Raw genomic sequence first — 72,089 nt, forward strand, 5'->3', positions numbered from 1 at the left:
GCCCTAAATATTTGGCGGGTGTCTGAGAAAAACCCTCAAGATTCTCCCTAACTAGGTTAGTGAGGATGCGGCCTCCACGTCTGAAGAACCTTGTCGAGGTAGATGCTCTTCTTGTAGAAGACGTGCCCTCCAAGGATGAAGACCCTTGTCGAGGTAGATGCTCTTCTTGCAGAAGACGCGCCCTCCAAGGATGAAGACCCTTGTCGAGGTAGATGCTCTTCTTGCAAAAGATGCGTCCTCCAAGGATGAAGACCCTTATTGAGGTAGATGCTCTTCTTGCAGAAGATGCGCCCTCCAAGGATGTTACCTTGTCGAGGTAGACGCGCCTCATATAGAGGACGCGCCCTCCAAGAATGAAAACCCTTGCTGAGGTAAACGCACCTCTTGCAGAGGAAGCTCCCTCTAAAAATGTTACCTTGTCGAGGTAGACATGCCTCATATAGAGGACGCACCCTCCAAGGATGTTACCTTGTCGAGGTAGACGCGCCCTCCAAGAATGAAAACCCTTGCTGAGGTAGACGCGCCTCTTGCAGAGGAAGCTCCCTCCAAGGATGAAGACCCTTGTCGAGGTAGATGCTCCTCTTATAGAGGGCGCGCCCTCCAAGGATGAATACGTTGTCGAGGTAGATGCTCCTCTTACAGAGGACGCGCCCTCCAAGGATGAAGAATTTATCAAGGATGATGCTCCTCTTGTAGAGGACGCGCCCTCCAAAGATAAAAACCTTGTCGATGAAAATGCTCCTCTAAGAGAAGGCGCGCTCTCCATGTTTAAAGACTTTGTCGAGTTAGATGCACTTCTTACAGAGGAATTTCTCTCAAAGGGGTGAGAAAGATGCCAAAGGCCGAGGACACGCCTTTATAGATGAAGATGCAGAGGGCGCGCCCTCATGGTTAAGAATGAAACAAATTTTTGCTTAGGTTTAAAAATAGTATGGACATATGTCTCCCATAATTGATGTATGAATCAGTTAAAATTCGTTGACTACGCCCTGAAAGCTAAACCAATATAGGTGCGCCTTATTAAGAAAACGACGTGTACAAATTTTTTGAAGTAAAGAAAGTTAAAATTCCAATCCCATTTCCAATGACATATGGAATTTGAGGGGTAGTTGTTATAGCCAAAATTTGGTAAGAAAGTTATCCGGGTCAATAGAACTCAATTTGGACGGACGCCAAGAAAATAGGTTTTCACGGACAGCCAAGGATGGACGACCAAGGACGAACGGCCAAGGAAGGATGTCCAAGGAAATGGGTTTTTGCTGGATAAGTTAGGGCGAGCCCAAACCTTCGAAACGTTAGGGCGTGCCCAAACCTTGGACGAGTTAGGGCGAGCCCAGACCTTGGACAAAGTTAGGGCAAGCCTCAACATTGGATGAGTTAGGGCGAGCCCCGACCTTGGACGAGTTAGGGCACGCCCAAAACTTGGACGAGTTAGGGCGAGCCCAGACCTTGGACAAAGTTAGGGCAAGCCCCAACCTTGGACGAGTTAGGGCGAGCCAAAACCTTGGAAAAGTTAGGGTGAGCCAAAACCCTTGGACAGGTCAGGACAAACCCTTACCTTTGAACAAGTTAGAGCGAGCTCTAAATGTTTGATTGACAGATTCCTCGGACGTGATTACTTTGACAGATTCATATCTTGGATTTTCATGGACGGGGTTAAGGCGAGCCCTAACCATTGAATAAGTTAGGGCGCACCCTATAATGTAGAATGATAAAAGAAGATATCAAAGGCTGATGACACATGGCGGCGCCAACATACACAAATGTTTGGGTGCGCCCTTAGCTTCTACTTGGCACGGAAGACAACTTTGACATGCTACTTGGACGGACTCTTTGGATGATTCAAGGAAGAAGGAGATTATTATTACTAACATATTTGCTGCAGGTACCCTATTGAAGAACTCCTTCCTGTAATGCAACCACAAGAAGGTGGTGTCCGTGGTCAGAGACCTCCAGGGGTATGCCTGGATGGAAGGCCTCCTCCTGTAGTCAATGAGTGTCCTCATTGGGGATGTGGGCTAAATTTTAGTATGTGCTTTGGGAGCTCTGTCTCTGTATTCAACGGGTGTCCTCGTTGGGAGACTTCGGAGTATCCTGTACTTTGCACCCAAAAGCTTGGGATCACTTGTCCTGCAATCTGGTAGGGGCTCCTTATCCGTGGGACAAGGATGCGTCTAACATTTGGGGTGAACCACGGCTATACCTGCGTCCACGGACTAGAGAAATAGCTGGTAGTGGAGGGTTGTCCTTGGACAGGGAGATGCCTTATCGGTGAAGTCTCGAAGTCGTGGACGAGCCTTGGACCTTTATGGTTGGGCCTCATCGGTGGACATTCCTAAAACTAGTAGAAGACGGTTTCCAGTAGGTTTCCTACTAGGCCTCGGAACAAGAGATCTAAGCTCATTAGGTTTCTTGTTCCCCAAGAACTACGTTGGCTTAATTCCCTATAAATATAGATACGTAGACAAATTGTAAGGGGTGAGAAGTGAGAGCGCAAAGGAGCCACCACTAACCCTAAGCAATCTCAGCCACCAATAATCACCACCACCAAACAATGTTCATACTTCCCGACGAACACCGTTCATCAAATCCGACGATTACTATTCACGTTTTTTGACAAAGAACCACCGTCACAGATCTTGTTTTCGGCTACGAATCTCAATTTTTGTTGCTACCAAATTCCTTCGTCAATATTTTTCGCTTTTAAATTTTATAAGGATAAAGTATTGAAACATGCATTTTCGTCCCAAAATATGATAAGTGTACTTTCCAATCCTAGTTCGTGATAAATACAAACAAATCAGAATATTACAAATAAACAAGAATAAATGGGACATGTGTTTTAATAAAATATCGCTTATATATTTTACGAATGGTTTTATTATTGACACATTTCTTTCTTTATCGGTTAAATTGACTATTTTTGATTAAAATTTTAAAATTATTAATATTATTTATAATTTTTGAAAATTATATATTAAAATAAATTAAATATACTTTTTAATAATATTTTTTTATTTTATTCAATTATAAAATATTAATAAACTTCAATTTAATTAATTTGATGACACGAAAGTTAAATTTGATAGAAGAGAAGGAGAGGGTACATTTGAGGGAAACACAAAACTAAACTTCTAGTATTAATCCTACCACTACCAATTGAGATTGTTGCATTCATTTTTCATTTATAGTGAAGCAGGGGTGCTAAGCGAGTAACCAATGTTCAAAAAATCGTGAATTGAACTAGCTATCGATTTGTATTAATCAATAATTTGGGAATTAATTAAAACATTAATTAAACATATTTTAATATTATTTTAAGTTATATTCTGATGATCCTAATATTGAATCATATTTAAGTGAGGAACAACACTCTTTTATTGATACTATTTTTCCAACCCTTTTCATGTAGGGCAACTAGTCTCTATTTATAGGGGACCCTTAATAGGCTTTTTCCTTTACAATCGGGCCCCCATTGGGCCTCTTATTACAAGATTGTATATTAAAGTCCCTATCTATGGTCCATCTTCCTCCTTTATTCTCGGGCCCAACATTTGTCCCCCGCGAACATTATTGCAATATCTCTAGATTTGCTACTAAAGTTCCTTATTATGACCTGTAAAAAATACAAAATAAAAACAAAAATAGAAAATAAGCTAAAAGATAAAATATTAAGATGTTTTTTTTTGCATGCCTCCTTTTTGTTATTTTGTTGTCACCATTTAGTTGTGTGTTTAGGAAACGTGTAATGATTAGCAGTCCAGTATGTATTGATTTAAATATGAGAAGTCTTTTCATGTTCCCTCTCTTTTAACAAACAGGTGCTACAGTATTTTTTAAAAAGGGCTATCTTTCCTCCGGCGTCTCTACTCCTGTAAGTCTTCTGCAACTTAACGTTTTCTTCTGATTAAATCTTTAACGTTTTAGTTTCGAATTCTTGGTTTGTTTCCTTTGTGTTTGAGTCTTGGTTGTCGCCATTAACATCTTTGTAGTTCCCCCTTTTTTTATTCTCTTCCATGGCTAACCCAAATTCTGGTTCATCCAATCTCTTTCACAATCCTGAGAAACGCCCTTTAGATGAGGGTGACGAAGAATCTGCCATAAACTTAGATAATCTTGAGATTCCCAACTTGAATTCGTGTAGATCCTTCAACTTTATGAATGAAGACGAGATCTTCTCTGGTGTCGAAGTAGCTTCGAAAGAGTCTCCCCCGCTCAGCCCTCGTACCTTGGAGTACAGAGAGAGATAGTTCTTCGCGAAAGCTTAGAACTCGGTCGTCTTGAGTTTTCCCAGGGTAGCAGCCTTGATTATATAAGTCACTTTACTAACCATACATTAAATATGACCAAACTGGAGTCCTGGGTTGATTTAAAAATGGGTATAGATTACGTATCCCGACCCCCGAAGAGCGGATGTGGGTTATGCCGGAATTTGGTATGCACGGTATCCCCTTAATTATGTTCGAGTATGGCCTTCGACTCCTGATGCACCCCTTCCACCTCGTTATGTACGAGGCTATAGGATGTGAGGTCGCCCAGTTGTCGCCTAACTCGGTAGCCCAGATTAGTGGTTTTATAGATTTGTGTAACGAGAAGGAGAGAATTCCTTCTGTAAAACTGTTTTTTTCGATTTATTGTGTTCGATATTATAACGGTCAGGTCTATTTCGATACCCAAAGTAAGCAACCCAAGATTGTAAGTGTGAAATCCTCTAACTCAGGATATCATCCTAAGTGGGTTTATGTCGGGGGTAAGGATTTAGAGTTTGTAAGGCCTTGTCGTAAAGTAACTCAGTCGACGGTCGAGTATTTGAATAATCTTGATAAGTATGATAGTGAATATCTCGATAGGTTTCAGGGGTCAAGACCCATTTTTACGCATAATGATTTAAAGGACTCTAAGTTTCTTGAAGAGCATAATCGTAAGCTTTTTGCTACTTGTCCTTTTAAGTTTCCTCCTCTCCCTTTCTTTTTCTTTATATACATCCGCTAATGTGGTTTTATATGTGTTTTATCTCAATTGCTGGAAGTTCCTTGAGAAAGCTTTTGGACCGTGGAGTTTCAGTGGAAATAGACAAGGCCATGATGATGTTGGTTAAGAAGTTCAAGGCTGGAGCTGTCAATGCACCGAGGGTTGATGAAAATACTTCGTCGAGAACAATTTCTATTGAGCTTCTGGATGAGAACGGTAACAAGGTGGTCGGGGGGTCTGAACGTGTCCCTTGTGAAGGGGTCGAGACTCCTTCTCGAAAGAGGGCGAGAGCTGTAGCTGTTGAGGTTCCAGATGCCACAGATAAGGAGGCTCATGAAGATGTTGCGGGGTCTGGCGTGAACAGGACTTTGACGATAGTTGGGAATCGGAGAATTATACAGCCTACCGTCGACCCTGAGGTGAGCAAGGAAGTTATTCGCGTTGAGATTCGGCCCACAGAGAGATGGGTTGGTGGCTCGACAGTTCCTCTTCGAGCTTTCCATATTTTTTAATCTGCCTCAAGATTCCAGCGCTTATGCTAAAAGATCCAGAATGAAGCTCGTTGATCGATGTTTAGGGAGAGCTGGAAGGGTATGCGTTTCTTTATTAGATGCTTATTTAACCTATTTCTTAGATACGGTAATTATAGATCTCGTTGGTCATATCCTTTATTTTTGTTTATGTTTTGACAGTTTTTGTCCGATATGATGCACCTTCTCGAGGAGTATAGGGCTGATGAAAGCGGAGATTCGTCTTCAAAGCTTGAAGAAGAGAGGGATATTTTGAAGGGTGAGAAGAAGAAGCTTGAAAACGATTTGGTTGACTCCCGGAGTCGCATTGCCGAAATTTCGAAAGCAAACTCAGCTTTTCGAGCTAAGGTGTGCGAATCACATACTTTTCTATTTTTAATTAATTTTAATTATATGCTCGTTTTATAGCTACATATTTTGTTTAATGTAGATAAGTGAATTGGAGCTGGCTAATGATTCCTTAAAAAAGGAATCGGAGGGTGTCGGGTCTCGACTGGTGAATGTTGAAACTTCGCTCGGTGAGGAGACGAAGAAGCGTGATGGCCTAGAAGTCGAAGTCGCCACTCTTCGTGAAAAGAACGAAGCTTTGGAAACGGACAATTTGAACTTAAAACTAGAGGTGGAGAAGGGTGTGGAGGAAATAGCTGGGGCCCTCAGTAACGGGTATGATCGATGCCTTAAACGTATGAGGATGGCTGGCTATGACGTCGAGGGCCATGGTTTTAACGATTATATCCGAGATTTTGCTGAGGAGACTAAGGAGAAAGGTGCCGACCCCTGAAGGCGAGGGATGCCTCATTTATCAATGTATTTTCTAGATTATCCTTTTTCAATTTGAGTACGTTATGGATTTGTTATGGATTTGTGTTGGTTATTTCCTTTGAAGGAGATGCTCGGTTTATCTTGCTTTTGTGTGCGTAATTCTGATTTCAGTCTTAACTTAGCATTAAGGCTAACTGTTGATGTCGGTTTTTTAAGATATTGAAACTTTTTATTTTGTTCTAGAAAGGAGTTTTTTAACTGCGCAATAGTCATTATTTTCTTGCAATCATGTTTAATTTTGTGATAGTATTGTTACGCTTGTTTGTCTTTCTTTTCTCTTCTTTTTTCATTGGTGTATTTGTTTATCGATTTTTCCTTATCTTGATCTTCTAACTTTGCTTAAAAAGTATGTTTGTTTTCTTATATAGTCTCGATAGACGATGGTTTTTCTTGTGCAGTAACCCTCATTGCTAGATTTGATCCTTTGAACTTGTAGGACTTAAATCTCCTTTCCTAGGCTATTTAAACTTGTTTTTATACAAGAACTTTTATACTTACGAATTACATGACATCTTGAAAGAAATAGATTGCATTGATAATTTAGAGTGGTGTCTTAGCGGGGATCTCATATCAACCCCTTTTCGCTAAAACTGCTTTTGCATAATTAAAGGTAATTCTGATTCATACATTTCAAACAAACTGATTACTGATAAAACTTCTTCAAGTGAATTGCGTTCCACGCATTCTTTATGGGAGTACCATCGAGTGTCGACAAATGATAGGTTCCTGGTGCAACGACCTGTAACACCCCCAAATCCGGGGTCGGGGATCCGGGTTGTCACGAGTTCCATTTCCCTAAACAACACCAAATCTTAATAAATAATCAACTACTCTGTACTGTGACCCCACCATTAAACACACACACCACAAGTTATAGCCTCAGAGATGAATATCCAAAAATAATCACAAGTCGTTTTATTCCACAATTATAAGACAATACACCTTAAAAGGGTTTCTGAATAAATTTACATTTCTTTGTCATTATTACAATTCATAAATAATATAAAGGAGTCATAAATCCTCGAATGAATATTCAAGATAATATTCATTAATAAAATAAAAGTTATCGAATAAACCTTATTCGATTAATAGTTTTTGAAAACTATAACCACATATATATAAATATATATATATATATAAAAAATCTACTCGGGATCCTCGACTCCCGGTTTTAGAAAATGTTTTCACCTTTGGGTCCCTATACTAAGGGTATATGCAAATTACCGCTATTCTCTAGCATAGGTATTATCAACTGAACCAATAGATATATATGGAAAGAATACGAAACAGGCATGCATATGTACCATATCACATGCTACAATATATCGCAAGAATTTGCTAATATAACCATCATGCATCTATTACAAGATAATGCATATACAAGTGTATACATCACAACTACAGTATAACTGATAGAAAACTTGCCTGAGCGACTGGGGGTTACGAATGGCTCGGGACGAGTCTGGTAACCTATAAACAACAAGTAAGTAGGAATTAAACCAAAGTCACTTGTAAATCTATACATTAACCAACTTAGACTCTAACGCTCGCTTTGCGCTTACTGATTATCTTAAGTCACTCGAGTACCCTCGGCTCCACCATTTTTAATAATTTAACCATTACGAGTTTTAAGGCGATTCCTTCGCGAGTGTCTTGCCAACTGCCTATTACACATTACATAAATGTTTCATACTTTAATTAGTCTTTAAGGTCTTTAACCTATGTTTCAAAGTAAGGCGAGGGGTAAGGGTTCGTTCGCGAAACATCGTTACTTAAAACAGCCGTTTCTCCTAAACCGTACATCGGAATCAAACGAACTACATATCAAAACGAAGCTCGTAACATGAACTATCTAAACATGGCAATGGTCAAAACCTAGAAGTAAGTTCTCGGGTCCTAATGTTATGAACAAAAGCAGTCTAAAGTAAATCGGACATTACAACGGCTATGTTTACGCGATTTCCCAAATTTAAACCATTCCAAAACAACCACCAATCAATCCCAATTCATAACCCAATCAAAACTCCATCCATCCTACATCATAACAGCCCCAACAACTCCAAATTAACAATTTATACTTATTCCCCACAAGAACTAAAAGCTTTACTTAGGTTCTTTAACTAATTATCAAGATTTACAACTCCAAAAATACCACCAAACCAACTAATCTCTACAAACTCAACCAAACTTTAAACAAACAAGCATCATGCTTCACATATACTATATCAAACATATTCATTCCTAATTACTCAAAACTAAAGCTAGGGTTTGGAGTTTATACCTTCCTTGGAGAGTGGAGAATCAAGAGAATGGCTTGGAATCTCCCTTAAAGTCCTTATCCAAGCTTAATCTAAACAAAACTTCAAGAACACAAATTTTAGTTCTTGAAAAACACTATTCACCATCTTCTTCCATGATTTATAGAAAAAGATTGGCTTGGAATTAGAAGCTTAAACTTATAGGAAGTATGTAACTATCCATGGGGAAGCTTAGATAAATACCTTGCTAAATAGTAAGTGGTGGAGCTTGGATCTTCATTTTTTAAGAAAAGGGGCCGAGAGATTCATGAAGAAAATGGGGGTTTTGTGTTTTTTGATGAAAATGAAATGTTTTGGCTTGGTTGGTTGCTTTTTGTTTTGTTTTTGGTTAATTACCTTTCTAGCCTTGACTTTGTGTGGTTTTAAATCAACCACATCTCCTTCCCCTTATGTCATGCTTATGTCACATTGCTATGTCATCATCCCTTTCTTGCCCTCTTCCCATTGGTTGGATGACATCATCCCCTCTAATCTCTTTGATTAGTTCTAATTGTTTGCCTAATGACCGCTGATCTGTTATACGGTTCACTTAACTTTCGTTCTCGTTTCTCGTTTGAGGGATCATACCCGGGATCTTATTACTTGGGTTTCCTTAACCTTTCTCAATACATTATAATCCTTTTATGATCCTCTCTTATAATCCTTTAATTTAAATCCTTTTTATCTTGTTACCTTATACTCAATTCTTTCCGTATCTAGTGGATTTTCGGGAAAAATCAAAGTGTTCGGAATTTGGATTCTGACGATCTTTACATACACTTATATCCCATATAAAGTACTAATAAAATCTCAGAATATCCATACCAGAACCACTACATAGTGTGGCATGAAAAGTTTTCTCATTCAGCATAATCTGCAAAATCACTATTCATAAGGGTTTCAAAAATTTCCAAAAATTGGGGTTATTATAGTCTCCCCTCCTTAAAAGGATTCCGTCCCGGAATCAGATAGAAAATGAATAGGGATACTCTCTTAGCATTACACTTTCTAACTCTCAAGTAAATTTTCCCACATTGTGGTCCTACCACCAAACTCCGCCTAGTTTGATAACCCTTCTCCTAAGCACTTGTTCCTTTTCACTCTATAACCCTTCCTGGTTGCTCCATATAGGTTACGTCTGGTTGCATGTCTATGCGCTCATATGCCCCTATTTATCTGGCATCCGAATTACACTTCCTTAACATTGATACGTGGAACACTTTATGACTTGCTACATGTTCGGGGGTAGGGCTAGCTCATATGCTAACTTCCCAAAACGTCTTAATATATCCAAGGGTCCAACAAATTATAGACTTAGCTTTCCTTTCTTTCCGAACCTCATCAATCCTTTCCAAGGGATACCTATAACATTACTAGGTCCCATATTTCATACTCTTTGTCCTTTTGAGTCAAATCAGCATACCTCTTATGTCCATCTTGGGTTACTACCAGCCATCCTCTGATTAGATCTATTATATCCCTGGTCCTTTGGACTACTGCGGTCTGAGCATCTTGCGCTCTACAACTTCATCCTAACATAAGGGAGATCGACATTCTCTTCCCTCAAGGATCTCATAAGGCGATACCTCAATACTGACATATGACCTATTGTCGTAAGAAAACTCAATCCGTGTTAAGTGATCATTCCAATTTCTTTCAAGTCTATTGCACAGACCCTCATCGTAGCTTCTAGAATTATAGCTTTTGCTTCTCAATACCCACTCTTTTCCAGTTCGTAATTGCTATTATCTTCCGTTCCTAATATTATACTAGTTACACCTTTGCTCGTTAGCATTTTATAACCTTTTAATACACGCGTCAACCTTAGTATCACGAATGTGTCTCCATTCCGAATACCACCATAATTTACTACTCCTTTTTCAGCTATTTCTATTTCCCAAAGTTTGATCAATCATATAGAAGTAAAGGAATTTGTTGAAAGATCACTATGATCATGAACACTTGTTATATCGCATAGTTAGTACAGAAGGTGGCCAGCCTTTAGTACTTGACAAGCAATTAAACAATAGATGGTATCCTACTAGGCTTCTATCACACAGATAGATAGTCATTCGGCAATACCTCCCCTTCTGGAAGGGTTGTTCTTCTCAGTTTATATGAAATGAAAAGAAAAGAAAAGAACGAACTGAAGAGAATTGTATATACGTAAAAAAAATTTATTGCCATAAAATATCTGGCTTGGAACCTACCTCTGAATTATAGAGGTTTGTCATAGGAGAACAAATCATATACGTATATATATCAACATCAAGTATTATCGCATCGCATTTCACATGCTTAAATATTTTTGCTATTCCGTCCATCATTCTATGGACCCATGCTCTTCCTCGAGCTTTTACACAATCACCTTTGAAACTCCCTCGACATTGAAAATCGAATCTGGGATCTCATTCTAGACATCATCGTTACTAGAATTCTATGCTTGCATCGCAACCTTCCTCATATAGTCATACGACCCTCTGTTGATAAGGAGGAATAAATATTCAATAGGTAAATAATCTACTTAATTAGTCTATTCAATGATAACTTATACATCACCACGACCCGATTAGTGGTACTTAATCTCAACATCCATTCCAATACAACTCTCATGGTTGTAACCAGCTCATTACTCGCAGAATCATTGCTGCATTACTATGGTCCACCACTGACCTACTGTCGTCATTCACTTTCCATGAAATCTTAATATCTAACCAGACGGAGTCCATACATGTCGTATAGAATACTTCTAAGGAGTTAACATAACCCCCATTCATAATTCATGAAGAACACTCCAGATCCTGACGTATTTTCATGACATGAAGCAGATAAAATTGCAGAAGAGTTTCAATCAAAGCAACGATAGCAGGTTAATACCATTCTTAATCATATGCCTTCAATAGAAGACTTAACTCAAAGGTTCGTTTAGTCCTTTTTGAAACATGGTCCTGGATTATTCTCAAGATAGTACCTTCTGAGATAGATAGCCCGCTCATGACGATTACACAAATTAAACCTTTACCAAACTACTATTACGGTTGGGTATTGCACAGTCATCAGAAGGAATGTCAATCTTCCAAACCATAATACAACCTTCATAGCTTTAACCATCATCAATGTATTCCTTTGGCACAAGCGCCTATAATTATCCTCTTACCTTTAAAGTGTCGGCCACCTCTTTGGCCTTTCCTGATAGTAAAATTTCCTTACAGTCAATGTCATTTTAACCACCTCCAAATAAATTTTATACCTCATTTCAATCACAGCTTATGTGAAGATGTTTTCCTTAAAATCTGATGAGTAAAAAAAAATCACCATTTTCCCATAAGTTATTGCCTCAGTCTTTAGAGGTTAATCACTGTCACGACTGACTCTCAATTATACTTAGAACATCTTTTATCTTAGGCTCTAATTGCCCTGAACAATTTTGACCTTTACTGGTTCGATCCATACTTTCTCGTGGTTTAACACGTGCCCCACTTGGCATCATTATAATTACGTCATATTCCCTTTATCAACATTTCTATTCTTTGAGAATTTTTGAATATTACCTTTCTCCTTGTAAAACCTCTAAGGTTATCCTTCAATCGTTCCTCCTGTATTCCCTAGATACAGGGCATATCAAAATACCATTTACTAATACTAAAACCATTGTCTATATACTTCTGAAAAATTTCTCCACTGATTCTTAAAGGTTGTTGTTACATTAACCCTTTCCAAATCATACTGTCAAAACTCATACTGTCCCTATTAAGGGTGAAATGCCAACCTTTATGCATTCCCCTAGGATTCATTTTAAGTTATTGATGTTCTATCCTTAATTCCACCTTTAAAAAGGTACATGCATCCTTCCATGGATAATCAAGTCATATATCCTTGATAAGGGTGTCTTATTCAATCATTCCCACCTCGGTAGTATATGCCTAATTTCACAATAACATCTGCATACAAAATGAGGTTAATTAAAATGGCCTCTAAAAGATAACAACGGTTATCCGCTTTTCTTGCCTAATCTGGTAACGATAACAAGGATGTTCTGGAAGATATTGGTCGTGTTCAACGTGAACTTCTTCTTAATAATTCCTTATTTACTTTTGTTGTTTATCTCAACAGTCACCTCAATGTTGGGATATCTTTCATATCTTTCATATTTACTTTTTCCATAAGTTATTGCCTCAGTCTTTAGAGGTTAATCACTGTCACGACTGACTCTCAATTATACTTAGAACATCTTTTATCTTAGGCTCTAATTGCCCTGAACAATTTCGACCTTTACTGGTTCGATCCATACTTTCTCGTGGTTTAACACGTGCCCCACTTGGCATCATTATAATTACGTCATATTCCCTTTATCAACATTTCTATTCTTTGAGAATTTTTGAATATTACCTTTCTCCTTGTAAAACCTCTAAGGTTATCCTTCAATCGTTCCTCCTGTATTCCCTAGATACAGGGCATATCAAAATACCATTTACTAATACTAAAACCATTATCTATATACTTTTGAAAAATTTCTCCACTGATTCTTAAAGGTTGTTGTTACCTTAACCCTTTCCAAATCATACTGTCAAAACTCATACTGTCCCTATTAAGGGTGAAATGCCAACCTTTATGCATTCCCCTAGGATTCATTTTAAGTTATCGATGTTCTATCCTTAATTCCACCTTTAAAAAGGTACATGCATCCTTTCATGGATAATCAAGTCATATATCCCTGATAAGGGTGTCTTATTCAATTATTCCCACCTCGGTAGTATATGCCTAATTTCACAATAACATCTGCATACAAAATGAGGTTAATCAAAATGGCCTCTAAAAGATAACAACGGTTATCCGCTTTTCTTGCCTAATCTGGTAACGATAACAAGGATGTTCTGGAAGATATTGGTCGTGTTCAACGTGAACTTCTTCTTAATAATTCCTTATTTACTTTTGTTGTTTATCTCAACAGTCACCTCAATGTTGGGATATCTTTCATATCTGGCGTCTCCCTTTCTGGGTATCGAGCCACCGATCTTACACTTCACATTCTTGAAGGTCACTTCCTTCATCCAATTTTCTTAATTTCTTACTTCCTTGTCTCCTCAGTCTATCCGCGTCTCATTATTTATCCTTCGAACTATCTCAAGGTTTCCTCGAATCCTCCCAATTTACAGGGGATAAAATATATGTATCTCTTATGCCCTCAACCATCAATTTTAACTCATGGTGAATCACCCTCATCCTGACGAATGCATACTTTTCTATTTCTATTGCTACGAGTATTTAGGGTTTCCTCATACCCAACTCCCTTATCATACCTCAAACTCTATTGCCTATATATTCCTTTCCACTTCAGTTTCTTTTTATTTTCCTTTCTCTTATCCTTATTTCATGAACCAACACAACATAAGTATTGATTTTAAACATCCCGTCATTCTGGATTCGTGTCCTCAGAACGAATCTTGACAACTTTTACAACTTAGATTCATAATTCATCATACTCATCCGCTTTTGTTCTAGCTCCAAAGCTTTTACACTATCTCCTTATCTTTGGGAATTACTTTCCCGAAAACAATTGACTGAACTTAAATCAGTTTATTATAATCTCTTGCTTCATGCCTTCCTTGGCCTTTCAACGGCGGGTGGTCTCTCTCTTAGGAGGGTAAGTGACAAAAACAGTCTTTTGTGATTCGTCAATCATTCAGAATCTCAAATGATTCCTCTATTTCCTTTAGCCAGGCTCTTGCCTCGACTGGGTCAGCTTGTTCCTTGGAACTCTGAGAGCTTAGCGACTTAAAGGTCCTGAAAGAATTTCTCACCGCATTGTTTCCTCAGGGTGGTGGTTGGGGATAATAGTCTAAGTTCTGTTTAGAAAGGTCCATAAATTATCGTATAGGAGTACCGTCTCGGGTCTCCTTTCCTTACTCGACTTCTGTTTCCTTAGTCTGAACGTTCCCTCCTCCTCCCCATAATCGGGGTCATCCTACATGTTTTTAATCCTCATTTTCCACTTCATTATGTTATGGGTTCTTTCTTTCTTGATGGCAACCTCCCTGACTATCACATTCAGGGTTTGCCCTAAATCTTATCCCTCAAACTATGGCTCTCATCTAAGTTCCCATCCTTAAGCTCTTGAACTTTTGGAACCCAATTTCTGTAGGAACACCTCACTATCCCCTTATCATCTTTCTCGGTATGGATCTCTTCTCCAGTCATTGACTCTCTGCCTTCATTCATCACTTTTTCTGGCATAATATGTTCTTTTCCAAAAATTCGGTCTGTATTGCAATCTCAAACATCTTTTCGGTACCGGCTCCGGTTACCTTCACTTCTATTTCCATTTTCTCAAAATCTCTTATAAACTCTCTCAAAGACATGATCATCTTGAGTCTCTCCTTTTTACTAAGGGCATCAGCCACCACATGGGCTTTCCCCGAATGATACAGAATCTCCCAATCAATATTCTTGATTAGCTCTAACCGCCTCCTCTGGCGTATGTTGAGCTCTTTCTACGTGAAAATGCACTAGAGCACTTATGGCTTGTGTAAATCCCGCACTTCTCTCCATACAAGTAGTGCCTCCAATCTTTAGGGTAAAACTATTGCCACGAGCCTAAGCTCATGGGCGGGGATATCGAATTTTATATTCCCTTAATTGTCTTGACACGGACGCGATTATCTTGCTGTGCTGTATAAGAAGCACCCAATTTCCTTATGCGAAGCGTCACTACAAATCACAAAATCTCTCTTCTTTTTTTCCATCCGGCAACGCCAACATAGGGGCCGTCACCAACCTTTGCTTCAGTTCTTAAAAGCTGTTCTCACATTTCTCTGTCTATTCGAACTTCTCAGTCTTATGAGTAAGCCGCGCTAAAGGGGCTACTATCTTTACAAACTTGAATGAACCTCCGGTAGTGACCGGCCAATCCTACCTATGGTAGTTTCCCTAACCATGGTCATCAATTCCTCAATGGTCCTTTATTCATTCTTGTCAGGATCCTCCATGGGATCCTCCTCAGCAACTGTCCCTTCTAGGACAACATCCTCAACCGTTACATCCTCAATATGAACATCATCCGGTCCTGCGTAAGGACGCTCTATCGGATCCACAATCCGATCTCCAATTAGTAATAAAACATCATCGCGCTGTCACTTCTCAACCTCAGGGTTCGGAGTCCCGTTACCATATATGATAACGAACTACGCTTCTATCACGATATTTATAAGGGTTCCCATAAGGGTTTTAACTGTCAGTACTACGTTAGGTAGCCCGACTATGAACTTGGCAAGAGTTCTTATTATCTTAGTGAACTTATTATCTTTACGTCACATCATCTCTGAGGTTTATAACGCTTAGCTCTGATACCACTTCTGTAACACCCCCAAATCCGGGGTCGGGGATCCGGGTTGTCACGAGTTCCATTTCCCTTTACAACACCAAATCTTAATAAATAATCAACTACTCTGTACTGTGACCCCACCATTAAACACACACACCACAAGTTATAGCCTCAGAGATGAATATCCAAAAATAATCACAAGTCGTTTTATTCCACAATTATAAGACAATACACCTTAAAAGGGTTTCTGAATAAATTTACATTTTTTTGCCATTATTACAATTCATAAATAATATAAAGGAGTCATAAATCCTCGAATGAATATTTAAGATAATATTCATTAATAAAATAAAAGTTATCGAATAAACCTTATTCGATTAATAGTTTTTGAAAACTATAACCATATATATATAAATATATATATATATATATATAAAATCTACTCGGGATCCTCGACTCCCGGTTTTAGAAAATGTTTTCACCTTTGGGTCCCTATACTAAGGGTATATGCAAATTACCGCTATTCTCTAGTATAGGTATTATCAACTGAACCAACAGATATATATGGCAAGAATACGAAACAGGCATGCATATGTACCATATCACATGCTACAATATATCGCAAGAATTTGCTAATATAACCATCATGCATCTATTACAAGATAATGCATATACAAGTGTATACATCACAACAACAGTATAACAAATAGAAAACTTGCCTGAGCGACTGGGGGTTACGAATGGCTCGGGACGAGTCTGGTAACCTATAAACAAGAAGTAAGTTGGAATTAAACCAAAGTCACTTGTAAATCTATACATTAACCAACTTAGACTCTAACGCTCGCTTTGCGCTTACTGATTCTCTTAAGTCACTCGAGTACCCTCGGCTCCACCATTTTTAATAATTTAACCATTACGAGTTTTAAGGCGATTCCTTCGCGAGTGTCTTTCCAACTGCCTATTACACCTTACATGAATGTTTCATACTTCAATTAGTCCTTTAAGGTCTTTAACCTATGTTTCAAAGTAAGGCGAGGGGTAAGGGTTCGTTCGCGAAACATCGTTACTTAAAACGGCCATTTCTCCTAAACCGTACATCGGAATCAAACGAACTACATATCAAAACGAAGCTCGTAACATGAAATATCTAAACATGGCAATGGTCAAAACCTAGCAGTGAGTTCTCGGGTCCTAATGTTATGAACAAAAGCAGTCTAAAGTAAATCGGACATTACGACGGCTATGTTTACGCGATTTCCCAAATTTAAACCATTCCAAAACAACCACCAATCAATCCCAATTCACAACCCAATCAAAACTCCATCCATCCTACATCATAACAGCCCCAACAACTCCACATTAACAATTTATACTTATTCCCCACATGAACTAAAAGCTTTACTTAGGTTCTTTAACTAATTATCAAGATCTACAACTCCAAAAATACCACCAAACCAACTAATCTCTACAAACTCAACCAAACTTTAAACAAACAAGCATCATGCTTCACATATACTATATCAAACATATTCATTCCTAATTACTCAAAACTAAAGCTAGGGTTTGGAGTTTATACCTTCCTTGGAGAGTGGAGAATCAAGAGAATGACTTGGAATCTCCCTTAAAGTCCTTATCCAAGCTTAATCTAAACAAAACTTCAAGAACACAAATTTTAGTTCTTGAAAAACACTATTCACCATCTTCTTCCATGATTTATAGAAAAAGATTGGCTTGGAATTAGAAGCTTAAACTTATAGGAAGTATGTAACTATCCATGGGGAAGCTTAGATAAATACCTTGCTAAATAGTAAGTGGTGGAGCTTGGATCTTCATTTTTTAAGAAAAGGGGCCGAGAGCTTCATGAAGAAAATGGGGGTTTTGTGTTTTTTGATGAAAATGAAATGTTTTGGCTTGGTTGGTTGTTTTTTGTTTTGTTTTTGGTTAATTACCTTTCTAGCCCTGACTTTGTGTGGTTTTAAATCAACCACATCTCCTTCCCCTTATGTCATGCTTATGTCACATTGCTATGTCATCATACCTTTCTTGCCCTCTTCCCATTGGTTGGATGACATCATCCCCTCTAATCTCTTTGATTAGTTCTAATTGTTTTCCTAATGACCGCTGATCTGTTATACGGTTCGCTTAACTTTCGTTCTCGTTTCTCGTTTGAGGGATCATACCTGGGATCTTATTACTTGGGTTTCCTTAACCTTTCTCAATACATTATAATCCTTTTATGATCCTCTCTTATAATCCTTTAATTTAAATCTTTTTTATCCTGTTACCTTATAGTCAATTCTTTCCGTATCTAGTGGATTTTCGGGAAAAATCAAAGTGTTCGGAATTTGGATTCTGACGATCTTTACATACACTTATATCCCATATAAAGTACTAATAAAATCTCAGAATATCCATACCAGAACCCCTACATAGTGTGGCATGAAAAGTTTTCTCATTCAGCATAATCTGCAAAATCACTATTCATAAGGGTTTCAAAAATTTCCAAAAAATTGGGGTTATTATAGTCTCCCCTCCTTAAAAGGATTCCGTCCCGGAATCAGATAGAAAATGAATAGGGATACTCTCTTAGCATTACACTTTCTAACTCTCAAGTAAATTTTCCCACATTGTGGTCCTACCACCAAACTCCGCCTAGTTTGATAACCCTTCTCCTAAGCACTTGTTCCTTTTCACTCTATAACCCTTCCTGGTTGCTCCATATAGGTTATGTCTGGTTGCATGTCTATGCGCTCATATGCCCCTATTTATCTGGCATCCGAATTACACTTCCTTAACATTGATACGTGGAACACTTTATGACTTGTTACATGTTCGGGGGTAGGGCTAGCTCATATGCTAACTTCCCAAAACGTCTTAATATATCCAAGGGTCCAACAAATTATAGACTTAGCTTTCCTTTCTTTCCGAACCTCATCAATCCTTTTCAAGGGATACCTATAACATTACTAGGTCCCCTATTTCATACTCTTTGTCCTTTTGAGTCAAATCAGCATACCTCTTATGTCCATCTTGGGTTACTACCAGCCGTCCTCTGATTAGATCTATTATATCCCTGGTCCTTTGGACTACTGCGGTCCGAGCATCTTGCGCTCTACAACTTCATCCTAACATAAGGGAGATCGACATTGTCTTCCTTCAAGGATCTCATAAGGCGATACCTCAATACTGACATATGACCTATTGTCGTAAGAAAACTCAATCCATGTTAAGTGATCATTCCAATTTCTTTCAAGTCTATTGCACAGACCCTCATCGTAGCTTCTAGAATTATAGCTTTTGCTTCTCAATACCCACTCTTTTCCAGTTCGTAATTGCTATTATCTTCCGTTCCTAATATTATACTAGTTACACCTTTGCTCGTTAGCATTTTATAACCTTTTAATACACGCGTCAACCTTAGTATCACGAATGTGTCTCCATTCCAAATACCACCATAACTTTACTACTCCTTTTTTAGTTGTTTCTATTTCCCAAAGTTTGATCAATCATATAGAAGTAAAGGAATTTGTTGAAAGATCACTATGATCATGAACACTTGTTATATCGCATAGTTAGTACAGAAGGTGGCCAGCCTTTAGTACTTGACAAGCAATTAAACAATAGATGGTATCCTACTAGGCTTCTATCACACAGATAGATAGTCATTCGGCAATACCTCCCCTTCTGGAAGGGTTGTTCTTCTCAGTTTATATGAAATGAAAAGAAGAGAAAAGAACGAACTGAAGAGAATTGTATATACGTAAAAAAAAATTATTGCCTTAAAATATCTGGCTTGGAACCTACCTCTGAATTATAGAGGTTTGTCATAGGAGAACAAATCATATACGTATATATATCAACATCAAGTATTATCGCATCGCATTTCACATGCTTAAATATTTTTGCTATTCCGTCCATCATTCTATGGACCCATGCTCTTCCTCGAGCTTTTACACAATCACCTTTGAAACTCCCTCGACATTGAAAATCGAATCTGGGATCTCATTCTAGACATCATCGTTACTAGAATTCTATGCTTGCATCGCAACCTTCCTCATATAGTCATACGACCCTCTATTGATAAGGAGGAATAAATATTCAATAGGTAAATAATCTACTTAATTAGTCTATTCAATGATAACTTATACATCACCACGACCCGATTAGTGGTACTTAATCTCAACATCCATTCCAATACAACTCTCATGGTTGTAACCAGCTCATTACTCGCAGAATCATTGCTGCATTACTATGGTCCACCACTGACCTACTGTCGTCATTCACTTTCCATGAAATCTTAATATATAACCATACGGAGTCCATACATGTCGTATAGAATACTTCTAAGGAGTTAACATAACCCCCATTCATAATTCATGAAGAACACTCCAGATCCTGACGTACTTTCATGACATGAAGCAGATAAAATTGCAGAAGAGTTTCAATCAAAGCAACGATAGCAGGTTAATACCATTCTTAATCATATGCCTTCAATAGAAGACTTAACTCAAAGGTTCGTTTAGTCCTTTTTGAAACATGGTCCTGGATTATTCTCAAGATAGTACCTTCTGAGATAGATAGCCCGCTCATGGCGATTACATAAATTAAACCTTTACCAAACTACTATTACGGTTGGGTATTGCACAGTCATCAGAAGGAATGTGAATCTTCCAAACCATAATACAACCTTCATAGCTTTAACCATCATCACTGTATTCCTTTGGCACAAGCGCCTATAATTATCCTCTTACCTTTAAAGTGTCGGCCACCTCTTTGGCCTTTCCTGATAGTAAAATTTCCTTACAGTCAATGTCATTTTAACCACCTCCAAATAAATTTTATACCTCATTTCAATCACAGCTTATGTGAAGATGTTTTCCTTAAAATCTGATGAGTAAAAAAAAAATCACCATTTTTCCATAAGTTATTGCCTCAGTCTTTAGAGGTTAATCACTGTCACGACTGACTCTCAATTATACTTAGAACATCTTTTATCTTAGGCTCTAATTGCCCTGAACAATTTCGACCTTTACTGGTTCGATCCATACTTTCTCGTGGTTTAACACGTGCCCCACTTGGCATCATTATAATTACGTCATATTCCCTTTATCAACATTTCTATTCTTTGAGAATTTTTGAATATTACCTTTCTCCTTGTAAAACCTCTAAGGTTATCCTTCAATCGTTCCTCCTGTATTCCCTAGATACAGGGCATATCAAAATACCATTTACTAATACTAAAACCATTGTCTATATACTTCTGAAAAATTTCTCCACTGATTCTTAAAGTTTGTTGTTACCTTAACCCTTTCCAAATCATACTGTCAAAACTCATACTGTCCCTATTAAGGGTGAAATGCCAACCTTTATGCATTCCCCTAGGATTCATTTTAAGTTATCGATGTTCTATCCTTAATTCCACCTTTAAAAAGGTACATGCATCCTTCCATGGATAATCAAGTCATATATCCCTGATAAGGGTGTCTTATTCAATCATTCCCACCTCGGTAGTATATGCCTAATTTCACAATAACATCTGCATACAAAATGAGGTTAATCAAAATGGCCTCTAAAAGATAACAACGGTTATCCACTTTTCTTGCCTAATCTGGTAACGATAACAAGGATGTTCTGGAAGATATTGGTCGTGTTCAACGTGAACTTCTTCTTAATAATTCCTTATTTACTTTTGTTGTTTATCTCAACAGTCACCTCAATGTTGGGATATCTTTCATATCTGGCGTCTCCTTTTCTGGGTATCGAGCCACCGATCTTACACTTCACATTCTTGAAGGTCACTTCCTTCATCCAATTTTCCTAATTTCTTACTTCCTTGTCTCCTCAGTCTATCCGCGTCTCATTATTTATCCTTCGAACTATCTCAAGGTTTCCTCGAATCCTCCCAACTTACAGGGGATAAAATATATGTATCTCTTATGCCCTCAACCATCAATTTTAACTCATGGTGAATCACCCTCATCTTGACGAATGCATACTTTTCTATTTCTATTGCTACGAGTCTTTAGGGTTTCCTCATACCCAACTCCCTTATCATACCTCAAACTCTATTGCCTATATATTCCTTTCCACTTCAGTTTCTTTTTATTTTCCTTTCTCTTATCCTTATTTCATGAACCAACACAACATAAGTATTGATTTCAAACATCCCGTCATTCTGGATTCGTGTCCTCAGAACGAATCTTGACAACTTTTACAACTTAGATTCATAATTCATCATACTCATCCGCTTTTGTTCTAGCTCCAAAGCTTTTACACTATCTCCTTATCTTTGGGAATTACTTTCCCGAAAACAATTGACTGAACTTAAATCAGTTTATTATAATCTCTTGCTTCGTGCCTTCCTTGGCCTTTCACCGGCGGGTGGTCTCTCTCTTAGGAGGGTAAGTGACAAAAACAGTCTTTTGTGATTCGTCAATCATTCAGAATCTCAAATGATTCCTCTATTTCCTTTAGCCAGGCTCTTGCCTCGACTGGGTCAGCTTGTTCCTTCGAACTCTGAGAGCTTAGCGACTTAAAGGTCCTGAAAGAATTTCTCACCGCATTGTTTCCTCAGGGTGGTGGTTGGGGATAATAGTCTAAGTTCTGTCTAGAAAGGTCCATAAATTGTCGTATAGGAGTACCGTCTCGGGTCTCCTTTCCTTACTCGACTTCTGTTTCCTTAGTCTGAACGTTCCCTCCTCCTCCCCATAATCGGGGTCATCCTACATGTTTTTAATCCTCATTTTCCACTTCATTATGTTATGGGTTCTTTCTTTCTTGATGGCAACCTCCCTGACTATCACATTCAGGGTTTGCCCTAAATCTTATCCCTCAAACTATGGCTCTCATCTAAGTTCTCATCCTTAAGCTCTTGAACTTTTGGAACCCAATTTCTGTAGGAACACCTCATTATCCCCTTATCATCTTTCTCGGTATTGATCTCTTCTCCAGTCATTGACTCTCTGCCTTCATTCATCACTTTTTCTGGCACAATATGTTCTTTTCCAAAAATTCGGTCTGTATTGCAATCTCAAACATCTTTTCGGTACCAGCTCCGGTTACCTTCACTTCTATTTCCATTTTCTCAAAATCTCTTATAAACTCTCTCAAAGACATGATCATCTTGAGTCTCTCCTTTTTACTAAGGGCATCAGCCACCACATGGACTTTCCCCGAATGATACAGAATCTCCCAATCAATATTCTTGATTAGCTCTAACCGCCTCCTCTGGCGTATGTTGAGCTCTTTCTACGTGAAAATGCACTAGAGCACTTATGGCTTGTGTAAATCCCGCACTTCTCTCCATACAAGTAGTGCCTCCAATCTTTAGGGTAAAACTATTGCCACGAGCCTAAGCTCATGGGCGGGGATATCGAATTTTATATTCCCTTAATTGTCTTGACACGGACGCGATTATCTTGCTGTGCTGTATAAGAAGCACCCAATTTCCTTATGTGAAGCGTCACTACAAATCACAAAATATCTCTCTTTTTTTTTCCATCCGGCAACGCCAACATAGGGGCCGTCACCAACCTTTGCTTCAGTTCTTAAAAGCTTTTCTCACATTTCTCTGTCTATTCGAACTTCTCAGTCTTATGAGTAAGCCGCGCTAAAGGGGCTACTATCTTTACAAACTTGAACGAACCTCCGGTAGTGACCGGCCAATCCTACCTCTGGTAGTTTCCCTAACCATGGTCATCAATTCCTCAATGGTCCTTTATTCATTCTTGTCAGGATCCTCCATGGGATCCTCCTCAGCAACTGTCCCTTCTAGGACAACATCCTCAACCGTTACATCCTCAATATGAACATCATCCGATCCTGCGTTAGGACGCTCTATCGGATCCACAATCCAATCTCCAATTAGTAATAAAACATCATCGCGCTGTCACTTCTCAACCTCAGGGTTCGGAGTCCCGCTACCATATATGATAACGAACTACGCTTCTATCACGATATTTATAAGGGTTCCCATAAGGGTTTTAACTGTCAGTACTACGTTAGGTAGCCCGACTATGAACTTGGCAAGAGTTCTTATTATCTTAGTGAACTTATTATCTTTACGTCACATCATCTCTGAGGTTTATAACGCTTAGCTCTGATACCACTTCTGTAACACCCCCAAATCTGGGGTCGGGGATCCGGGTTGTCACGAGTTCCATTTCCCTTAACAACACCAAATCTTAATAAATAATCAACTACTCTGTACTGTGACCCCACCATTAAACACACACACCACAAGTTATAGCCTCAGAGATGAATATCCAAAAATAATCACAAGTCGTTTTATTCCACAATTATAAGACAATACACCTTAAAAGGGTTTCTGAATAAATTTACATTTCTTTGCCATTATTACAATTCATAAATAATATAAAGGAGTCATAAATCCTCGAATGAATATTCAAGATAATATTCATTAATAAAATAAAAGTTATCGAATAAACCTTATTCGATTAATAGTTTTTGAAAACTATAACCATATATATATAAATATATATATATATAAAATCTACTCGGGATCCTCGACTCCCGGTTTTAGAAAATGTTTTCACCTTTGGGTCACTATACTAAGGGTATATGCAAATTACCGCTATTCTCTAGCATAGGTATTATCAACTGAACCAACAGATATATATGGCTAGAATACGAAACAGGCATGCATATGTACCATATCACATGCTACAATATATCGCAAGAATTTTCTAATATAACCATCATGCATCTATTACAAGATAATGCATATACAAGTGTATACATCACAACAACAGTATAACAGATAGAAAACTTGCCTGAGTGACTGGGGGTTACGAATGGCTCGGGACGAGTCTGGTAACCTATAAACAAGAAGTAAGTTGGAATTAAACCAAAGTCACTTGTAAATCTATACATTAACCAACTTAGACTCTAACGCTCGCTTTGCGCTTACTGATTCTCTTAAGTCACTCGAGTACCCTCGGCTCCACCATTTTTAATAATTTAACCATTACGAGTTTTAAGGCGATTCCTTCGCGAGTGTCTTGCCAACTGCCTATTACACCTTACATAAATGTTTCATACTTCAATTAGTCTTTTAAGGTCTTTAACCTATGTTTCAAAGTAAGGCGAGGGGTAAGGGTTCGTTCGCGAAACGTCGTTACTTAAAACGGTCGTTTCTCCTAAACCGTACATCGGAATCAAACGAACTACATATCAAAACGAAGCTCGTAACATGAAATATCTAAAAATGGCAATGGTCAAAACCTAGAAGTGAGTTCTCGGGTCCTAATATTATGAACAAAAGCAGTCTAAAGTAAATCGGACATTACGACGGCTATGTTTACGCGATTTCCCAAATTTAAACCATTCCAAAACAACCACCAATAAATCCCAATTCACAACTCAATCAAAACTCCATCCATCCTACAGTATAACAGCCCCAACAACTCCACATTAACAATTTATACTTATTCCCCACATGAACTAAAAGCTTTACTTAGGTTCTTTAACTAATTATCAAGATTTACAACTCCAAAAATACCACCAAACCAACTAATCTCTACAAACTCAACCAAACTTTAAACAAACAAGCATCATGCTTCACATATACTATATCAAACATATTCATTCCTAATTACTCAAAACTAAAGCTAGGGTTTGGAGTTTATACCTTCCTTGGAGAGTGGAGAATCAAGAGAATGGCTTGGAATCTCCCTTAAAGTCCTTATCCAAGCTTAATCTAAACAAAACTTCAAGAACACAAATTTTAGTTCTTGAAAAACACTATTCACCATCTTCTTCCATGATTTATAGAAAAAGATTGGCTTGGAATTAGAAGCTTAAACTTATAGGAAGTATGTAACTATCCATGGGGAAGCTTAGATAAATACCTTGCTAAATAGTAAGTGGTGGAGCTTGGATCTTCATTTTTTAAGAAAAGGGGCCGAGAGCTTCATGAAGAAAATGGGGGTTTTGTGTTTTTTGATGAAAATGAAATGTTTTGGCTTGGTTGGTTGCTTTTTGTTTTGTTTTTGGTTAATTACCTTTCTAGCCTTGACTTTGTGTGGTTTTAAATCAACCACATCTCCTTCCCCTTATGTCATGCTTATGTCACATTGCTATGTCATCATCCCTTTCTTGCCCTCTTCCCATTGGTTGGATGACATCATCCCCTCTAATCTCTTTGATTAGTTCTAATTGTTTGCCTAATGACCGCTGATCTGTTATACGGTTCGCTTAACTTTCGTTCTCGTTTCTCGTTTGAGGGATCATACCCGAGATCTTATTACTTGGGTTTCCTTAACCTTTCTCAATACATTATAATCCTTTTATGATCCTCTCTTATAATCCTTTAATTTAAATCCTTTTTATCCTGTTACCTTATACTCAATTCTTTCTGTATCTAGTGGATTTCCGGGAAAAATCAAAGTGTTCGGAATTTGGATTCTGATGATCTTTACATACACTTATATCCCATATAAAGTACTAATAAAATCTCAGAATATCCATACCAGAACCCCTACATAGTGTGGCATGAAAAGTTTTTTCATTTAGCATAATCTGCAAAATCACTATTCATAAGGGTTTCAAAAATTTCCAAAAATTGGGGTTATTATACGACCTATGTATCTTGATAAGGTCCTTCCCACGGGGCATTGAGCTTTCCTGTTATGGAGGGATGAGATGTTGCTGACTCTCGGAGGACTAGATCTCCCACCAAGAATTGCTTAACCTTCACCTTCTTGATGAAGTAAGATGCTGTGTGTGCTTGTTGCTGGAGGACTCTCTTAGATGCTTTGTCCCTGATTTCTTCCATAAGAACATTGTGAAGTTGGATTCCTTCCTGTGATGATTCAGGCTCAAAGTAATTGACCCTCGGGGAATTGAGAGACACTTCGACTGGTGAGACAGCTTCTAAACCAAAGGCCATCTTAAAGAAAGATACTCATGTTGAGCTCCTGGGGGTCGTTCTATAAGACCAGAGTACATTAGGCAGTTCCTCGACCCATGGCCTTGGCAACTCATCGACCCTTTTTTTGATCCCCTGTAGGATTATCCTGTTGGTCACTTCAACCTGTCCGTTTGCTTAGGGGTAGGCTACCGAAGATTTGATGTGCTTTATTTTGAGTTGTGAGAGTGTTTCTGTGAACTTATCCCCCACAAATTGAGTTCCGTTGTCGGTTACAATGATTCTTGGTACCCCAAATCTGAACACAATGTATTCCATCAAAAATTCGATCATCTATTTCTCATGAATCTTAGCTAAAGGTCGGGCTTCGACCCATTTTGTTGCATAGTCAACGGCAACGACGATATATTGGGCTTGATTCTTAGACTTTGGGAAAGGTCCCACGATGTCTATGCCCCACTGAAAGAAAGGGCATGGGTTGGTTACTGGGATCATTTTTACTGATGGTTGATGGGAAACCGACCCGTATAGTTAACATGACTTACACTTCCGCACAAAATTTTCACAATCACTTCGCATTGTAGGCCAAAAAAGACCCTGCCTCACTATTTTGAGGGCTAGGTTTTTACCCCCTAAATGATCTCCACAGATACCAGTATGGACTTCAACCATCGATAGACGAGAGTCTTCTGTGCCTATGCATAGAAGTAACGGGTCTACAAGTCCCTGATGGTATAGCTTGTTTTCTAGCACACAATAATTTTTTGCCTTGTAAAATATGGATCTAGCTTCATTTTTATCTTGTGGCGGCTTGTTCTGCAAGATATATTTCAAAAAGGGTTGACGTCAATCCGCCATAGAAGATATCTCATTGACTTTCAACATGTTTGGGAATGGAAAGTCTAAGTCGATGGAGGGGACCTTTCTTTCCTCGACGTAAATTGCCTCAGACGTTGTCACAACTGACGAGGCCAATTTAGACAGTGCGTCGGCCCATTGGTTGTCCTCCCTGCAAATATTCTTGATTGTCCACGACTGAACTTTCTCCAACAAAGACATGGCCAGTTTCAAATATGTCGACATTCGAGTGTCGTGTGCTTTAAACTCACCCTGTAACTATTTTGCTACAAGCTGTGAATCCTCAAATATCTCTAAAATCTTTACCTCCAGGTTAATTTCCAGTCACAAACCTGCTAACAAAGCCTCATACTCAGCTACATTGTTTGTTACTGGAAATGAGAATTTTAAGGCCTGCTGTATTTTGAAGCCTTCTGGACTGATTAAAATAACACCTGCACCCCCTGATGATGATGTTGATGAGCCGTCGACGTAAAGAAGCCCAGCCTTTTGTGGAAATGATGTTTCTTCAATTATAGGATTGTCAAATTGGCATTCTACAACAAAGTCTGATAAGACTTGAGACTTTACTGCATTCCGGGGTGAATATTCAATGTGGAATTGGCTTAGTTCGACCGTCCAAGCGGCGAGACGCCCTGTCATGTCGGGCTTGTGTAAGATACGTTTCAAGGGTTGATCAGTCATGACTTTTATCATACGGCCTTGGAAGTAGTGACAGAGTTTTCTGCTTGCTACCACGAGAGCATAATCTAATTTTTCAACATGGGGGTAACGAGTTTCAGCGTCTTTCAGGGTGTAACTGACGTAGTAGACTGGAGCTTCCCGTTCCTCGACAGCTTTGACCAACACAGAAGCTACTGACCCATCGGAGGCCGAGATGTATACTTTCAAAGTCTCACGAGGCAATGCTCTTGCTAAGACTGGGGACTTGTCAAAAATGCTTTTATAGCTTCAAAGCTTTCTTTACATTGATCGTCCCAAATCAACTTTTTGTTTCTTGATGCTTCTTTGATGACCTTAAAGAAATAACTGCATTTTTTGGAGGCTTGTGGTATGAAACGTGGAAGAGCCGCTATGCAACCAGTAAGACGTTGAACCTCTTTGATGGTCGACGGATCTTTCATTTCAGATATTGCTCTGATCTGTGAGGGGTCGACCTCGATACCTCGTTGGGAAACAAGAAAACCTAAGAATTTCCCAGATGTTAAGCCAAAATAGCACTTTAACGGATTCAATCTCATATTATTGCGCCTGACGTTCTCAAAAGTCTCTCGAAGTTCACTGTAATGATTATTTGAAGATTTTGATTTGGCTATCATATCATCGACATACACCTCAAGGTTTCGACCCAATTATTTTTTAAATATTTCATCCATCATGCGCTGAAATGTTGCACTAGCATTGATTAACCCAAAAGGCATGTTTCGATATGCAAAGACTCCTCGATGTGTGATAAACGCTGTTTGCTCCCAATCTTGATCATCCATCCTGATTTGGTTATATCCTGAGGACGCGTCCATGAAAGACAACAATTTGTGGCCGGCCGTGGCATCGATAAGTTGATCTATATTCGGCAAAGGGTAATAATCCTTCGGACATGCTCTGTTAAGGTCTGAATAATCAACACACATTCGCCATTTCCCATTACTTTTCTTCACCAGGATAACATTAGCAATCCATGTTGGAAACTTCACCGGCTCGATGAAATGTGCCATTAAGAGCCGATCAAGCTCCTCCTCTATTGCTCGTTATTTTTCTTCTGAGAACGTGCCCCTCTTTTGCTTGACTGGGTTTTTCTGGCGGTCGACATGTAGGGAGTGTCTTGCTACGTCGACGGGTATTCCTGGCATGTCGGAAGGCGATCATGCGAAAATATCCGAAAATTCTCGGAGTAACCTTGTTAATTCATCTTTTGTCTCGATGTCTAGACCTTTTCCCACCTTATATGTTTTATCCGGCGAATTTTCCATTATCGACACCTCGACAGTCTCACCGACGGGAGAGAACGAGGGCTCCCTCAGGATATCGATGATGTTATCAGGGTCTATCTGGACAACCTCGTTGACCGTTTGAGAATCACAATCTTGCTTTTTGGGTACAACGGTAGTAAAGTAGCATTGTCTCGAAACCGCTTGGTCACCGCACATCTCCCCCACTCCAAACTCAGTTGGGAATTTCATCTTCAAATGGGGTATTGACGTGATGGCTTCCAGTGTCGATATAGTCGTTCTGCCTAGAATGGCATTGTGACTTGAGTTTGCACTAATTATATGAAATTTAACTATCTTCCATACTTGACAAGGCATTGTGCCGAAAAGAACCGGGAGATCAATTGTTCCAACAACTTTTACCTCATTACCCGTGAAGCCATAGAGAGGCGAATGGGTATTTTCTAATTTTCGTTCCCCTGTATCCATTCGCGCCAAGGCGTGATGATACCAAATGTCGACAGAACTGCCATTATCGACAAGGATTTTTTTACTGTATTGGTGCCAATTTTTGCTGTGATAACCAGCGCATCTTGATGTCCTCTTATGATATTTGGAGAGTAATCTTCATCTGAGAAGGATGTGACAAGAGATGGAGATGGCTTACATCTCTTGGGATATGAAGGGTTAACACTACACACCTCTCGGGCGTACGACTTACGAGAATTGTTTGACATACCTCTAGCGGCGTAACCGCCGAAGATCACATCGACTATTCTGTCGTCTTGTCTTTATTGATTTTGGCCCTGTCCTTCGATGTAATGGACGAAATGGCCTCTTCTGATTTTGGACTCGATGAGATTGCTTAACTGATAGCATTTTTCTATAGTGTGTCCCGTATCTTCATGGTAGTCACAATACCGAGAGCTTGGAGGACGACCCGGCTTCATCGGCCTCGGGGGTCGAAAGTCAGGTTCTGTCTTTAGAATTGCCAAGATTGTTGCTTTGTCGACTGTAAGCTTAGTAAACTCTTTATCTTTTTTGTCATGGGGCTGCCATCTTCTATCTGATACGGGCTGTCGCGGGTATTCTCGACCTCTCGGGCTTTGATATTTCTCTTTTCCAGTATCCCTATTCGGCGGTGAACATCGAGGAGATTTGGAGTCATATCTTCGAGACCTCAGAGTCCAAGGGCTTTGAGTTCTTGTCATGTCGTACTTGTAGCTAGAGCGTCGAGGAGATCTTATGCTTCCCACCGCTTCTTGGAGCGTCATCCGATGCTCGACAATCTGGAAAGCCGCGTGGAGAAGTTGAGGATGTTTTTCTATGAGTTCTTCTAGCAGAATGCCATGTCTGCTTCCATCAATGCCTGCTGCTAAATAGTTTACTGCCAAAGGTTCCTCCAGGTCTGTTATTTCAGATATAGCTTGACGAAAGCGTCCTAAATAGCTTCTCAAGGATTCGCTAGGTCTTTGACGCATCCTAATCAAAGATGCTGTGGTCTTGCCCCCTTTGTAGTTGCTTGAAAACCTCGTCTGAAATTTTGTTTTTAATGTAGTCCAGGAGTCGATCGACCTAGATGGGAGATTGTTATACCAACGTAAGGTTGTTCCTTGTAGACGTGTGGAGAAGAATTGGCAACGGGCGACTTCTGAGTGTCCGTAGAATGCCATTCGACCGTCGAAAGTATTGAGAAAGCCTAATGGGTCTGTTGATCCATCGAATTGGTCGAGCACCGGGGTTTTTAAAGTCCTGTCTATCTTAGCTTTTTCGATGCTTCGAGATAGGGGGCTTTCCACCGGGGCTTCAAATCTCGATTGCGTTTTAACTAGGTCGCGAAGTTGAGCCATATCTTCCTGCATCTAAAGAAACTCCTCTTGTGATATTGAGTCTGTTGACATCGACCCTTGCGGGGTACCGCCTGAGGAAACTGTCCTTGGGCGTCGAGGCTTGGAATATATAGATTATGTGGATACTTCCTCCTCATCATAGTAGTAATCTTCATCGTCCTCTAACAGCTCTACATATCCCATCTCTTCATCACTCCCTTCTTTAATTGATGTATGCTTCAACTCTTGTTGTAAACGATGGATTTCTTTTATTTTCTCTAACTTTGCTTTTAGTCTTTTAGTTTCAGCTTCTAACAACTTAAGTTCTTCATCTGAACCTTCCGTGCCCTATATTTCCTGCTCCCGTAAAAGTTTTTTCTGTCTCAATTTCTGCAAATGCAACCTAGCATCACTGAAGAGGACTTGTTTTCCTTTCTCTGTTAAAACACGGGAACGGGTGTCTTTAATGATCCTCATTTTACGCTTAACAGGTGGTTTCTGCATCTGAGAGCCTTCAGGTGGGGGATTATCCTCCACCGGAAACAGCCTTCTTGGCCTGAGGGTCGATGGTTCTTTTTCTTTTCCTGCTGGATTGATTTGCTCTGATTTTTGGACAGTTTGAATTTCTGCCGTGTTTCCGCATTTCTCTGGATCTTCTTCCTCAAGTATCATGTTGGAGTATCAAATTTCAGAGCTCCTTCTAGCGCCAAATGATGATCCTAATATTGAATCATATTTAAGTGAGGAACAACACTCTTTTATTGATACTATTTTTTCAACCATTTTCATGTAGGGCAGCTAGTCTCTATTTATAGGGAACCCTTAATAGGCTTTTCCCTTTACAATTGGGCCCCCATTGGGCCTCTTATTATAAGATTATATATTAAAGTCTCTATCTATGGTCCATCTTCCTCCTTTATTCTCGGGCCAACATATTCTTTTTATATTACACAACATTTGGGCTTTCATGAATATCTGATCCATAGACTTGCATATTAATGCAAAAATAGTAAAGATCGAAAAGTGATTATGTTTTTGAGAATTATGTTGCTGAGGATGACCTCAGTGGTAGCCTCAGATTAGAACATTTTCTAATACAAATGTAGGAGGGTAAATTTGTAAAATTAGAATAAAAAATTGATATTTACAAAACTGCTATTAAAAATGTATAAAAAACCTTATAATCTTGGGGAGTTGCCTGAGGTCATCTCAACCCATTTTTCTCTTAATTTTTTACATGTGCCCCTGACCATCTCACAATATTTTTCTCAAATTCTTCTCAGCCCGTTACCTAACCAAAATCTACCCAAAATTATCAACTGCTATAAGTTAAAACCACAACTTCGTTCATTTTCATGCAACATAATTTCACTAATTTATTTACGAGTTTAATACTCCTAAATATGTATTCACCTGACTCACATAAGTATGAATGAATTTTTAAAATGAATGCATTGGTATTTTTCTCATTAAAATATTTTAAAAAGAATTTGACTTCTTTAAGAGAAAGAATTCGAATACCAATTTCTGACCATCTGCCATGGTATACACGAGAATACAAATCAAAATTGTTCTAACAGATAGTCTAACCAAGACTAGTCTTTGTAAGAAAAAGCTAATTCTTGAAGACGAATGACAGTATTTATGTTCTCTGATACATATTGCTGCTATATAAAACTAAAAATAGCTATACTACTTGCTAAAGAAGCCACACACTTTCACTCCCTCTGTCTCAAATAACATCAATGGAAACTTCAGAGGAACTGAAGCTCTTAGGATTCTGGGTCAGCCCAACAGTTGCTCGTGTCGGGTGGGCTCTTGGGTTGAAAGGTATCAAAGATTATGTGTATGTAGAGGAAGATGTCATGTACAACAAGAGCCCTTTACTTCTGCAGCTCAACCCTGTTCACAAGAAAGTTCCTGTTCTTGTTCACCACGGCAAGCCCATAGCTGAGTCTGATGTTATTGTCAAGTACATAGATGAAACATGGAAAAATTATCCTTTGTTTTCTCAAGATCCTTATGAAAAAGCTAAAATCCTATCTTTTGCCAAGTTTGGAGATAAGGTAATGCTATCTAATGTTATCTATTTTTCTAACTTGATTTCGAGCTGAAGTTGTTTCATAGTTATTCAACTGCAAAAAGACCTTAAATTAAGTAGGTAAATGTTTCGGTAATGTTTGTTGTTAGCCTCACCCTGATATATAGAATCAACTGACCAATGAGCACTCAGTTAAGCGGTACCTCCCTCGCTCCTTGTATGAGATGTTGAGGATTCGAATCTTGTCAAAGACAGGATAGGCGCGTGAACGTCTTTAACTCCCAAAAAAAATTAAAATCAACTGTTTGTGACATTTTGTTTTGCGACTTGCTGTTAGCTTCACCATTTTTTTCCTCTCCGAAGTTAGAAACTAGCAAAATGATATATCCTTGCTTGTTTGCCATAGAGAATAATATTTTTTTGTTGGCATCATCAGCTAATTATGCTAGAGTAGGATATTTTCTGCGGATTATGTTTTGTTTGGTTGGTAGTAGTTTCTTTCTATTCCGACCAAATTCTTTTCCTTTCAACTAAATTGATCATAGGTGTTTATGATAATAAGTTACTTCTAAAATTCATAGAATAAGAAATTATTTCACTGACCAAGGTTACGGATTGTGCAATAGCTATTTGATGATTCTTTTACTGCTATGTGGAGCCGAGGGGAAGAGCAGGAGAAACTCGTGAAATCAACCATACAGGAGTTTGAGAAAATAGAGGAAGAAATCAAAGGAAGGAGATTCTTTGGAGGAGAATCAATCGGGTTTTTAGATATCGCATTGGGATGGATATCTTATTGGCTACCCATTTGGAAAGAAGTCGGCTCCATGAAGATTTTTGACTCGATTAAATTTCCTGCAACTGCTTTATGGGTGGAAAATTTTCTGAGCCAGCCAGTGATCAACGAGAAACTGCCACCGAAGGATAGGGCTGTCAAGTATTTTCAAGAGCGACATGCTATTCTAACATCAATCAAGTATGGGTAGTTTGCTAGCATTTTGTTATTTACAAGTGTTCTCCTTAAATAAATATAATGGAATGTTAACTTGTTAAGAGCATATGTATATTGTATGGTGGCCAAAAAATGCGTGACTGTAAAAAACTGAATGTTTCCGAGAAAATCCTGTAGAAGGATTTCAATGGTATAAGAATGTAAACTTTCTGAGTTTGTTATCGTCAGATTTTAAATATGCTAGTTATGTAAAAATGAAATGTTGGACCATCTGAAAATTCTCAGAGTAGTAGTTTAGAGAATTAATTAAAGTTTTGAGGAGGATTAAAACAGTATTGTTATCCTCATTCAGAGAAGATATGTGAGCAACTTGTTTTGATTGTGATTTTATTGCTAGAAGAGGGAGAGAGATGAATATTCAACTCTTTTATAATTTAGGGTAACTTTCTATTGGTTCGACTTGAGTTTTCGACAATTTTTTTATGATTGTTATTTAGTTCGAAGTTACTATATTGCATAGTCGATAGAAGCAGGCAGCAGCAAACATGATATATGCAGCAGAGCTAGCAAACACTGTTCATAAATTCCATTTACCAGTCATAACATAAAGAAGTGCTCTACTGATCAACGCCAAATGAACTCCGTTGGGGATTCTAGTTTGTTGTTCTCTACTTCTTGAGTATGGTGATTGAAATCTGAACTCTCTACCTTTAGGCAGTTTTGTATGCAGCCTTTTTTATCCAGTTACCGGAGATACATTTTTTTCTTGCTAGTTAAACACACTCACACACCTACCTGACTGAAAACAAGGTTTGAACTCTCGACATCCATTAAAAGGAGCGAGATACAACGAGAGGTTTTAGGTCCAGAGATCCATATTTCTTCTATATCTGTGTCATTTTACGACTTTTAATGAGAGTTTGGTTATCTGATGTTTTGCTGAGGGTTTGGTTGTCTAATATACCAGGAATTGAATCTCAATGACTAGATAAAATAATTAGTAATATTTGCTGAAATCCTTCAATTAAATTGCAGGTATGATTTGCAAGTTAACGTCAACTCTCGCCACTTTAAAAATAGCAAGGAGAATACAAATTGAACTTGTTCAACCAGATAGTATAAGTCTAAGTCTAACCTAGACTATTCTTTGTAAGAGAAAGCTAGTGCTTATCAACAATATAAATATATATACTCTCTGATACCCATACTCTCTCTCGGTCAAATAACATCAATGGAAAATTCAGAGGAACTGAAGCTCTTGGGATTCTGGGTCAGCCCATTCGTTGCTAGAGTCGAGTGGGTTCTTGGGTTGAAGGGTATCAAAGATTATGTGTACGTAGAAGAAGATGTTCTTTACAACAAGAGCCCTTTGCTTCTTCAGCTCAACCCGGTTCACAAGAAAGTTCCGGTTCTTGTTCACAAGGGGAAGCCCATAGCTGAGTCTGAAGTTATTGTCAAGTATATAGATGAAACATGGAAAAATTATCCTTTACTTCCTCAAGATCCTTATGAAAAAGCTAGAATCCTATCCTTTGCCAAGTTTGGAGATACGGTAAAACTAGATAAAAGTATCCATTAAAATTTTTAACACTTTCTGTAGATGCGAGGAAAAGAAACCAGGGACAACAGATAATGAATAAGCTCTTACCACTAGGTTATCCCATCACGCTTACTCTCTCTGTATATTAGTTGTATAGTCGCAAGCGAATAGTTAGTAATAGCATAGTATTATGCTTTTGTTACCATTCAGCCAGTTGTGCTAGACAAGAGTATATTTCTCTTGGTTCAATTTCTGTTTTAAAATGTTTTTGTGATTTTTCTTCACTTCGAACTGGTTATACTGCATAGTCTATAAATAGAACCAACTGCGTGTGACATTATGCTTTGCTACACGGTGTTAGTCTCACCACTTTTAGTTTTTGTCAAGTTCAGAGAGAAGGTACTTTTTATATTTATCTAATCTCCATTACTTTGTATTAGTTATATCCTCATAGTATTTAGATAAACTGACAAACTTTTACAGAACTGTTTGATAATTGCAATATGATATCCCTGCTGGTTGCCATAGAGAATAATATGTTCTTGTTAGCATAGCAGCTGTTGTGCTAGAGTAGGATATTTTCTGACATACGCAAAGTATGAATTATACAACTGACCACCTACCAATTGTGTAATAGTTGTATGCTGATGCTTTTAAAGCTATGTGGAGCCGAGGGGAAGAGCAGGAGAAAGTCGTGAAATCAACCATAGAGGAGCTTCAGAAAATAGAGGAAGAAATAAAAGGAAGGAAATTCTTTGGAGGAGAATCACTTGGGTATTTGGATATTGCATTGGGATGGATATCGTATTTGCTACCCATTTGGGAAGAAGTCGCCTTTATAAAGATTTTTGACCCGATTAAATTTCCTGGAATTGCTTTGTGGGCAGAAAATTTTCTGAGCCATCCAGTAATCAAGGAGAAACTGCCACCAAAGGATAGGGCTGTCGAGTATTTTCAAGAGCGACGTGCTTTTATAACATCGATCATCTATGGGTAGTTAGCTAGCATTGTGTTATTTAAAACTTACAAGTGCCCTCCTAAATAAATATAATAACTGTTAAGGGCATATGCGTATGCATGTGAGGTTGTATGACTGCATAAAACTGAAAATCTCTGCGAAAATCTTGTAAAGGATTAAAATAAGATGAGAATGTTAACTTTCTGAATTTAGTCTGTTATTTTTTTTAATGTTAAGTTTCTACTTTGAGTTCAGAAATTTTTCTGTATTTATAACTTCCTTTTTTCTTGATTTGCCCAACTAACTCCATTTTGATTTTAGTACGTTGCCTGATCGACGACCAAACTAACCGTGTTTAGGATTTTATTAAGCTGTTCTCGGCTCCCTGAGTTATAAATTCAAACATGGTGATTGAAATATGAAGTTCTGAACTCTCTATATCTTGGCACTTATATGCTGCCTAGTTTATCCAGTTACCAGAGATGCATGTTTTTTCTACATTTGTTTCATTTTACTACTTCTGCTAAGAGTTTGGTTGTCTATTGTACCAGGAATTGATTCTGGATGACCAGATGAAACTATAAATAAAATGTGTGGAAATACTTTCTAAATTGCAGGTCTGATTTACTATAAATATATATGTAGTAATATCTCTGACTCCCTCTCATAAGAAATGACAATGGAAAATTAAGAGCAGCTGAAGCTCTTATTTTGGTTTAACCCTATGGTTACTCGCGTAGAGTGGGCTTTTATGTTGAAGGAATGAAGGGTATTGCAGATTATGAATACGTTGTATGTGAACAAGAGCTCTTTGCTTTTTAGCTCAATCTGATTCCAAAAAAATACCGATTCTTGTTCACAAACGGAAAAGGCCATAGCCGAATCATTAGTTTTAGTTTTAGGGAGTCAAGGGAAAGCACATGAGAAACTTGTACATTTTTTGGAGGAGAATCAGCAGGGTTTTTAGATATTGCATTGCGATGTATACCTTATCGGCCTGACAGTGGCGGATGCAGGAAGGGGACTAATTTCGGATAAGATTTTAGTACGTTATTCTTGACTTCTTGAGTTTGAGCTGTGGTGGTTGGAACTTGGAAGCTGAGGTATCCGTCTCCAGGCAGGTATATTCTGCCTTGTTTATGCATTTCTACTACATTTTTCCCTTCTATGTGTGTCTCGTTTTACCATTTTTTATAATGCAGGATAAGATTGTACTTTGAAATGTGTGAATCTTTCAACTAATTTGCATATGCTATAATAGTTTTGCAAGTCAAGTCCCACCATTTAAAAAAATAGCAAAAGAATACAATTTGAAATCGTCCATGTATCAGGGACAAAAATAGTCAGGCAAGGCTATTATTTATACAACACTGATTGCTCTAAATAACTCACAATTAGTGTCTGCGACTGTGACTCTCTCTATCTCTCTATCTCTCTCTCCCCCCCCCCTCTCTCTCTCTATCTCTCTATCTCTCCCCCTCTCTCTCTCTCTCTCACAGAGAACTTAATGGAAAATGCAGAGGAGTTGAAGCTCTTGGGATTTTGGGTTAGCCCTTTCGTTCTCAGGGTAGAGTGGGCTCTTATGCTGAAGGGTATTACAGATTATGAATACGTCGATGAAGATATTTTACATAACAGAAGCTCTTTGCTTCTTGAGCTTAACCCTGTTCACAAAAAAGTTCCAGTTCTTATTCACAAAGGGAAGGCCATAGCCGAGTCATTAGTTATCGTGGAGTACATCGACGAAACTTGGAAAAATCACCCTTTGCTTCCTCAAGATCCTTATGAGAAAGCAAGGCTCCGATCATTTGCTATTTTTGCAGAAAAGGTAACTGTAACATCCATTTTAACTTTGATATTCATTGTTACTACTTCATATATGAAGGTGAGAATTGTAATTTTGTAATGATGACTCCTGATTGTCTGTGTAATAGCTAATATTCGATTCATATAATGCTTCGTGGAGCCAAGGAGAAGCGAAGGAGAAACTTGTGAAATCAATCATAGAGGCATTTGAAAAAATCGAGGAAGAAATAAAAGGGAAGACATTTTTCGGAGGAGAATCAGTGGGGTTCTTAGATATTGCATTGGGATGGATATCTCTTTGGCTACCAGTTTGGGAAGAAGTCGGCTCCTTTAAGATTCTCGACTCGATTAAATTTCCTGGAATTGCTTCATGGCTGCAAAATTTACGGAGTCAGCCTGTGATCAAAGAGAGATTGCCACCAAAGGAGAGAGCTGTTAAGTTCTACCAAGAGCGACGTATTGTGAGGATGGGTCTAGTTAACTAGCTAGGCTTGTGTTATTTGCAAGTGTTCTGGTTAAGTGGTTGTGAAATGTTGAAAGTTTATGTATGAATAAATGAAAAACACTATCAACGATCAAACGAACTCTGTTAGGAATATGTCGTTCTTGCCTTTTTGAGTTCTAAAGATACATGTTACTTCTATTTTGTGTCGTTCTACCAGTCAAGCTAAGAGTTTGGTTGTTTAATGTGCAAAGAAATGACTATAACTACATAAGATTGCAATCTTTCAACTAAATGGAAGTATGATTGCGAAACCAAATCGACGATTGGTTAATTCATTTAAATTTGCATAATAAGGTGAGTTATTCAATCAATAAATAGCAAAAACAACAGTATGTAGTCATACCAGAAGTATACAAACTGAAATCGTCCTCAGGCCAATAGTCATTTTTTTTTAATTGTATTTACATAAACTTTTTATATTCGGGTTGCTAACTCAACGAGTACTCGTAGAGTACTCGGCTTTTAAGTGCGGCTAGGATCTTTTACACATTTGGATGAAGCGAGGGATTCGTCCATACCACCGGTAAAGTTTGGAAGACCACGCCTGATCCTGAAAGGGAATGAATGGAAAAAATAGCATGTCGGATCAACGAAGAGTTCTGAGAATATTTCATTCTTTCCGAATCGGTACAAACCGTTGTGAGGCTACTATTTATTTGAGGAAAATTGAGCTCTAAACAACGGCAATCATTTATAGTAGTGTCTCGGTGACTCCCTATCAATAGAAATGACAATGGAAAATCCAGTGGAACTAAAGTTCTTGGGATTTTGGGTTGATATATGATTCATATACTGCTATGTTGAACCAAGAGCAAGGCAAGGGCCGGAGACGGATCCTCTGTTATCCGGCTCCTCTTAAATCTTTAATTTACTTAAATATATATATTCAAATTATATAGAAATTAAAAATGACCCCCTTAATTTTTGTAAAAAAAAATTCCCCCCTACTTAAAATTTTTTTAGACAAAATTTACAAGGGAATTTTTTTTTTTAAGAAATTATGAGTTACAAATTAAAAGAGAAGTTAGGAATAAATGACAAATAAAAATATGAATAGATAGTGAAATCCCTTTAACACCATTATTTTTGATTTTGATAGAGTTAATAATGAAGTTAATATTAAAACATCACAATAATGTAATATATAAAATCGTATTTTTGATTTTTAGTCAAACCGAACTCGAACATGTTTCGAACCGGCCTTAAGCTGAACATGCCAAATACTCCTATTGGGAAGAAGTCGAATACTTTAAGATTCTCGACCCGATAAAATTTCCTGGGCTTGTCACATGGGTGGAAAATTTTACAATTCAGCCTGTGATAAAGGAGAAATTGCCATCAAATGAGAGAGTTGTGAAGTTTCTGCTACATGCTTATGTCGGGAAAGTGGTACAGATTAAGTTTGATACATAAATAATCTTGTTGGAGCAATGTAATGCTATCGGTTATGTCATTTTTATTATTTGAAATCAAATATTAAAAATTTCAAACTTAAAGTAGTTCTATAGTTGGATGTAAATATGCATTCTTGGTTCTAAATTTGAAACTAAAGATGCATTTATGCATCTAACCAAATCATCATCCAACTACAAATGAGATGCATGTTTTTGTATTTTAAATAAAACTTAGGGCAAAGTGACAAAATTTAGGCAAATAAGAAAATATTTGATTTCAAAATGCATCTAGTATTGAAGTTGAAATTTTGTTTTAGCACCAAAAAAGACACTTTTTATGCCAAATTATAGTAATAACTATAATTATTATGCATCTTTCATTGGACTTGCTCTTACAAACGGTTTTCGACACTTAAGCATCTCCAATAGAGATTGTTAACAAAGTTGTCAAACTATGACAAATCATTAAATATATTGACCTTTCTTTAAGAGATGACCCTCTTATATTGGGAAACGTAGAGAATCCTTGATTTTATTATAGAATTTCATTAAATTCGTTGCTAATGTAGAATAATAATTATATTTAAATATAATAAAACGTTTAACAATTGAAATTTGAAAAAAAATAAGTGATTTTAAATTTGATTCTACTGTGTAATAATTTTGGATAAGTGTGAATTTACTGTGATTCTACTACAGAACCACTTTAAACTATTTCATCAAATTTCAATGATTTTTTAAATAAAAAATTTGTCCAACTTCGTTTTTAATTTGGTAATTAAAATTAGTAATTATATATGATGAAAATGAAATAAATTATGTATTTACATTTTTTAAATAATGGTTCTCATGGATCTGTATCTAAGAGAGCCTTCCACGGACTGCCACCCTAAATATATTATTTTTTAATTTTCTCTCACATCTATGTCACTCTTGGCAACACTTATTAAAATTTTGTTCCAATAGTTAAGCAACTTTAAAGGTTGCCCATGTGGTCCATCTATATTAATTTTATATTTAGTTCAATATAAAAATGGGTTGAGTAATATACACTTTATATGTTTTTTATGAATTTTTGCTAATTTAGGAAGTTGTCAAGGATTGTCAAATTTTTCAAATTATAATACATTATGTTTAGAGAAAAAGGAGTATCAAATTAACTTGATATAAACCATGTCTTTACATCAAGTTAAACGATATAGCTTATTTATTTAAAGTGATTCTCCGTTGTCCTTTGATAACGGCTCCTGGTCTTTCATTTATCAATTTTTTTACTTTCTTTTTATACATAATTACGTAAGCAATCTCCTTCTATATATTAAAGGGCAACCAAGTGCAAATTGAACCATTTTAATGCCTATAAAATTACAAGTTTATTTTTTTATTTTCAAAAATCACACAAACGACACCCATATATAGTTTAAGCAAAAATTAAGAAAAATTTATGTTTACACCAAGATTCGAACCTTGACCTTATATTGTTAGATTCATGTCACTACCATTATGCTGTAAATCTCATTGAATCCTCTTTAAAAATCTAATTAGCCATATCAACTCTTTCTATTATAATATTTTTCTATTATTTTAACTTTTGAGTAAATAAAATGTTGCATTATATTATTTATGTAACTCCCATTTTTTAGTTTCCATATTTAATTTATAATTATATCTCCTTCTATATATTAAAATTGAATCATTTTAATGACGTTAAAATTACAATTTTGCCCTTTTATGTTGGAAAATTTTAAAAAAAATGCGATTTCTCGCATAATTTTAGTTAAAATTAGGTATATTTTTGTATCTACTAAGAATCAAATCCAAAATCTCATAATCAAAGATTTCATATTACTACGATTGTGCTACATAACATCCTTACTTATTTTAAAGTATAATCTCAAGATAAGGGTTCAATTTATAATCTCAAGAGGGTGATTTCATATAATATAATTCTATATATTAAAATTGAACCTTCCTTCTCGCACAATTGATTTCCATAGTTTAATTTATAATTATATCTCCTTCTATATAATTTTATTGATCAATTTTTTATATTATAATATAATACACATTTTTTATTTTTCATTCATTTACATTATAAATTAATTTTAATATGATTTGATATTAAAAATATGAGATATTACCAATGTTTTTATATATTACGAATTATTAGACAATTTTTTAAAAAAAATATATACTAAAAAATACAAATTTAATATTTTTAATTATTCCCCGCATCACCGGGGGAATCCCCGTTCCGGCGGGGATAGATAGTGAAAAGAATTCTCGAGGGCGGGAACATATAGTTTACAATAAATATCTAATCTCAAAATTCTCGGTTTAAGTTAAAATCGAACTTTACGATAAAAAATAAGTTTTCACCACTTAAGTTATATAATACCGTTTTAATAGTATGTATGAAAATAAAAAGAAGTAAGACAATCCAGTAAAAAGTTAAAATAAATCATTTATTGTAATAAAAAAATATTTTTGTATAAATATAAATTTGTTCGAGATAATATTTTAATATATGAAGGTCCGTGCCTCGCACGGGTTTTTACGATAATTTTTTTTATATATATTCCAAAATAAAAATCATATATTTATGTGTGTAGAAGCACTTTAGTAAGTAAAATACCAAAATGCTTGTACATGTTAAAATAGGCTAAAAAAGGTTATACATAGTACTACAACTTGTTTCACCTCATATAAGCATATAAGCATGTAAGGTTAACGTGATTTTCCTTTTTCTCTTATACTGTATTTATCATGTTTAATATTGCTATAAATTTCTGAGAACGCATATCAAACATGTGCTATTATTAATATCGTTGATATTATCTTCATGACCTAATATTTTTTTATTTAGAAAGGCTCAGATAAATCTCAAAAACTTATTATTTAAGTCCTATATATTTATTTTATATCCGATATTGTAAAATAAGATAATTATCAATTTATTCATCGCATATTCGCATATGCCAAATCATCTAATACATCTGTTTTTTTCAAATCAATGCGTATTCCAAACTCATAGGCAACACGAAGACTAATGAGGCAGATGAAACTGCAATGAAACTGCACATCAGCCTAATATTATAGTAAATGAATAATATTTTTAGCTGGTATTTTGGACCAAAATTTAAGAAAGCGACCAGCAGAAGCAGGACTTGAAAATTGAAAATAAGGGATTTCGTTGACGAGAAATTTTAAAAGTTTGTTTTATTTACTGACTTTGCCACGGTAATTGCCTAATTGGGCTATGAACTGCCCACGTCGTCCTCAGCTCTAATTTTATATCTCACTCATTCTCGTGTACACAGAGCTCTCCTATGAATAACTGATAAGGTCGCATACATAATCAATGGCTTCATCTTCTTCAAGCTCTTTTATAATCTCAACTTCACTATGCAAAAACACTGACACTACTCGCATCTCATCTCTCCGTAGCATCACGCGCCCCTTGTACACTTCACAAAGGAAGCTATGTCCGTACACTTTTAGAAATATTAGCGTTAGTATTAGTGCAAAGTACGGGATAAATGAGGCTTTACAGTACAGAAAAGTCGGAGACTCTGACCTCGAAATCAGTGAAATCACTCTCGGCACTGTAAGTAGTTTTTCGAAACTTTAATCGCAGTTCTGAGTTCAGTTCTCGCTCACACGGCTTATTAGCATATAAGCTATACTAAAAAAAGTTGTAGTTATGCTTAGGTCTAATTGCAAGCGAGTGACGTGTAAATTATAATTAAAAACGTTAACAAGTAGTAATAACTTTAAGTACCTTGACATTGTACTTGAGAGAGTATTATTTACGACGAAATGTGTGTATTGTTAAATTCTAAAAGCTAAATCGTTTATTCGATATTGATGATTGCTTAATCTATCTAGTAAATGCTAGTATACATTACTGAGAAGTTACTGTAATTTTAATCACTTCTCATTTCTCAGTTATTTAATGTTTTAGATGACATTCGGGGAGCAGAACACCGAGAAAGAGGCTCATGAAATGCTTTCCTACTCATTTGAGCAAGGAATTAATGCTATAGATACTGCTGAGGCTGTGAGTTTTTTGTTTTTCTTGATAACTAATTTCAGTAAACTTGTTGCTGCTACTGCATTTTGTTCAATTTCTTTTTTTTCCCTTATAAGTTAAAGTTTTTTCATGCATGATTAAGCAATTCCACTATGTAATATTATTAATTCTCTTTAATGCCGAAAGTATCCAATACCGATGAAGAAGGAGACGCAAGGAAGTACTGATCGTTATATTGGTAACTGGATGAAGTCTCAACCTCGTGACAAGGTGTGTTAAGCTATATTCAGAAATCAGAACTATATCCACTTGTTTATCCCCTCCTCTGGTATCTTGCACATAGCTTCCATGTTAAATCTGTAATGTCCTCGAATATTTCAATTCTCTTAAAATTCTAGATAGCAATCTGGATAATTCTGACAAGTGCTTGAACAATTTCGGCCAGTTCTTAAAGTATTACTCCCTCTGTTTTTTATCATATAACACTTTGAATTTTGCACACATTTCAATGTGCTTTGAATCCGTTGTTTGAAATTTTATTTTTGCGAATTGAAATATTTGTTGTCTTTATTTACAAAAGAATAAATTACAAAACAATATTTCTAACTACACGGTCAAAGCACATTGAAATGTGTGCAAAAGTCAAAGACTCAAAGCGTCATATAATAAAAGCAGAGGGAGTATCAATGTGTCTGTAGTACAATCAAAATGTACGGATGTTCTTTTATAGTAGTGTCCTTAGATATCTTAATTCTTTTTAATTGTGTATAGTAATATACTGCAGCTTGATGCTTCATTAATTATGACTTTGTTATTAATTATGACTAGATTATTTTGGCCACTAAAGTGTGTGGATATTCAGAGCGATCAAGTTACATACGTGACAATGCAAAGGTTTGCAGGGTCGATGCTGAAAATGTCAAAGAAAGTGTTGAGAAAAGTTTAAAACGTCTCAATACTGATTACATTGATTTGTTGCAAATACATTGGTAAGTTTTATGCAGTATAGTTGCTTCAGAATCTATAATGTAGATCCTCAATCCTGATAATGAAATTTTTGTCCCATAAACTTCAAATAACTTGAAACTGACAACAAACAGGAGTTGTTATATGGCAAAAAAATAGTATATTTATTTAAGAAAATAAAAGTATTAGGTCAATTCTGATCCTAATATATTTAATCCATCTACAAAAGTGAAAACATATCCACCTTCATGTTTGCAGATTTGAAACAGTGGCAATGCCAGGAGAGACTATGAGGTTAATTTAGTTAAAACTTAGAAGTTTCAACGTTCCATTATCAACTCCTGTTTGTTTACTAATCTTTAACTTGATACTGTTATTAAATGTTGCGATCTCCTCTTCGACCACTACACTATGGAATCTAGAAGGAGAGATTACTTACTAAGAGCCCCTTCAATAATATGATCGTTTCAATAAAGAGTAGTATATGATATGTGGCTCTGTGCCAGGGTTTTTTACTCCTTAACAATTTTTTTTAATTAAACAGTAAATAACCGGATAAGCAGAACACTTTGGCCTTTTTATCCCTGATAGAATACTGAAAATTTTTATAGTGTAGTTTGATTTGGACAATAGGACACAACTAAGCTCATGTAACTGAAAATTGGTGCAAGTGATTCCAATATATCGGTTTAGCATTGAAACAAGAAATGATGAAAAAAAATAGAGAGAGGATGCATTAGGACTGTTTATGCCTTTATGGCACAATATCTATGTTTGTGAACCCCCCCCCCCAACAGCAAAACGCCGTTTAAATGAGTTTGAGTATATCAAGGTGTATTTATTTTTTTACTGAATGATTTTAAGTATATAGCCTTTCTTGAGAGAAATTTCAGTATTTAGTTAGCCTTATGGACAAGTTCTCTATCCTAAATTCATATATTTTTAGTTTCTGGAAAACCAATGTATGAAGCACTTTTGTTTTTACTCTCTAGGGTTTTGTTCCCCAGGTTAATTCTTTACTGTTTCGCTATAGGCCAGATCGCTATGTGGCATTATTTGGTGAATTTTTTTATGACCCTCTTAAGTGGAGGCCAAGTATACCGTTTGTTGAGCAGCTCTTGGCATTTAAGGAGCTGATTGATGAAGGGAAGGTAACACTGTTTAAATTTGCATCCAGTTCTACATTTCTACCATAATGTTTTTGCAAGTTCATTGTATTATATAGCAAGCACTATAGTGTAGATTTATAGGAGAAACAAGTTAAACATTAAGATCTTACAAAACAAAGGAGCAAATATTGACTTGAATTATATGATTTCCGAGAATATTTTGGATGAAGATCGAAGAATCGAGAAAATAAACATATTGATTTCATATTTATTTAGAGATAAATGCAGGTATGTAATCAGTTTAGGTGATATATAACATTGAGATTGAATATCAGGATAGATAACTTTTAAGATTTTTCCTTTGGGTGTCTTAAAATTTATAAGCATGAGAGTTTATTTCATTAATTAGGCTGTCACTCTAGTGCTCTTGTATAAGGAGATTTTTAATTGTTGGCGGGGCTACATAAGGGCTAGTGGGGTCAATAGTCCCCACTAGGATTGAAAAGTTACTTAATAGTACTTGATAAAAAAGATAAAAAGTTAGCCCCCACAATTAGAATTTCCTGGCTCTGCCACTGCATAACTTTGACTAGAATCTGTTCAACTGCGCCTTCTGAAGGTTTGCAGCCCGACTTGTCGTATCCTATTTTCCCGGGATTTCAGACTTCTCTATATTTCTTTTCCCTTGTCCTTTATCAGATGGCACTCTCTTGTATCAAATAACGGTAAAAACACACATCGTGATAGATGGCCATGTGCAACAGGATTTTATGCTTGGAGCTGAACTTAATTCTTTTCTGATGGTGTTAGCGTGATAAAATTTTGATATATAAAAGAATCTACTTGCATAAGTCATTTTAACAACTTTTCATTGGGAAAGGTACGCTTTGTGTTCATTTTAGAGAAAAGTGTTGGGCTAAGGATTACTTAGTGGCTTGGTGCTGTCAGCATAGCTACGTAGGAGAAAAGATGTTTGTTAAATACTTTTCCACCAAAAAAAAATCCAATATTAACACATTAATCATTATTAATAAATTCTAAAAATAAACATATTAAATACTTTACCTCATTTTATAATCTAATCTACTTCAATATATGTTCTAGTGAAACAAGTACCTAAAATGAGATAAAAGAAAATAAAGTAATTCTATTACTACTAAAATATGAAAAGAAATAGTTACCAACTGTCCAACTTACCATCACGGTAATGTACAGTTTCAAATATTTGCTAATTATTGGTTCTCTGCTTTAGACGTAGTACCTACGGTATTGACATAGTAAGTGTGCAACTTTATTTAGGTGCGCTACATAGGTGTATCAAATGAAACTTCTTATGGAGTGATGGAGTTTGTTCATGCTGCAAAAATTGGAGGACTACCAAAGATTGTCAGTATCCAAAACAGCTACAGCCTGCTTGTGAGATGTAAATTTGAAGGTATTTTGCCTAGAAGTTTATTAACAGAGTTGTTACATATAGAATGTATTGAACTTAAATATTGTCAAAGCACATCTGTTTTAAGCTAAACGCATAGTAGCAAATCACGTTTATCTTAATATTCAAAATGGCTCCAACTTGCTTGTTGACCGAGGATTTTCTTGGCGTTGTCACATGTAAGAAATTTCGTAGTATATGTGTACTGATTATCACCAAAACCTTGATCAGTAGGAGTTGCTGGAAAGTGTGGCGCCACCCCAAACTCCAGCGCTTTAATAAAAATAAGAAAAATATTAGATTGCCTTGTATTTTAATTTAAAAGGAAAACATCGAACACAATTTGAGTATATGTGAAATTCTTTTGACTCCTTTGATAGAAGTAATGGTATTTCTAAAAAGTGTTTCAATTTACACATAGAAATTAGATTAAATTTATAAATATGTATAGTTACGAAACATAGATAATATAAAAATTACACAATTGGGTGTATAAACTCAAATGATTTTCACCCCCTCAGCCTATAAATCTTGGCCCTTTCCATGTCTGCTATATCAATACCTCTAGCCTTTCAGGACTACGCATATAATATGTTAGTTTATAAACAGCCATAATTGAAGTTATATATGCTACCCAACATGGATTAGTGAGTCATTTTAGAGGACTACCAACCTTCAAGGCGAGTAAACTTTTTGAGATATGCCAGCTTGACCGAGAATTTGTTCATATAAATTATTTATATTCTGCTTCTCAAGGAATGAACGTTTTGTGTACATCGTTTAAGTTTAATTCAGCCTCTGCTGGAAGCTTATTTGAGAATGTACATGAAGACCTGATTTTAAGCTCAATATTATTAACCTTGGATCCCAAAACTTATAAATTACTTTGCAAAAATCTGGTGTCGTTAACTTTTTACATAATCAAATTTTATTTAATTTAATCAATATTGGTGCTGCAACAAGAAAGAGTAAATTCTATGCTCTCGGAAACTTGGGATTGGGATACTGTATATGCAGGAGTTCCTGAATGAAAGAGAAATGTACTAAAGCAAATTAATTGACAACAAGAAGATTTATGAATCTCAATGATTGTTTGCAGCTGACCTTGTTGAAGTGTGCCACCCTAATAATTGCAATGTTGGCTTACTCTGTTATTCCCCACTGGCTGGTGGCGCATTGTCTGGCAAGTATCTAGATTTGAATTCTGAAGCTTCAAAGAAAGGAAGGATGAACCTCTTTCCTGGATACATGGAAAGATATAACAAATCCATCGCAATGGTATGATTTTGCACAACTGCAGTCGATACAAGAGATTGCATATTTACTTGCAAATAAAAAAAATATACAAAAGGTTGCATATCTCTTGTATCAGCTAAATATGCCTTTTCTGTTTCTTTTTACTGTATTTGCAAACATTGAAAATTGTCAGTTGGAGTATTGCATATTACGCAAACCTTTTTAAACAAAACTGTTTGATATTGACCAGCTTTTATACCTCAGTCATTCAACCCACATATATAGGTTGCTCATCACCATATGCACCTCAAGGCTCCAAATATCATTAAGCAACTCGCATTGTATTAGAAGCTTAAGCTGATAGGTAGAGCAATTTTGTCAACAGATTCTTCATGATCAATTATTTTACATTGGTAGCCATGAAATCTTAGTTCTTAATTAGTTAATGCTGATCTAACTTGCTCTTGAATGATTCTGATTCTTTATCTGGATTCTAACAAATTTATAATTTTATGTTGTCCTGTAAATTCATCATTTACATGATGCAGGTTGATTGATATAGTGCATCACTCATATGAATTATGTATTATGTATTATGTATCATCTCTCAAATTACACTTTAATATGCAAGGTATGTTAAATTTGTACAGAAAATTGCCTGGCATGATAAGTTGCTTATTTGATGTTTAGGAAGCTACAGCAAAATATATTGAAATGGCAAAGAAACATGGGCTTACACCAGTTCAGTTAGCACTTGGATTTGCACGCGACCGTCCGTTTATGACAAGTTCAATCATAGGTGCAACCTCTCTCGAGCAATTGAAGGAAGACATTGATGCTTTTTTTACGGTGGAACGGCCTTTGCCAGCAGAAGTCATGGCAGATATTGAGGAAATTTTCAAGAGATACAAAGATCCAGCAATCCTGTAGAGGGGACTGTGACCTACATGACTTCTCCTTTTTACTAAAGCTTAGCTCCTTTTCTGCTGATCGTTCATAAGTTGTATCTGTCGCATTTTTCCAAAATTTACGATTTTTTGAATCATTGATGGACTAGAGAATTGAAGAGCAATGACCGAGACAAATTCAAAATCTGCTTTCCTCAAAAACTATAGTTTCGTTTATTTTGATGAAAAATAGGTCGTACATCTCACTGATACTTTGTGGCCGTGGCGCCGTGCACTGTATTCGAATAAGTTACCAGCTAACCTGTATGATATGGTACACATGTAAGAACATAATTTTAGTCCAATGTCCAACTTGCTCAATGTCCAACTTGCTCTTATTTAGTTACTATTTCTGCCATTGTTTTGTTTTATACAGGCTAATGTTGATAAATTAAAGCTCATAGGAACCTGACCTTTCATCCATTTTTACAACCATACTGCTGAACCGAGCCCTGATTTTTTATTTTCTTTACAACCTATAAGCATTTTGGGAATAAATTGAAATGATATCAAATTTGGAAAACGTTAGATTACATTTTTGGATAACATATCTCATTAAATAAAATTGAAGATTCTGGTGTTACAGTTTCTTTTTCTGATCATAAATTGTCAATTTCAGTTACAATAACTTTTTCAAACTACATCCAAGATTCCTACAAATTTTAATCAAATGGGAAATTACTAAATTCAAGATATATTCCTCCAACATCTTAAGATTTAGAGCGACCAGATGTAATTTGACAGCCAACCATGAGAATAACAATTGTTTCAGTCATCCTGATGTTTCTCATTGTATTCACATCAGCCTCTATCAGAAATTCTCCAAGCAAAGTAAAAATCTACGTGATGAATGCCCTGCCACCGAACTCCGATCCATTGATAGTCCATTGCGAATCGATGGGAGGCGATTTCTCGCTATCCGGTGGAAGATCATTCTCTTGGCGATTCAGTCCGGGATACTTTGCAACGACATTTTATTGCGAATTCTGGTGGAACTCGAAGATTCGAAACGTCAAGGTTTTCAGTTACTTGGAGCCTCATCAATGTGAAACATTGGAGCCTAAATACTCCAATATATGTTACTGGCAAGCAAGGGAAGATGGGATTTATTTCAATAACAAGAATGATCCAATTTTCGCAAGTTCATGGCAGAACAAGTTTCCGTGGTGAATGGTAATTGCGCAAAGTATTGTAGTACGTTGATGATGTGTGATTTATTTTGAATAATCTTGTCAACACGCATCAGGCCTTGGCATCGTGAAATTCAGACTTTTGCATTTTTCTTTTTTAATATTTGATGCTATGAAAAAAATTGACGATAACAACCAAACATAGCACTGTGATTTTGCAATGTGCAAATATGTTTTTTTGTTTTTAATTCTACTTTGATGAGCCTACCGAGAATCCCATATATTGTTACTATTAGAGTAACTAAATAATAATTAAGGAATTTCTAGAATAAAAATCATAAAATTGTAAAAATTATTTCTTAATTTAGGATTATTTTTTTGTCAACGTCAATATCTTCTTTACTCTTAAATCTTCGAAAATTTTATAAACATATATTGGTGGTAAAATATTAAAATATACAAGTAAAATTAGGGATAACAAACTAATCCAATTTGACAGATATCCAATCCGAAATTTGAAGTTTTAAATTTACCGAACCCGAAACCTGATAGAAATCGGATACATAAATAATATATAATATTTACATGTTTTATTATATAATATTTTACACGTAAAACGTATAATTTACATATTTCTTTTTTATTATTTGGGTAATAATGGATTAATGTCAACATTTATTTAGTGAATAATAACTATTTTTCAATGTTAAATTTTTTGTTAAATTTTTTAATTTAAATTTACTTTTTATATATTTATAGAAAAGATTCATCTGTGATAGAACACTAAATATAATTTAATTAACTAATCTTAACTTTCAATTAGCCTCTTAATCCGTACAATATAATGCGTTTGAATATTTATTACATTCATACTTTTCAATTTTGATTATTATATAAATATAATTAATGATATTCATCAATAAAAAATATTTGAATATGAATTTTACAATATCCAATTCAAACTCGGTCCGTTGCCACCAGTAAATCTCACTATTACAGACCCTGCGGACCTCGAAATGGAATTTTAGTCACAATAATCATTTCAAAAAGAATGCAGTTAGGTTGGGCGAGGCCTTCATCCAATCTAAATTAGTTATTCTTTTTATCCTTTACGCGTATTATAAGGTGATTGGATCGTATATTTTTTTTGATTATTTTAGAAATTTTCTTTTGTGAATAAAAATTTTAATTTTAATTTTTTAATCCCAAAAAAAAATTTGAAAAATAATTAACGGAAATATACGGTCAAGACACCTTAAATACCTTAAATTATGTACAAAAATCAAATGAAACAACTAATTTAGAATTGAGGGAATATTATATAAGATATTGCTTAAATGAAATCGTCTGTCAAATCTCAATATTATTGATAAATTAATAATTTTAACTATTTTGATTTAGCACTTCACTGAAAATGCTTTTATTGTTAAATTTTGGGCATGGTGCAGTAGGACCACATAATGACAATAAGGAGAATGATACCGGTTTGACACCCATCTTATTTGCACATGCAAATAAAATTACAAACGGTTTTAGCATAAAAGTCATCGAACAATAATGACATATTTAGTGGATAATTAACTAGAATGCCGATGCCGTTTCGTTTGACAAATTAATTAATCTAGAACCCCTGTCTCGTGCAATTGTGCAGTTGGATCATGGATGGATGGAAGAAAAACAATAGCTTCCCCGTCGGTGGTGTGACTTATGTCAGTTAGTCGCCCTCTACTATTAACTCAATCGTTTACTCGTAAAACAAATGTTAATTTAAATATTAAATGTTACTCCCTCCGTCCCAATATACGTTTCCTCTTTTGACTTTCGGTACTGTTCACGGTAAGCGATTGACTACTAATTTACGTCTAATCTATAATATCAAACATAGTCATGAGTGATTTCGTTGGATTCGTATTTATCAGTACTTTAATACAGTGAAATTTTTATATTTAATACTAATACGAATTTAAAAATATTAACGATAAAAAATGTGCATTGGCAAACGTGTCCAACACAAAGATGAAACGTTTTTAGGGACGGAGGGAGTACTATCTACGTCCCCTATTTTTTTACTCTCAGTTTCCCAAAATAAGTGTTCCTTTGACTTTTTACACGTTTTTTAAGGTACTAAAAAAAGATTTTTGCATATATTTTTTTTCAATTTTTTTCCTGAATTAAAATTTTACATTTATATTTTTATTTAAAAAAGAAAATTTGTAAAAAAAATATACACAAGCACCTTTTTTTTACACCTCAAAATACGTGTCAAAAGTCAAAGCGACACTTATTTTGAGACGGAGGGAGTACAATTTTTTTCAAATTCTAGAGACGTATTTTAAGATAATTATAAAATATATTTAATTTATTTTAAATTTTTTTATATAAAAAATTGAAAATTATATTTTTATTTAGAAAAAAAAATAAAAAATATTCATGTAACTATATTTAATAAAAGTATTAAGGGGTCGTTTGGTTCGTTGGGTGGTATCGGGTTGGAATCAGGAATCGGGTTAAGCTGGTATGGGTTTGGAACTTGATACTTGATATCACCTGTTTGGTTCAAAATATGATGAGAATATATCTCGTTGATAAACTAATTGGAATCAAGAATCAAAAGACATTTAATTATTATTTTTTGTTAATTAATTATTTTAATATTAAAATCTAAAATTATACACGACCACTTGACAATCATAATTAGTAAGGCTATAAATATAATTTTTTTGAAAAATATCTAAGGCTAAAGATATTTTTACAAATATACTATAATTTTTTAAAAAAATTGCAAAAATACTTTTTTATTTTAAAAAATGCTATTTTCCAATTTTTTTACGAAAATACTGTTTAATGCACTTGATTCAATTAGATGCAATTTTCGACGAATTTATGCCACTCCATTTAACCTCAAATGCAAAAAAAAAATTTTGATTCAACTAATTGTATGTCTGCTTGATTTTGGTTGATTCTATATTTTTGCCAAAAAAATTAGAAGATAGTAAAATTGCTAAAAGAAATAAATAAAAAAAGCTAGTATTTTTGATAATTTTTATTACTAAAATATGAGTTTATAAATATTCTTACATAGTATTTAAGAAAATTAAATATACATTCACATTTTTTATTCATCAATATTAAAACTAGAGCTAAAAAAAGAATTATACTTTAGTTAAAAAGAAAGAATAGAGAAAATAATGAAAATGATACCCGAAAGTTTGATTTAGCTCATACCCACCTATTCACATGGGTTTCCAAACCCCATACCTCATGGTTTCAGGAATGGGTTTTAAAACAAAAAAATTTTAACCAAACACATGGTATGGGTTTTATCCATTACAACACCATACCTCATACCCAGATTTATTGAAACAAACACCCCTAAAGTATATGTGCGGAGTCCCCATCCCCAATATAAAAAATTGAGGGGACGGATGGAGTACATAATTTTCAAACCAAGGATGTCAGATCCTACTCATTTCTATGTGGCTCTTGTTTAATTGTACTCAAGGTATTCTTAATTAAGCCAATATCGTCACTCTGCGGTTCCCGAGTTGGTAGTTTCGACTTTAGAGCCAATTTTAATTCATACCCTAAATCAAAATTTAGAATAATTGATAAAAATAAAAACTTTAATGATGTCCTAAATATTAGATTAGTCAATTCGTTCGTGTTGTGTACTCAAATTTCAAATACAAAACTGTGTATTTAGGATTTGTGTACATCCGTTTTCATTTCGTGTTTCGTGTAAACTGAATATTAATATATATATAAAACATTAAATGTAAATATTAGAAATAAAACTAAATTAAAATAATATACATTTATTTTACAAAATATTTGCATTGCTACAAAATATATACATTTAAATATTATAAAGCTATGCAATATTTTGTAGTATTTTTTATAAATATACATATTTAATTATAAATATATTTATTTATTGTAACTCGTGTCGTGTACCCAAAGGGTAAACACAAAACTGACAATATATCTTGATGTGTATTTCGTGTTCGTGTATTTTTTATGTCGTGTACTCAAAATACAAACACTAAATTTGTGTATGTGTGAAAAATTGTCGGGTCTACTAAATATGCATCAAAATGCTATAACATTGATCAAATGTCTTTCTTTGGAGCATTACTATACATGTTTTATTTTATTTATATCAATAAAAAATCATTTTCCCAATATTGATGCTAAAAAATTAAACACAAATCATAAAAATATAATATAAAATTATACAAAAAATAGATAATTAGATTTATTGAAGTTAATATTTTACAAAAATATAATTGTAAATAAGTTTTAAAAAAAATCACTAAAATAAACGAAAAAATTATTGTATACAATATAACAATGATACTAAAAAAATAAAAAGTTACAAACTTTGTTAATTTCAAAATTACAAAAAACCAAAATACATGAAATTCACGTTCTAAAATTAAAAAAGTTATATATATATATATATATATATATATATCTGTGTGTGTGTATTACTATCATTAAAAGTTAAAAAAAATTATAAGACTAAATTAACAAATATAATAATTTTTAAACTAAAATTAAAAATTAAAAAAATATTATAAAGATATTTATAAATCACCCTGTGCATCCACTAGTATAAACCTAGTGACATTAATTCTGGAAGACGTAGATTACATTTGTTTTTCATTTAACCGGTAGATAACATATCTCATCAATTAAATTTGAAGATTCTGGTGTTACATTTTCTTTTTCTAACCATAAATTGTCAATATCAGTTACGATAACTTTGTAAGGTCCTGTAAGAGGGCTGTTTTAAGCTAGAAGGGGGGTTGAATAGCTTAATTACCAATTTAAAAATTGTTATGGCATTTTAAAATAATTTATCCCTTTTTAAAATTTTACGGAGTGGTTATGTAGTTTATAGAGATTTGAGCACTCTTCTATTCTTTTCATTTTGAGTATAATTCTTTCCAAGTTGAGATAACTCATCGATAATACGAGTAAATCTTGTTTCCATATCGATGATATTTTCTCCTTCTTGGAGTTTAAAGTTCTCGTACTCTTGGATCAATGTATCCATCCGAGAATCTTTTATATCAATGGTTCCTTTATAGGTTACCACTAATTTGTTCCACATTTCTTGTGCCGACTTGCAATTATTTACTCTTTTATTTTCTTTTTCTGCAAGTGCACTTTTGAGAACCATTTCCTTATTGGCGGCTATATTCATTGTGGCTTCTTCCTGTAAGTTGTATTCACTAACCTTCTTTTCGAAGATGATGTCATCGACAATTTTGGTAGGAATGCGAACACCGTCTTTGATAGCCATCCAAACTTTGACTCCTTGAGATCTAACATAAATGCGAAACCTCGTTTTCCATGTTGAAAAGTTGGTGTCATCAAATAGAGGAGGTCGTGAGCTAGATAGACCTTCACCACAACCAACGGGATTAATATACGCCATTCCGGATCATTTTTTGCAGTGCCTGTAAATCTGCAAATCACTTAACAAACACGTTAAAAAGCACCGCTCTTATACCAATTGTAAGGTCCCGTAAGAGGGCTATTTTAAGCTAGAAGGGGGGTTGAATAACTTAATTACCAATTTAAAAATTGTTATGGCGTTTTAAAATAATTTATCCCCTTTTAAAGCTTTACCGAATGGTTATGCAGTTTATATATGCGGAAAAATAAAGTGCAATGAAAGAAAATACCACACGGTGATTTTATCCTGGTTCGCGATGGCGGAACCTCTGATATATTGTTAGTCCCTTAATAATATAACAAGAATTACAGAAGGGGGGTTGAATGGAATTCTTGAAACTTTTTCTTGAATAAAAATTGTTTTAACTCAAATATATATATCAGTGTGAGTTGATTAACAGAATGCGGAATATCACTTGAAATGAATCAAAACACAAGTAATTAAAAACAAGAGTCTATAAAAATTTTCTGGTGGATTTGAATAATTCCACTAGATATATATATATATATATATATATATATATATATATATATATATATATCGAGAGAACTCTGTGTGCAAAAAGCTCACAGCTGCTTACAAATGTTGAACAACTAAAAATACAGAGAAATACTGAGAATAAAGCTTACAAATGTTTCTCTCTTGGTTGCTTAGTTAGTTAGTTCTATTTGCTGCTTCTTGGTTTATATATCACCAAGATTACAAAGCAATAAGACAAGATAATAAAACAAAAACTATCCAGTCTATTACAATGCTACTTCATTACTCTATTCCAACATCTTCGAATATCTTCATAATAGCATGGAAATGGCAATGCTTCTTTGATCTCGAAAACCTAGTTGAATAGGCTACCACATTCCATTTGCTTACACTCGACGCATGTGACTGTGTTGTCACTGTCAACAGATATTTGAATTCTTTATCCGTCGGGTTCATGATCATCCATCGAGTTAATGATCATCCGTTGGGTTGTTGATCATCCGTCGAATTCATTGTTGTTTATCCGTCAGGTAGCAATCAAGCACTTGACTTCATTTCATTTATGCAGAATTACAAGACATCATCTATGTACAATTAATCAACCTATTCTGCATATCAAGTTAAAGTCAACATGACTTAAATACTACTACAGATTCTAAACAATGTGTATGTAGAAATGTGCTACAGACTTATTGTTACATAAGCTACTCACTCGATGGATAATAAATCATCATCCGTCGGGACTATATTGAGTCATCCGTCGGGACTATAATCCTTATTCGTCGAGTGCTACATTTTCACTAAGTAAAATCTACCAAGGTGTTTTGTTAATGAAATTATCAAGTTCACAACATATACACAACAATCTCCCCCAATTTATGTCTACTGGAATTGTAGCCATACATTAAGAGATACTTGATGATAACAAAACACCCTAAAAATACAACTTTAAACGAAAGTAGATAAAACTGTAAAGTGCTTCAATTAACAATATGTACAAAGTTTAGCTCACAGTCATTTTCAAGGTGCTCCTCTAGCCTGAGCAGATTTATCTAGTTCCTTGAAGGTCTGGATCTCTTTCCAAGCTTTCTGTTGTTTTCTTCTATCTGATTTTGGAGCTGCCTGTGGAATTCCAGTTCATCAGATTCTGAGAGATTTAGCTTTTCTTGCATTTCCAAGAGAGTCTCATTGCTAGAGATGCTCAATTGGTCTTCTAATCTGAAAAATCTTCTCACTCCTTTGTCATCCATGAACTCCATCAGCCAGTAGGGCCTCAGATGCACTCTTCTCCCTATGTAAGGGATAATTAGAGTCTTTGGGAGTGCATCTTTAGCTCTAACACTCCTTAGTTCTTCAATCTTCTTTAGAACCAATCTTCTTGCAGTAACATTGAACCCAAAGTTCTTCTTGAAAGATGAATAAACCTTAATCAGTACAACTTGGCTTTCTTGAAGGATCCTGTGAAGTGGCCACTGAATCTCCTTTCCTCCCTTGCACTTGAATACTAACCTTTCAGGTAGGTTTCTGTATGCATCAATTCCTCTCACTTCATCTAGTTCATCTAGATATAGGTTTAGATCAAAAAATTCCTTGATGTCACATAAGTACAGGTAATCTCCCTTATTGACTTTAGATTGAGCTTTGACTAGAGATTTGGATTTGAGAGGTGACAACTTCACTTTCTTGACTGCTCTTGACTTTGTTCTCTTTGGCTTGCTAAGGATTGGCAGATTGAAGTCAGGAATTGGTATGTTCTCCCATTCTATTGGTTCATCCTTAGGCACAGTAGGTTCACCATGAATGTTCCTGTAAGGATCCACCACCTTGATATCTTCAAATACCATAGAGGGTTTTGATGCTTGAGTTGTAGTTGGAGTGGATTCCTTGGAAAATTGATTCTCCAATTCCTTATCAACAATGTCCAGTTTCCTTTTGGTTATTTTAGCCAATTCCTTGGTTCTTGGAGCTTTCTTCTATTGTTCAACTTGCTTCTTTGGATCTTGAGATTCAATGATTTCAGATGGCTGAGCAGGAATTTGTTGTGATGAATTTACAGCATGTAGCTTGGCCAAGATAGCAATTTGCTCTTTCTTTTGTTTAGCCTTTTTAGCATCTAGAGCAGCTTGCTTCTTTTCCTGCTTCAATCTAGCCTTTTCTTCTCTCTTTGCTTCTGCAAATTGAGGGTGTCCAACCACCACACAAATTTCTTTCCCATTCCTGAAAACTTTAGCAATTCTCTTTTTCAAAGCTGAATCAGCTGGATCTTTCTAGAAAGCAATTGACCTTGACAGAAGCTTCTTTTCATCAGGCTTAGGTGTCTCATACACAGTATCCAAAGGGTTCTTCAATGATGATTTTGGATAGTTCACCCTTGGTTTCAGAATTATTTTAGCCTTTGGAGATTTGATGCAGGATGACTTTCCCCTTTCCAGATAGTTCATGCTCATCTCATTCACAGAAATCTGCTTGATTTGAGAGTGATGGATGGCTGACTTTTCTGGCTCCTTTACTAGTCCAAATTTCCTTTGTATATCCTCATCAATCTTCTCCCAGTTGATTGGCTTTAACTGCTTCATTTCAGCTGCTTCTGCATTTATCAGATCTATACTGTCTGTAACTGGTGGCTCTGAGATAGTAATTGAAGGCAAAATTACTTTACTGATTTGAATTTGAAGCCTCTCCCCCTCACTTGGTCCTTTTCCCCCTTTTTGTTATCATCAAGTTGAGTAGAGGAGGAGGTTTGAGCAGCCACCAGTTTTTGAAGTAAATCCGTCTGTTGGGCTTGATGAAGATGAATGGCTGTTAAAGATGCTTTCATGGCTGACATTCTTGTATCCAAGGCATCTATCTTGGTTACAAGATCAGAATTTTTCCTTAATTGCCTCTTGATGTCAAGCATTGTAGCTTCTGGAAGCTTAGAATCCATCTTGTCTGAAATGGCCTTCTTCATCTCCTCAATATCACCCTTGATGGTGTTTACATCCCTAGCATGTTGGAAGCCTTGAATTTGTTGAAGTTGCAATGAGGCTAGATGTGCCTGAAGGAGCTTCTTGATGCTGGCATTTGTGGTGGTTTGAAGAGCAGTATTTGTCTGATTGATTAGTTGGATTAGGGTTGTCTTGAAGTAGTGCTCATTACAGTGCTTTGAAAATGCCCATGATGGCATACCTGATCTTAAAATAGAACCTACTTCTCCCCATATGTCCATTGCTTCATGTTCACTATCCCCACTTCCATTACCAAAGAAATTAGCTAAACCACCAGTCTCATAATCCACATCACCAGCTGTAGAGGGCAAAGCTGTGATGACATCCTTAGCTCTTAGCATAGACTGTGTGGTATGCACCAGATTGAGCATCCTTTCTGCATTGTCATTGCCCTGTTTAGCTAGAAGTTGATAAGCTGGAACAGGGTGAGTAAATTCCTCAGCATCAAGGGAGATGGAATCTATAACAGCTTGAGGTTTCTGAGATAGTCCCTCCCTGTCTGCATCCTGGACATTCATTAACTCACTGGCAATGACATCCATCCTTATAGCTTTAGTACCTGCATTTCTCTTGTTTTCTCTCTTTTGTTGCATCAGGGTCTCACCCTGGCTCCCCACCCTCACACACCTTCACAATCTAAGGTGGGACTCCTCTCACTCTCTTTTGCCAGTCCTGAAGAAATGGACTGCATAGTTTTACTCATTTCCTCTCCTTTTTCCCGGGAGCAACCCAGACTCTCACTCAAAACACTCTTCTCTCTCAATCCTAATTGTGACTGTACAACTACTAATTCTTCTGCACTTGAAATAAATGAAGTTTGAGGTGGTGCAGAGACACTCGATGGATAAGAAATATCCATCGGGTTAGTAATTTTGCTAACCGACGGATAACTGCTGTTAACCTTATCCATCGGGATACAGTCACTACTTGACGAATGAGCAATATCCATCGAGAGAGTAGAAATGAATGAACTTGGAATAGAAACTATTGTGGACTCTGTGCTGATTGATGATATTTTGGGCACAGTTGATTTAACAGTTCCTGAAAGAATTGGCAAGTGAGCCAACAAATTATCTAAAAGATGAAGCTCACTTGCACTAGATTTTGGCTTCCCCAACAAAGTTAAAGAAGGGGAATCAGGAATTGATGTGTTTATCATATCCACATCCAGAGAGTTTGTGGGTGAGTTTGGTGTTTGAGGTGCTTCTATTACTAGAGATTTTGGCTGTGACTCCATATTTATTGGAGCCACATCAAACTAAATTTGTAAAGGTGCAGTGACTGTGTCTTTAGCACCAGTTTGTACAGTGTGTGTACCCTGTGCATCCCCAAGGGTTTTAGATTTCTTCTTTCTGGCATAAGTTTGGGGTGAGCTTGTGTCCCTTGTCCTCTTGACCTGTGCTCTTGGTTGAGAACTTTGTTCAATAGCTACATCCTTTTGGGAGGATGCAGCTAGAAATGAGCTTTTATCCTTTTTAAGCATTGCAGTTTGTTGGGAAACTGCAGTGTGGCTAGGCTGGGAACCACTCAACTCTCCATCCTTATCCTTAGGGTTTCTTTTTATGTTCACCCCTTCCCTCACCTGCCTTACTCACCTGCACACTCCCCTCTTTGGTTTTGGTGGATTTTGCAACTGGCATCTTTTGAGAGATACCAGAGGGGGCTTTCTTTGATTTGGATTTAGAAATTTTTGCTGGTTTGGTAGCTTGGGTAGGCAACTGTTGGGTCATTGACACAGTTTCCATAGCTACAATGGAACTCAAAGAAACTTGTGAGGTTGGAATAGCAGGGATAGATGAACTTACCTCACTTACCTGAGGTGCTTCCATTGCATGGAAATAGAACAGTGGCACCTCCTTGTGATGATTGGCCCTGTTCAAATCTGCAATGATCCTTCTCTCTTGAACCCAACAATCTAATTTGTTGTTAGGGTTCTCAAGCACAATTCCCTCAGAGAGGTGGTTAGCTAACATCATAAAGAATCTAGCATAATACACATTCTTACCTCTCTTATTTAACTCTCCTAGTTTGAATCCCAACTCAAATAAAACAAGGTCACTAAAATTATAGAACATATCTGTAACTAGCATGTAGAGCATGTTAAGCATGGAAATATTGAATGAATCAAAATTACTGACTTTACCTGAAAATACCTTTGTCAATACATCACACATAAAACTCCATTCTTTCCTAAGGCCCAATCTCCTAATGTCACTTAACTTAGAAGTAGAAAGAGCATAGTTCATGGAATTAAGCATATTGATTATGTCAGTGTCAGTGTGTGGTGAGGTCACAGTGTTATCAGGAATCTTGAAACATGCTTTTATAACATCACTATTGATACAGAATTCCTTACCTTTAATGGAGAGTGTGATTGTCTTATCTGTTGAGTTGTATATAGCAGTGGTCCACATCTCTTCAACAACTTCACAAAAGATTGTGGGTGATTCCAGCATGACATAGCTAAGCTTGCAATTCTTCACAAAGTCCATCATCTTGTGATAATCACCAGATTGCTGAATCCCCTTGTTTACTAGTGCAGTGAAATTGTTCTTCTCATAAATAAACCCAGTTTGAGACATAATCTTGACAACGGGCGCCATTGTTAGAGAATAAGAGCTTGAAGAGAGAGAGAGTAAGTGCTTTGAAAGAGAAAGAAATTGGAGCAGTTGATTTGAGAATGATAAAAGAAAAGCAATGGAAATGAAATAAGCTTTTATACTATCTCAAAAATAACTATTAAAAAAAATAATAAAGTAAAATAAATTAACCAATGAAAATTGCCTAAAATAGCCGTTTAAAAAATAAACTGTAAAAATTCCACCCATTATCCGTCGTGTTATGCTTACAAACTGTAAGTATACTGGATGGATAATGTTCAGGGAATTAACGGCTAAGATTAAGACAATTCAACGGATGAGGATAAACTGTTATCCGTCGAGTCATAATATATTCCAGAAAAATAATTGATTTTTATTAGCAAATGTATACCGACGGATGATCAAACTCGATGGATAACGATCATCCATCGAGATGTAAATTTTGACTTAGCCAAAATTTCATCTAAGACTGAAAAGTCAATAAAATTTCTGGCTGCATTACAACTTGCAAATTATCTCATAAAGATCTAAGAATAATAAGCATACCTAACTCACTTACCAACCTTGAAAAGGTGGATTCATCCAGTGGCTTGGTAAAATATCTGCAAGCTGCTTCTCACTTGGAACAAAATGTAGTTCCACAGTACCATTCATTACATGTTCCCTTATGAAGTGGTACTTGATGTCTATGTGCTTTGTCCTTAAATGTTGTACTGGATTTTCAGTGATGGCAATTGCACTTGTGTTATCACAGAAAATAGGAATCCTTTCAACTTGCAAATCATAGTCTAGCAATTGATTTTTCATCCACAAGATCTGTGCACAACAGCTGCCAGCAGCAATATATTCAGCTTTAGCTGCAGAAGTAGAAACTGAATTTTGCTTTTTTACTGAACCAGGACACAAGCTTGTTTCCTAGAAATTGACAGGTTCCTGTTATACTTTTTCTATCAATTCTATAGCCTGCATAATCTGCATCTGAATAACCAGTTAGATCAAAACTAGAATCTCTAGGGTACCAAATGCCAAGTTTTGGTGTTCCCTTGAGATATCTGAAAATTCTCTTAATAGCAACTAAGTGAGATTTTCTAGGGCAAGGCCTGAAATCTAGCACATAAACATGTAGCAAACATTATATCTGGCCTACTAGCTGTTAGGTACATAAGTGAGCCAACCATGCCTCTATAACTTGAAATATCCACAGACTTTTCAGTAGTGTTTAATTCAAGCTTAGTTGGAGTGGCCATGGGAGTTTTTGCAGATGTACAATCCATTAGATCAAACTTCTTTAAAAGATAAAAAATATATTTAGTTTGACTAATGAATATTCCATTATTAACTTGCTTAACTTGCAAACCAAGAAAGTAAGTTAGTTCTCCTATCATACTCATTTCATACTTACTTTGCATCAATTTGGCAAACTTTTTGCAAAGTTTCTCATCTGTAGAGCCAAAAATAATGTCATCTACATAAATTTGAACAAGTATACTAGAGCCATTTACATTTCTAAAGAATAAAGTTTTATCTACAGTACCTCTTGTGAAATGATTTTCCAAAAGGAACTTTGATAAGGTATCATACCAGGCTCTAGGTGCCTGCTTCAATCCATAAAGTGCTTTCAAAAGATGATATACATGTTCTAGAAAATTTGGATCTTCAAAACCAGGAGGTTGACTGACATAGACTTCCTCCTCCAAATCTCCATTCAGAAAGGCACTTTTGACATCCATTTGATAGACCTTGAAATTGGCATGGGCTACATAGGCTAAGAAGATTCTGATGGCTTCAAGTCTTGCAACAGGAGCAAATGTTTCATCAAAATCTATTCCTTCTTGTTGACAATAGCCCTTAGCAACCAATCTGGCTTTGTTCCTGACTACTATGCCATTCTCATCCATCTTATTTATGAATACCTATTTGGTTTCTATTGGAATCTTTCCTTTAGGCTTGGGCACCAGCTTCCATACATTATTCCTTTCAAATTGGTTTAGCTCCTCCTGCATAGCTAAAATCCAATCAGGATCCAACAAAGCTTCTTCTACCTTCTTTGGTTCTTCCTTGGAAAGTAAGCTGTTGTATAGACATTCTTCTTGAGTTGCTCTCTTGGTTTGAACTCTAGAAGAAACATCACAAATTATGAGCTCAAATGGGTGATCTTTTGTCCATTTTCTTTGTTGAGGTAGATTAGCTCTAGATGAAGAGGCCTCATTGTTGCCTTGATGTGTGATTGAGTTTTGATTGTTAGAAACTCCCCCTGAGTTTGTGGATCTTTGATTTTAGAAAGGGGAACTTTCTATAGGTGATCTATTCTAATTTCCAGCTTCTCTTGATATCCCGACAGATGTTGAATTTTGAGTACCGATGGATGAAGCTAGTTGTCTCCCAACGGATAAAGCAGATTGCCACCCGACGGATGAAGCATTATGTAATTCGAAAGATGTTGAATTTTGTGCTTCTTTGGTAGTAGATTTTTCTGCATTATCCTTCGATACTATTTCTTGATCACTTTCATCATAACTGTCATCACTAACCATCTCCACATTGTCAAATTTGAGACTCTCATGGTAATCTCCATCTTGCAGTCCTTCAATCTTTTTATCATCAAACACAACATGTATTGATTCCACAATAATATTGGTTCTTAGATTGTAGACTCTATATGCTTTACCAACAACATATCCAACAAAAATTCCTCCATCTACTTTAGCATCAAACTTCCCATTTTGATCAGTTTGATTTCTCAGAATATAGCATTTGCAGCCAAAGATATGAAGAAAATTTAGAGTTGGCTTCTTGTTCTTGAACAATTGATAGGGAGTCATGCATTTTGCTTGATTGATCAGAGAAATATTCTGAGTGTAGCATGCAGTATTTACAGCTTCAGCCCAAAAATATGTTGGCAATTTAGATTCTTCAAGCATTGTCCTGGCAGCTTCAATAAGTGATCTGTTCTTCCTTTCCACTACTCCATTTTGTTGTGGAGTTCTTGCTGCTGAAAATTCATGCAAAATTCCATTTTCTTCACAAAATGCTCTCATGACATAATTCTTGAACTCAGTTCCATTGTCACTCCTGATTCTTCTTACTTTGAAGTCAGGATGATTATTGACTTGCCTTTTGTGATTGATGATGATTTCACTAGCCTCATCTTTAGACTTTAGGAAATATGTCCAAGAGAACTTTGAAAAATCATCTACAATTACTAGGCAATATCTTTTCCTTGAAATGGACAACACATTGACTGGTCCAAACAAATCCATGTATAGCAGTTGCAAAGGTTCTTCAATTGTTGAATCAAGTTTCTTCCTGAATGATGCTTTAATCTGCTTCCCTTTTTGGCAGGCATCACACAATCCATCCTTAGAAAACTCTGTTATTCCTAGTGGGCTAACAATGAGATTTACAGAAGGGGGGTTGAATGTAAATCTCAAACCTTTTTCAAGTTTTGAGCAGTTTTAAAGGCTATGTGTTCAAGATAAACAAGTGTGTGAATTGCTTTAAGCTAATACAGACAGATATATATTCAAGCACTAATGTAAAGAACACAACAGACCTTAAAAACTTTTCTGGTGGATTGTTGTTCCACCAGAGATGGTATTTCAGAAAATCTGTGATCTCAGAAGTTGATCACATCTGCGTCCTAGTATAAACTAGATAATTTTTCTCTCAAGATTTTTCTAAACAGCTCTGGAAAAATTCTTATCTAATTACTAGCTGCTACTTGGTTTATATATCACCAAGTTTACAAGTGAAGACAAGGATAAGAAATAATAATAAAATAAGTTCTCCACTTGTTTCTACTTCAGTTCACTCCAATACATTGTTGACTATTGCCTCTTTGTACTAGAGTAGAACGACTGCTTTTTCTGATGTTCCTGAAATTAGGCTGCCACATCTCAGTTGTCTCTGTTAACCCATGTGCCTCTGTCTGCAGTTACAACTACCACTTATCAACTGCTATTTAACATAACATCCGTTGAAGCCTTCATCCGTTGATGGCTTTATCCGTTGATGTGTTAGCAGTTGAAGCTCTATCCGTTGATGCACTCATCCGTTGAAGGATGTTATCCGTTGAAGCTTTAGAGACATCCGTTGAAGCTTTGTTTCTCATCCGTTGAAGGTCTTTAAGTTATCCGTTGACACCACTTCATTTATACAAAATTACAAGGCATGAAATATTTACAATTGGACTTCCTATGTGCATATCTTCTAGTAGTCAACATGACTTATAATTTCCCTCAACTTTTAAGAATTATATCTCAAATTCAGAGACTGAAATGTGCTATAACACTAGACTTATTTCTAAGTAAAGCTACACCATCAACGGATAGCCAAAGTGGTCTTATCCGTTGAGGCTACAAACACTAGATTTCTACTTAAGTGTTTTGTTAAACATATCATCAAACTAATGCACATATATTCCTAACAATCTCCCCCTATTTATGTCTATATGAATTGTAGGCATAAATTCAGGGTTAACTTGATGATAACAAAACACTTAACAAATATATGAACTGAAACTAAGTAAAAATTTAAAAGTGCTGCAAAAGTGTATGTACTAGAAGGTAATTGAATATTTACAGTATTTCCAAGGGTGCTCCTCTAGCTGAGTAAATCATCTTTTTCTTCTTTGTTCCCTTATTTTCTTTCCTAGCCCTCTATCATTTTCCTCAATTTGGAGTTGGAGTTGTCTGTAGAATTCAGCTTCATCTTCATCACTGATATCCAACTTAGATTGCATTTCCTTGAGAGTTTCATTGCTGGCAATCTTGAGTTGGTCTTCAAGTCTGAAAAATCTTCTGACTCCTTTATCATCTCTGAATTCCATCTTGTAATTCCCCTTTCTTGAATGAGTAAAGTTCTGGGCAAAGCATTAGGCTCCCTCCAAGTTTTCCTTATGTTGGCAATCTTGTTGAGAATTTCAGTCTTGGCAGTCCTGGTAAAGCCAGAATCCTTTTGTATGGCTGAATAGACTCTGATCAAGGTAGAGTAGCCTTCATTCAGAATCCTGTAGAGAGGCCATGTTCTTTCCCCAGCTCCTTTGTATCTGAACACCAATCTCTTTGGTAGCTGTCTGTAGGCAGCTATTCCCCTTACATCCTCCAGCTCATCCAGATAGAGTTCAATGTCTGAAATTTCTTTTATGTCACAAATGTGAACATAATCATCTTTTGAAATGGGTGGCTTAGGCTTAGGTTTTTGTTTTTGAGTGAATTTCTTAGAGGTTAGGGGAGGTGTAGATTTGGATTTTCTTTTCTGTGTCTTTGGTAGTGGAAGAGTGGTTAAAAAGATAGGCAATTTGATGGTGTCCCAATCAATAGGTTCCTCTTTTGGGATGATTGGTTCACCATGGATATTTATAGTGGGATCAACAACAAAGGGTTCAGGTATGGAAGGTAGTGGTTTAGATATTGATTTAGTTTCTTCAGTGTTATCTTCACTCCTTCTATGTGCCTTGGCCTTTCTTCTGTTTCCCTTCTGCCATTCCTCTCTTTCCTCCATACTTTCACCAAATATACTCCCAAAAACCTCATCTAAGTTTGCAATCTTGTCTTCACCCCTGACTTCAATTCCTTTCTTTTCTTCAACTTGACTTGACTTTAGCTGTTGTTCAAGCTTTGCTTGTGCTCTTTTGTCAGCCTTGAGTTTTTCAGCTTCTTTCTTCAACCTTTTGGTTTCTTCCCTCTTGGCCTTTGGAAATTTGGGATGTCCTTGCATCACACAAATACTCTTTCCCTCTCTAAAGATAATGGCCATGTTCATTCTTTCAACTATGTCCTTGGTCTCCTTGTGCTTTATGATGTTAGCACCCAAAACTTTGTCTTCATCAGGCTTTGGAAGAGGAATGTCCACTTCTTTCATCTGAGCAAAGTCTAGGGGGTTCTTTATAGAGTCCTTGCTGGATTTAGTGTTGGGCTTGAGAACCATAGGTTTTAGATTCTTGAAAGAAGTCTCTCCAACCTTATTCCTCCTTTCTGGCTTGTGCTCCATAATGATTGGTTCAATCTTTGTGCTATGTTTCACAGATATTGATTTATCTTGTGTAGAACCAAACATCTGTTGCACCCTTTCATCAATTCTCCTCCTTTGCTCTTTCACTTGAATTTCAGCTGCTGCTAGCTGAATTAGATCAATTCCATCAGGCTTTCCTTTGATCTGAATGATTGGAGAAGTAGTGATGGCAGGAACTAGCACTTTAGATATTTGGATTTTTGTAGATGGCTCTCCTTCCCCTTCCCTTTTACTCTCCCCCTTTTTGTTATCATCAAGGAGAGGGGTCAAGCCTTGTGCCTTTGCCAGCTGCATAAGTAGACTTGTTTGAGATTGTTGGATGTGAAGAATGGTGGCCACAGAATCTTCAATAACTTGAACTCTGTCTTCCAACTTGGCCAGCCTCTTTTCAGTATTTGATTCCTTTTTCAATCTCGACAATAAGTCCTGCATTGTACCATAGGGCATGACTGAATCCAATTTTTCAGAATTGTAGGTCTTCAAGTCAGCAATATCCTTCTTGAGTTCATCCAAACTCAGATTTTGTCTTACTTGCTGTAACTTCATGAGATGCAGTGAGTCCGGGTGAGCTGTAAGGATTGCCTTGGTACCAGCTTGGGCAGTCTTCTGAATGGCCTGTTGGATAGAACTGCTTTGTTTGACTAAGGAGACATTGAATTGCCCTGGTGTAGACTCCTTTGTCAAGGCCCATTCAGGTAAATTTGGAATAGAACTAGGACCTTCATCTCCCCCTAAGTTCATGCTTCCATCAGAAGAAACAGAGTCATCATCATCAGAATTTACTCCAAATTCCTCAGATGACTCACCAGCTGTAGAAGGTATCTTGTTAATAGCAGCTTTATCCCTTTGAAGAGATTCTGTTATATGTACTAGATGTAGTGTCTTTTCTGCCTCCTCATTGCCCTGAGCAGCCAACAATTGATAGGCTGACACAGGATGAGTAAAAGTGTCAGCATCCAAGGAAATGTTATCAATTACAGCTTTGTAATGTTGCTGAAATTGTCTTTCTTTTTCAGCATCATCCACAATCATTGACTCACTAGCAATGGCTGGATCCACCCTTATTTCTGCTGTACCTGCCTTTCTCTCATTTTATCTATTTTCTTGCATCAGGGGCTCCCCCTGGCTCACACTCCTCACACCCTCACCTTCACCTACTAAGGTGGTACTCCTCTCACTTACTTTTGCCATGCTGGAAGAAATAGCATGCATATTTGAGCTCTCAATCTCTTCTTTTGCCTGGGAGCAACCCAGCCTCTCACTCACATTATCACTCCCTTCCCTCAGCCCTAAAAGTGATTGTACAGTTATCATGTCTTCTACACTTGGAATTGTTTCAGTTGTGTGTGTAGAGACTATCAACGGATATGGAGTAGCCGTTAAAGGTGAAACTGATAGTATCAACGGATAACTGCTGTTAAGCTTATCCGTTGAAGAACAACCACTTGTCAACGGATGAGTGATATCCGTTGAAGAAGGAAAAGAAGTAGAAATTGAAAGTGATATAACTGTTGAATCTGTGTGGATTGATTTGAGATTTGGTGACACAGATCCTTCAATTACATCTGAAAGAATTTGCGGGTGATCCAACAAATCATCTAAAAGATGATGATCACCTGTATTTGAGTGGGGCTCCTCCCTGAGTTGTAAAGAGGGAGAATCAGGAATTGATGGGAATAACATATCCACATCCAGAGATGGTGATGAAGTGTGTGGTGATTGATGTGTGTTGATTGTGAGAGAATGGGGCTGTGACTCCATATTTGTTGGAGCCACATCAAACTGAGTTTGAGAAGGCATAGATACAGATGGATGTATCTGTGCAGTGTGTGTACCCTGTGTGGAAGATTGGGTTCTAGCCCTCTTTCTTCTAATAAAAGCTTTTGTTGGCGAGTGTTTGGCTTCAGTGTCCCTCCCTCGTTTGTTCTGTGTTCCTGGTTGGGAACTATTTTCAATAGTTACATCCTTTTGGGAGGATGCAGCTAGGGATATGCTAGAGACTTTTTCAACCACCACAGCTTTTTGAGAAACTGTGGCTTGGCTAGCTTGGGAAGCACTTATCTCTCCTTCCTTATCCTGGGGGTTTCTTTGATGTTCACCCCTCCCCTCACCACTCACACCCTGTTCACTCCCCTCAGGGTTAATGGTAGGTGTTACAACTGTTGTCTTTTGAGAAACAACAGAGGTGGTTTTCTTTGTCTTTGATTTTGAAAGTTTAGTTTTGGTGACCTGGGTAGAAATCTGTTGGGGCATTGTCACAGATTCCATGGCCACACTAGAAGATAAAGAAATAGAGGGGTTGGAAGAAGTAGGAGTTGTAGAAGCAATTACCTCACTTACCTGAGGTGCATTCATGATTGGTAAATATACCAATGGCACACTGCTGTTGAGATCCATTCTCAATAAATCTGCAAGAACTCTTTTCTCTTGTGCCCAGCACTTGAGTTTATTATTCTCATTGGTTATGGCCAAACCTTCAGCAACATGGTTAGCCAATAACATAAAGAATCTAGAATAATAGATGTTATTAGGTCTATTAGCTTTGTTACCTAATCTAGTACCCAATTCTAGCATAATATAGTTGCTAAAATTAAAATACCTATCATAAACAAGCATATAGAGCATATTAACAAGATATGAAGTTATGGCATCAAAATTACTAATTTTCCCAGAGAAAACCTTGATAAAGGCATCTCCAAGAAAACTCCATTCTTTCCTAAGGCCTTTTCTTTTAATACTCCCTAAACTAGCAGAGTTAAGAGAATAACCTATGGAATCTAACATGCTGGATACATCATTATCAGTGTGTGGTGTCATGGCATTGTTCTCAGGTAATTTAAAACATGCTTGTAAATCATCACAGTTAACACAGTGATTTTTACCTTTGAGAGTGAAGGAGATAGTCATATCTATGGAGTTGAACTCAGCAGTTGTCCAGATCTCCTCAACTACTTCACAGTAAATCGTTGGGGCTTCCAGCATTGCATAGCCAAGTTTGCAGTTTTTGATGAAGTCCATCATTTTGTGATAATCTGAGTGGGCTTCATTCTTTG

The 72,089-nt window shown here is 36.3% G+C and overlaps 3 protein-coding genes across 6 annotated transcripts; all 3 read left to right on the forward strand.

Moving 5' to 3' along the window:
- The first annotated feature begins 32,991 nt into the window (after positions 1–32,991).
- On the forward strand, positions 32,992–37,176 carry LOC141659330 (glutathione S-transferase U7-like). Of its 3 annotated transcripts, XM_074466137.1 has the most exons (3): positions 32,992–33,510; positions 34,112–34,461; positions 36,615–36,816. In XM_074466137.1, exons 1-3 carry the CDS (start codon positions 33,190–33,192, stop codon positions 36,673–36,675), a joined length of 732 nt encoding a protein of 243 aa, XP_074322238.1. In that variant the 5' UTR covers positions 32,992–33,189; the 3' UTR covers positions 36,676–36,816. The 3 variants fall into 3 exon arrangements, with proteins under 3 accessions (XP_074322238.1, XP_074322241.1, XP_074322240.1); XM_074466140.1 differs by lacking the exon at positions 34,112–34,461 and having other exon boundaries at positions 33,000–33,510; positions 36,615–37,176; XM_074466139.1 differs by lacking the exons at positions 32,992–33,510; positions 34,112–34,461 and adding an exon at positions 35,577–35,989 and having other exon boundaries at positions 36,615–37,143.
- Positions 37,177–37,619: 443 nt separating this feature from the next.
- On the forward strand, positions 37,620–39,384 carry LOC141659331 (glutathione S-transferase U8-like). Of its 2 annotated transcripts, none has more exons than XM_074466141.1 (3): positions 37,620–38,056; positions 38,435–38,763; positions 38,870–39,384. In XM_074466141.1, the coding sequence occupies exons 2-3, from the start codon at positions 38,443–38,445 to the stop codon at positions 39,224–39,226; spliced, it is 678 nt and encodes a 225-aa protein (XP_074322242.1). In that variant the 5' UTR covers positions 37,620–38,056; positions 38,435–38,442; the 3' UTR covers positions 39,227–39,384. The 2 variants fall into 2 exon arrangements, with proteins under 2 accessions (XP_074322242.1, XP_074322243.1); XM_074466142.1 differs by having other exon boundaries at positions 37,624–38,056; positions 38,456–38,763.
- Positions 39,385–43,908: 4,524 nt separating this feature from the next.
- Positions 43,909–50,684, forward strand: LOC141659332 (uncharacterized). The gene is made up of 8 exons (XM_074466143.1): positions 43,909–44,247; positions 44,605–44,700; positions 44,860–44,943; positions 45,502–45,662; positions 46,673–46,790; positions 48,048–48,183; positions 49,280–49,458; positions 50,107–50,684. The coding sequence occupies exons 1-8, from the start codon at positions 44,002–44,004 to the stop codon at positions 50,344–50,346; spliced, it is 1,260 nt and encodes a 419-aa protein (XP_074322244.1). The 5' UTR covers positions 43,909–44,001; the 3' UTR covers positions 50,347–50,684.
- The last annotated feature ends 21,405 nt before the right edge of the window (positions 50,685–72,089 follow it).

Source organism: Apium graveolens, chromosome 5, assembly GCF_009905375.1.
Source record: "Apium graveolens cultivar Ventura chromosome 5, ASM990537v1, whole genome shotgun sequence".
Lineage (NCBI taxonomy): Eukaryota > Viridiplantae > Streptophyta > Magnoliopsida > Apiales > Apiaceae > Apium > Apium graveolens.

What these genes read in the sequence shown, in the direction of transcription:
- LOC141659330 (XM_074466137.1), top strand. Translation starts at nt 33,190, where the DNA reads ATGGAAACTTCAGAGGAACTGAAGCTCTTAGGATTCTGGGTCAGCCCA. An exon ending in TTGCCAAGTTTGGAGATAAG is followed by an intron (nt 33,511 to 34,111) that starts GTAATGCTATCT and finishes ATTGTGCAATAG; the next exon opens with CTATTTGATGATTCTTTTAC. An exon ending in GCTATTCTAACATCAATCAA is followed by an intron (nt 34,462 to 36,614) that starts GTATGGGTAGTT and finishes ATTGTGTAATAG; the next exon opens with TTGTATGCTGATGCTTTTAA.
- LOC141659331 (XM_074466141.1), top strand. Translation starts at nt 38,443, where the DNA reads ATGGAAAATGCAGAGGAGTTGAAGCTCTTGGGATTTTGGGTTAGCCCT. An exon ending in TTGCTATTTTTGCAGAAAAG is followed by an intron (nt 38,764 to 38,869) that starts GTAACTGTAACA and finishes TCTGTGTAATAG; the next exon opens with CTAATATTCGATTCATATAA.
- LOC141659332 (XM_074466143.1), top strand. Translation starts at nt 44,002, where the DNA reads ATGGCTTCATCTTCTTCAAGCTCTTTTATAATCTCAACTTCACTATGC. An exon ending in CTATAGATACTGCTGAGGCT is followed by an intron (nt 44,701 to 44,859) that starts GTGAGTTTTTTG and finishes TAATGCCGAAAG; the next exon opens with TATCCAATACCGATGAAGAA. An exon ending in AGTCTCAACCTCGTGACAAG is followed by an intron (nt 44,944 to 45,501) that starts GTGTGTTAAGCT and finishes AATTATGACTAG; the next exon opens with ATTATTTTGGCCACTAAAGT.